The following is a 63,931-nucleotide window of genomic DNA, read 5'->3' on the forward strand; positions in this document are numbered from 1 at the left end:
AATAAGAAAAAAGGAAAATTACATTTACTTTCTCTAATTACCATAATACTCTTAATTGCATTCCATAAAACTCTTAATTAATATAATGATACGTGGCAAAGTCTTAGTAGGCGACTTCAATTTTAGTAATGCAGTGTAAAATAATCCAATCACACATATAACAATAATAAAATAAATTAGAGGAATTAGTTTAGAGTCAATGCCATGTGTACAGTCAGATCTCCGACTCTTTACGGTACAAGGATATCCCTACAGGCTACACGCCACGGTTCCCACAATTCCCTTTCTGCCCTTCCCTTTTCCTTTGGCTCCTCCCTTACCAAATGTCTCGGCCTGCCGAGTCCCACCAAGCTCTGCAAAACCCTGACTCATGTCAAAGCCTCTCTCTGTGTCTCCGTCTCTCGGTCCCATTCTGTGAAGTTCCGTTGTTTTGACTGAGAGACGGTGAAATTCTCAGCCAAACGGTGCTCTTTTTTGGTTTCCGGGGGTGTTTTTTTCTCACCCATTGAAACGCCTCTGGTTTGCTCAGGAAAAGAAAAGGAACCCCCCCTTTTGGTTCGTTTACCTTTCTGGCTTGCTTTCAGCCTTCTCTGCTTCGTTCCGTTTCTTACCACTATCTTCCAGTTAATGCATTCTACTCCTCTCGGTGCTTCTCACTTCAGCTAAATCCCAGTTCTAAGAGCTTTTCGTTTCAGAGGCAGAGCATGTAATCGTCGAATATATGTTGTGTTATTGGTCACAGATATTGAGCGGCAGTGAGTTTTGGTTCACTGGGTTTTGTCTAATTTGTGTGTCTTTTCGTTTTCCTTGACTGGGGTCCGAGTTTTGTGGGAGCCCAAGTGCCATATGAGGGCTTTGTGAACTGGGATTGATTGTTTTTACCCTTTAACAAACTGGGTCTTGTTGAGTATCAAGGCTTGTTCCTTGAATTGGGATTTTTTAGCTGAACGTGATAAAACGGTGCTCCTTGAACGCTTTTGGGGCTCTCTAATATTCAGGATGTCTGAGGATAATCAGGGTTTTGTGGCATGGGAGGAGCACATTGTATGTAATGAGCGTGGTAATCGTGTGATTCATTTTTATCTCAAGGATGTGTCTGGGGATTCAGTCCTTGCTGTTATAGGGACTGAGAGGAGTGTAAGGCACATGACATATGTTGTCTCGGATGAGTTTATGCGATTATACGGGTTTGAGAAATCCGTCATTGCGTGCACGAAATGGCGGGCAAGAAGAGAAGTGGTGGACTGGCTCACATCCTTGGTGTCAAGGCATCTTGTGCCGTATTCGGATATTTCAAGTACGTATTGAATGAATTACAATTCTAGTTTCCTTCATTGGAACTTTGAAGTTATAGGATTTAGCTTGCATGGAATAAATGAATGGCACAATCCTCTATTTGATCAAATTTAGTTACCATAAAGGCTGACAGCATTCGTTGTCTTGGCGTGTTGTTTGCACCTAGATTTCAATATGTTAGAAGACTAGCATTGAGAATTGAGATGCAAGGTTTAGGACAGATTTGCATGTATGATCATTATTTAGTGTTTGGGAGAAATTTTCCATGATAGTGCAATTTGAAGATTGTTCTTATCGGATTATGTTGTGTTGTTGCCTTTCTGACCTTTTGTTAATGTCGGTCAAGTATTTTCCACTTTTGGGCATTTTGAGTTTGTTCCACCTATATCTTAACTCTTATATTCCTTTCTATAATCTTGAATTAAGTATACATAGAATGAATAAGAAGTACATGAATTAAAACTTACTCGAAAACTTCATTATTGCATCGGCACAACAAATTGCACCAACTATAATTTCAATATGGAAGAAGACTAGCACTTGAGACATTCGGATTTAGACAATGTTCTGTATTTAAGTTTCTATTTCTCAAGTCAAAGTTAACAATTATATATAGTCGTTACTTAAAGAAATGTTCTCACTGAGAATTCCTTTGATTCAATTTGTTATAATCTTGATCGTTGTTTGAGCTTTATTTAAGAAACATTTTGTGGAAGTTTGTTGGAATCTTTTGGATACTTACTATCAGAGTAGTCATGCCAAATTACTTAATTTTTTGGCAGTATCTTACTGTGTAATTCATCAGCAATATTTGATATCTAATTCATTGAATTTGGAATAAAAAGTTGTTCATGTCTGTCCGCCAGTAAACAGTGTACGGTGACACTTTTTTTTTTGAAATCCACCATAGCAGATTATCTTCATTTATGGTTACTCCTCTTTCTGACTTTCTCACGTGCATGTGCAATTTCACATAATAATATGTTATCTGCTGGCATGGTAAGTAATTTAGGAGTAACAACTCATCATTTTTATGACTAAATGTGCGTAGTGGTATTTTTTATTGCTGGTCTTAAGCTTAAATTTGTAATGAATGTTGGCTAGTCGCATATTATAAGATCAATGTAGTGATTCAGCATACCTTTTCATTAAGATTTGTGTGATTCTTTTTAGTCTTGGGATTAGAGGATTGAAATTAACTTGATTCTATGTGTTGGAGATGCTATTATTGTAAAGAGATTTTCTATTAGGAAGTGAATATATCATATTCCTCATTAATATCTATATTCTTATGGCTTAGATATCTATTTCAAGAGGCTGTAGTTACTTTCTTAACACCAAGTAAAAAGTAGTATGATTAATTGACTCTGAATCATCTGGTCTAGATTGTCATTTTAAGTGAAGTTGTCTGTCATATTTCAGGCCCAAGCGTTAGAGTCTAAGAAACGCTTCTTCCCAGAGAAGAATAATTTAAACCCACTTGCGTGCCTATCTATTTTGATTGAATGATAAGCTCTTTCTGCCACCTCACCTTCTTCTTCTACTACTTATTTAAAAGACCATTGCGTCCAGCCCACTTGAGAGCTCGGCCAGTCATAAATCGCCATCTTTCCATGTAAGAGAGGCTGGTGTTACGTGTTTGTCTATTTTAATACTTTCATAAGCTCTTTCTGCCATTACTCCACTTCCTCCATATTCATAAACCGTCTGCGTCCACTTGAGAGACGCTCTGAGTTGGTCGATATGATCTTTGTGCAGCAACGAGGGAGGGGTACCGTATCAAATCTCAAACCTCTCATCTGTCAATTTTAGTTTCTTCATGCGTTGCATTATTTCCTTTTAATTGTGTATTATTGTTAGGGATCCAATAACTTTGTTACTAAATCTAAAATTTCATTGCTTTTTTGCCTTCTCAAGTTAACATCCTCAACCATATCCTGAACTTTCTTCTTTTGTGAATTTCAGAATGCTTATTATACTGGCATGTTTTTCTGCACCTGGTAAATCTTTGGAATTTCCGTTCGTGTCAACATCGAATTTCTGTCCACACATACCACTAGACATTGTGACTGTAGGTTCCATGGGTTGGTTTAACAGAGTCTGTATGGTTAATGCAACTTATCTAGATTACAATATGATGGGGTTAGCATGCTTCATTCTTATCTGCGACTTCTTGTTTAGTTTAAAGCACCTGAGAAGCTTTAGTTCTCCATGAATGAAAGAGGAATGAATTTTTTACTTTATTTGAAAATTGTTTGTCTGTTTGATTTAATTTTGGTTGACATTTGCAATTACCGTTAATGAGAAAAGGTAGAAAATTAAGGCTGCATATGTTTCAACGTAAAATGGTTTTTGAGTGAAAATGTTTTCAGCCAAAAATGTTTTCAAAGAAAATAACTGATTTTCCATTGTTTGATTGAGACTTTGAAAATAGTATAGAATGGCGGGCAACAGTTGGTGGAGGGTGACACCAAGAGGAGAGGGCAATTGGGTTCCTTTCATTGTGGTGGGAGTCGCCATGGGGGTGGGATTCACTGTAGAGGAGGAGGGTTGGGATGGGGTAGGGGGGATGGGGGATGGTGGCCAAGAGGCAGAGGGGGGTAGCTTTAGACAAATTTATCAGTGTTAATAATAAGTGTTCACAAATTTAACTAGCAACTACAACATGTTTATCACTTAGTTGGCCCAAGGGGTTTATTATAGGCTACCGTACTGAAGTCTGTTTCAATTTCCCATAATTCCAGGTATCAGTAGAATGATGGGATCTCTCTTTTTAAACTTTTGAGCAATCTCCACTTGCCTAACAATAGCATAGGTGGAGGTTTAAGTCTTGATTGGGCTCATTACCTTACAAATCTCTAGGACCAGACTGCACCAAGGACCCCTTTACCTTGCCACTTGCAGTAATGAAAGGAGTAGCATGCCCTGGTTTGATTCTTTATAACATGATATATGCCTGATTTTTCACTAGTTTTGGTGTTCATCATGGCATCACGCTTAAAATTTGTGCGTCCACATTTTTCTTCTTACATCTTTCTACAAATTGATGTCATAAAATCAATCTTGGATAAATTATCTTTAACAGAAACTCACTTTCTGATAATGAAGGGTAATTTTTTAAAGCAATTTTAGTATGTGTGTAACAGATTCACCGACAATTGACTCAAGACAAGCTTTAGGACCTCTCGAAGTATCGATGAGTGGATCCTGTACTCACCAAACTTACTTCCAAGATCATATGGTATCCATTTACTGAAGTTTGTTTTCTGCTCTTTAGATTAGTATATGTTCTATGTTTATTAAAATCTTGAATTCTTCATGTTAATTCAGGTTTCAAGGAAAGTGAGAGTTCAAAATTCAGACATTGTATGGTCTGGTATTGCTTGGATCTGTGCCAAACAGCTAAAGCACTACCCAGCTTTTTGCAGGAATGGAACTACCATAGCTGTAAGCATTGACACATTGGTTATTGTTTCTTTATTTAGTATTGGTCTTGCCCTGAGTGACATTACTAATTCTCTCACTTATCTTTGGATCCTCAAGATTATCATTTTTTTTTTCTTTTTGGATTTACCGGGCTGTTCAGGTTCATTCATTTGTATTTATTATGGCTGAAGAAGGAAATCAGCATCTTGGTTACTTGGAAGATATGTATGAAGACAAGAAAGGACTCAAAAAGGTGAAAGTGCGGTGGTTTCACCATAATAAGGAAGTCAAAGGTTTGATCCCTCAACTGAATCCCCACTCAAGAGAAGTTTTCATCACACCTCATGTTCAGGTGATCAGTGTCGAGTGCGTTGATGGTCTTGCGACAGTTTTGACTCCTAAGCATTACGAAAAATGTGTGGATGCTGTTGCAGCTACTTCTTCACCTGGAATCCACATGTGCTTTAGGCAGTTTAAGAACCATAAGATCAAGCCCTTCACACTTCCTAAGTTGCGTGGGTATTCTAATCAAGCAATCCTCTCTTCTATAGATGGTTCTCTTGTGGCCCAGCAAAAACTTAAGCGCAATAAATTGCATGTGGAAGATGAGGAAGAGATTGCACATGATGACCCTGTGAAGGTGGGCGCTAAGAGAAGCAAAAGTTATATGTGGCATCAAGGACTTGAAACTGGTTCTTCTGATGTCAGAAATTCATTCCCTGGGGATCAGATAACGAAGTGTGAACCAAAATACCCAATGTTAAAATTAAGATTTTCGAGGAAATTGATGGGAATGAAGTCCGTTGAGCCCCTGGCCCAATGTCCTGTTTCTCTTAAGGTTGATGAGAAGATAGAGCTACTCTGTCTAGATAGCGGCATTCGAGGCTGCTGGTTTAGGTGTAAGATCTTGCAGGTGTCTCAGAAGCGTCTGAAAGTGCAATATGATGATGTGCAGGATGCAGATGGTTTTGGCAATCTAGAGGTAAGCAAATGCCAGTAATTTAAATTTTGAGTTTTCCTTGGCTTCGATTTGGAATGGAAGGGGGGAATGAAACCTAGGTCGTGGCAGGGGCATATACTTGGCAGTACCCTTTTTTTTTTTTTTTTTTTTTCTAAAAAAAATGGGCATTGCCTCAAAGATACATCACAAAGAAAATGAGTACATAAATTAAATGATAAGTGGTTGGGTTGTTTATCTTATATGGTTATATTGTTTGGTTCTGTAATTTTTGTGTTGGCTGAAATAATAACAATGGTGATTTGTTGGGCTATACAACGTGAGAGAGGTGGCCCGTGATCCCCCATCAATTGGTCTCAACATTTGCACGTGCATTAAATGTTTCCTTCATGTAAAGACCTGATCAGGAAAGAAAATAGAATGTTAACATTTATATTAATATGTAGGAATGGGTCCCAGCATCTAGAGTTGCAGCTTCTGATAAATTGGGGATGAGATGCTCAGGCCGCCTGACAATTCGGCCAAGCCCTCCTGAGGATTTTACAGACTGTAAATTGGAGGTTGGTGCAGCGGTTGACGCACAGTGGAGTGATGGCTGGTGGGAAGGTGTTATAACTGGAGTTGACATATCTGGAAATGATACTCTGCATGTTTACATCCCTGGTATGTTCTAATATAGCTAAATCTGATGCGTTTCAGTTTAATTATTCTTGTGCTGTTGTTTGGGGTGCACATGCCTCATTGACCGGCTCTAGTGAGTTTGATGAACAATGTCGTGTCTGAGTTATACCCATCAGTTCTTATGGTGAGTGATGTGAGTTACCCTGTGATCTTAGGCGAAGACTTATTTCTGAAGCTCCAGAGAAAGAATGTTCGAACTTCCAGAGATTGGGTAGGGAACAGATGGGTTGATATAAAGGCAAAGCCTGACATACTCAGTTATTTATCTGAAAATGCCAGTCCTAGCTTGAAGCTCTCAATGTCTTCTGCTCTGGCTGAAGTATCCGGGCGCGGTGGCTCTGCATTGTTGTAGCCCAAAGTTTGCATGAGTCCCAACCTAGAAACAGTTGAAGAAGACGAACAAGAATTGCCTGATTTAGCCATATCTGAAGACCTCCTGGAAAAAATGAAGGGGGTCAATTCGAGGAAGCGGCCTCGTGAAGATGAAAATGGAGATAATAATGATAACAGCGATCTTGATTCTTCCAACCGGAGATGTGCACAACTGGAGCCGAACTAGTGGCTAGTGTCTGAGCTGAAGAGTTTTGACGTCAATGATAGATAATTAGATACTTAAAGTTGGGTTCCTTTGTGTAAATTAGGGGCATGACTTTCGGTATAGGAAGGCTGAAGGATGATTCTCAAGTTTTCTAACATCAGGAGAATTGGCAGGTGTACAGCAATATATCAGGTAGGTTTTAACCATCCGGGGTGAAAGGTAGCATTTTGTTTATAATCGAAGTTCGTAGTTAGTATGTGAGGCTAGGTAGTGGTAGTTGAGTTAGTGCTTTTGCACCCGCAGCGATTGTGCTAGCAAGTTCTGGCTTTGTCCTCACCAACCTAATGGTTTTAAAGTTATAGTTTTGTGTTTTCAACTGTAAAGCTTATTGTAGTTTCAGAAAGAAATTAAAGGATGTATTTTGTTATCAATGATCTCTCACCGTCATCTCTTAGGGATTTAAAGGAAGTGAAATCAAGCTGTGTTGTATACTTCGTCCCTTAGCCAAGCGATTTGCAAAAAAAACCATTTTTTACTACAAATCATTTTTGACTAAGGAGTAAAGTGAGAAAAAGTGCTAGTCATATCTTCACTATATATTTTGTTATCAATGACCTCTCACCGTCATCTTATAGGATTTAAAGGAAGTGTAATCAAGCTATGTTATATACTTCGTCCCTTGGCCGAGCAATTAGAGAAAAAAGCCATTTTGACTAATGAGGGAAGTAAAAAATAAATAAAAATGCTAGTCGTATCTTCACTATTACTTAAAAAAGACTAATTAAGTAATAATTGAAATTCTCTTAAATCACTTATAAAATTGTGTCTCATACCAATATAAGATTTAACAATCATGTACACGTTTATAATTCACTCAATGCGGGGCTAACTTTCTCGGTTAGGTTTTATGAGAAGTCAGACATTATGATGAACAATCGGGATTTCCTTTCTCCGATCTAAGTGAAATCTCCTGGATTGATACATGATTCCCGATGCGTTGTGAATACCAATTAAGTATTAACTATTTAAAAATAAAAACAAAAATATAACATGCTTTTCATTTCCGCAGAATAAAATTGATAAAAATGAAACAATTTACTACTAAGATAAAGAACAATGTAAAGCAGGAGACGGTTTCACGGTTGAGCAATCCCCTTTTTCACAAGCATGTCATAAACCCTGTCAATTTTGCTGGCTTCAATCTTGAACAAGTGATGGGCATCGGATTTCTTAGTGACAGTACCATTGATGATTTCGATTGACATAATCTCTTGCATCTTAAGGTAATGAGGTGGGGGTAGCCTAATCTCGCCGCATAGACGTTTCTCCTGTTTACACATGGAACATTGTTTCAGTTAAAAATTCAAGAGTAATGTACACCGTAAAGTCAACCGATATAATACATGGTATAACTCGACCGACAAAGTTTTCCTCTAAATTGGATTAGGAAAATATTCCTGCGACCTAATCTATCAAACCGACATCCTAAAAGCATGCGATTCTCCAATATGAAGTTCAAGTTTGGAGAAACTTTATCCTAAACTGAAGCTATAGCATGCTTCTTTATCCAGTTGCATTCAGAATTACATCCAAGCCATCCACTGACATTATCTTACAAATTACCCCAGCTGGATGGGTTTTTGCCCTGGGCAAGTGTGAGGCTACACTTTTTTAGGCAGCAGACTCAGAAGAGAGCATATACAGTGCACAGCAAACTTTAGGCTCAAGCCAATGTTTCCTGTGTCACACTTTAAGAAGCCCAAATAAGCTCACGTCGTCCTATTAATGTCAATTACTGGTCAATTTTAGGAATACAGCACACAAAAACAGAAAGGTGCCCTTATGCTTTCTTGTTAAGAAATAAAACTTAGGGACTGCATACTTACACTTTCAGACAATAAATCTGCTCCACAAAAGCCCATTATATCCAGATCGTTCACAGAGTTTGAAGTAGCCTGTCCCATTGGTCTCGAATTGAACTCCTTGCCAACAGACTCTGAAGCCATGAATGCATTTGGACCAGCTTGACTGCTTGGACCAACCTGAGAGCTTTCCTTTACTCTACGAGCATTCTCTTCAACTTCCCTTTTCCTTTTCTGTTTAAGGTATCTATCAGCCTCAGCTGATGTGCGGCAACCAGCAGCTCGGGCATCCTGAAAAATTATACAATGAAGTTTATGCAAGGAAGACATTAGTTTGGCAAAATGAAGCATCACATAATATATACCAGACTGAAGCATTTCAAACTAACGTGTAGCATTGGTGTTTGTGCATCAGTTGCATACAAAATGATATCACGCCTGAACTTTCAAGAATAAGAGACCATGTCAATGTGGCAAGCTTGTTTTATATGAAAGGTTTAAGGTAACCATATAAATAATTTCAGGCACAACTGCGATTATTTTCTATAGATGCAGTCTACACAACCTCAGTGGGGAAAGCCATGTATCATACCTTAAGTTCTTGAATTCTTTTCAGTGTTCGATGCTCTGTAATAACAGTCTGAAGCAAATCTTCATGCTCTTCCTTGGTATGAAAACGCATGAATACATCGTATCGCCGGCAGATCGCCCTCTCTTCAGGCGAAAAGTCCTTCTCGAAAGGATTAGGATATAACAAATTTCTATGTAGTATAAAATCCTTCCTGCGCTTCCTCTCATCAAGCCTGCCAACAAGTTTATTTTAACCATAATGCAGATAAAGAGAGAGTAAGCCTATTTAAGTATGAACCAGTAGGTTTATGCCATACTATTAAACAGTCTAAACAAAACCTCCACAGCAAATAATTTCATCAAAAGACACTAAAATAAAGAAATTATGCAGAAAAACACTCATCCCGTGTTCATTGTGAATTTTTTAATGATAATATCTCAATTCCTCTTCTCCTCAATTTCTTTTCTCATCTATACCATTATGCTACGTCAGTCTGACACTTTAAATGCTTTCTTACAAGTTTCAGATATTTAAATAAATAAATCCACCAAAAAGTGTGAAAATCAGATTATTGTGCCCACATACCTCTTTGAATAGATACGCAGCACTCGCAACTTCAGCTCACGCTCATCCTCTCCGTCTGTTTCCTTAAATTCCATCTCAGCCAATAACTGTTCAGCATCATTGTCATATTCAGTATCAAACTCCTGTCTTTTGGGATTATAACCACTCGATTCAACTAAAGAAGGGCCCTCGTTCCCTGAAGAGTTTGGTTTCTTTCCTCCAAAGCTCCTGTCTGCTTGAGGTTCTGCCAACAGTATAAAAAAACATAATTTAATGTTCAGTGGCTTTATCATTACCATACAGATTATGAATGCACCACAAAGTTTTCAAATTTATTATTATTATTTTTTTAGAAGTTTTCAACTTTTCAGTACATGAAAAGTTAGAAGAGCATAGAATGCAACAGAAGCCAACAAACAACAAAATACAAAGATGTTATTATAGAATTTATTCAAGAAAATCTTTTAGCTAGATCAGCTTTAATAGAAAAGATAAATTAATCAACAATTATTTGCAATCTGTAGATAATATGTATCACACCTTCCACTTTAACGACACCAGGGCCGTCTTTAACCTGGGCCACATTAGATGCCTTCTTGTTAGCAGCTGTTGCTGCTGAACGGACCCCAGATTCCACTTCTAAAGTATAAGAAAACAAGGCAGATAATATAAGGATCATATCAAAAATTTAATTGAATAAATTAATTTATAAATCATGGAAGCTAGTCAAGAATATATTTTGCCTCACCAGCACTTAAGCTTGACAATAAGCGGCCAGCGGAACCCCCTTTATGTGATTCTTCAATTCTGGTTAAAATAAAAAATCATAAGAAGGCATCTCAGGTAAATTGAACAACAGATACATGGAAGAGTATGAAAGCATACTTGACTCTTGAAGGAGAAAAAGGAGATTCTTGCTTCAAATTAAGCTCCCCCATCATAGGAAATCCTGTTATATTCATCAGCAATTGTTCATCACAAAATGAATATCAAAGCCTCACTAATCATGCAAAATGAGCAGAAGTCATTCACTAACAACCAAGTATTGCCCCCTAGTTCATTACAAATGTACTCTTCCACTTTAGTATAGGAGATAAAATATATAAACTGGAACCACTCCCCCCCAACCCCCCCCAAAAAAAAGAAAAAAAAAAAGAAATAAATAATAATAATAATCATAATAAAGGCCAAGCTCTTATGTCTTTCAGTTACAATTATGTTAAGAACACGAGGCACACATCTAAACCGAAGTGTGGCAAAAGGCTATGACCTTAATTGGCCAAAGCATCAGCTACCTATTAGCATTTACTAATACGATAATAGCTCTTCTTGCATGTGACTGTTGCATAAATACGATATTTCACCATGTAAACAAGACAAGATTAAAAATGATAAACAAAAAAGAAAACAATTGAAAGGATCAAAGTGTTACGGTAAACATGATCACACACCTTTCTTGTCCTCACCATGTCCTTTAGCCATAGCAAGAAGCTCCTTTCTGTTTTTTCCAACAACATGAGACATGTCCTAGAAACAAACATGTTCCACAACTTACCCTTCTAACAATTAACAATTCAGAAGAGAATTCACTTTGTTCAAGTGTCATACCGGAAGAGGGAAGTATGGGGAGTTCTTATATACATTTGTATAGTGTTCTATACATTGTTCTTTACTCTTAGTTCCCACATGCTCAGCAACTTCTGCCCAGTTACCCAAGCCATACATTTCAGTCCCCTGAAATAAGGATTTTGATAATACAAATTAAAAAGACTTTTCCAGGTAACATATAAAGAGCTGAAAAAAAAGGTAGGATCAAGCAACTCTATTGTAATTTGTAGGGATAAAACTGAGATTAAAAGTACCTCTAGTAGCAGTATTTCATCATCAGCATTCCAGTCAGGGCATATAAGAGGAAAAGATAAATTATCCTGTTGAAAGGGAAACCATAAAAGCATAAGAACAATTTAAAGGTTTACATTCTTTTGTTCTGAGTCTCTGTCATGATCAGCATCGCATCATGCTGAAACAGGCACAAAGTTACATCCTCATCACAAAAACATGAATAACAGCCTCTACTAGTAACTTAACACCAAGCAAAACTCTACGAGTCTGCCAGGTATCAGCAGGAGAAGTACTTTATTAATGGAATTACTAACCATAACCCTGTAAGGGTGATTGCTCTTATGTGGTATGACCTCAGCTCCAACAGAAAAACACTCTATACATAAGTCAAAATCGGGGCAAAAGGAACATTTGATACGGATCTTCCCTGTAATGTCTTTGTTGCAATAATTGCAATGGTATAAAGCCCTTTTCCCTTCACTTGTCCCTTGACCTGTGTCCAACACACACATATACACACACACAAGAAAAAGAAAAAGGATCAGAAAGACAAAAGGTAAAAAGCATATAGACAGCAACAGGTACCACTACCAATGATGACTTGGATAGAAAATCATCAGCACCATCATATTGGTATAGCAGCTTCTAAATGTACTCCAAACTCATTATAGCAACAGAAGGCAGGACTTAACTAAATAAAAGACGAAAAAAAACCCTGTGCCTGGGCAGAACCTCAATCAAATGACCCTAACATCAAGTCAGTTGAGGTTTCGACAGGCTTCCTACACATACCGTTTATAAAATGTTAATTACCAGATTACAACATAGACATCAAGGGCGAGAGTGAGGGTGTGTCTTCCAGGAGGGAAGTGGGAGAGGGGATTGGGTTTGAAAAGAGAGAATAGTTGAAAACACTTTCATACCATTGTGATCTCTGCAACAGCTAATCATCAAGAAAACCATGCCACCAGAGTTTACTTATAAACTGCCTATATTTAAACTTATGCAACAGTGGAATAGTACCTGCAGCTGCGGATTCTGAATTTTCACCACTGGAGGCATTCTTTTTTCTTCTTGATCTGCATGGCCAAAAATTGGTATTCTAAAATAAGAAACTAAAACAATGTGCCAAATGTAAATCCATGAAGCAAATAATACGATGCACTCATATAAATATACAGAGCTTAAGCAAAATCATAGCACAATTAATAAATCAATATACCAATATAAGTTTATTTATTTTTTATTTATTTTAAAAAAAACTAAATCTTTAAATTAATAAAGGCTGTCAAGCAAACAAATCTCTCCCTCTGGGCAAGTATGAGTCTACTTCCACCATTATTGTCAGTGGTAACACATAACCCCCATTTTGTATTTACTGCATTCTTTCCACTTTCACATTTAAACACACTGCCGATCTTATATAACATTTCACAACCCCATCTTTTTTGCGCCTAAAAATATGAACAGTAAGAACTAAGAATACCGAATGTATGTGCAAAAATCGAACTTTACACACACACACAACCAAAAAAAAAAAAAAAAAAAAAACCCAACAACCGAGCAAGCTCAAATGCGAATTAAAACTCCAAAAAAAAAAAAAAATTGAAATTATTAGAAAGCAGATAAGAACCTTTGGGTGGGGTCCTCATCGGCAGAGTGGAAGTTTCCACGAGAGCGACCCATTGAACTCTGAAGCTGAGAGAGCTCAGGAAGACCTGTGTAATTAACACTGCTTGCTCAACCAAAAGGCACAAAGGAGAATGCGCGGGAGACCAGTATATAGGACCCAGAACAACCTAAATTTCGCAGGCACTTGTGAATTGGTTTTGATTGCTTCCAAACTGGGTATTAATGGGTCAAGCTCAAAATCACAAATTTCTGAGTTTTTGGGTCTTTTTCTTTTCTTTGAGAATTTTGGTTTTTGAAGTAGATTTGGATTTTGGGGTGTCTCACAAATGCTCAAATACTGGGGCTTTAGGGCCAAGCAAAACCCCTAAATTTCTCAGGCACTGAGAATTGGTTTTGATAGCTTCCAAACTGGGTATTAATGGGTCAAGCTCAAAATCACACATTTCTGATATTTTTGGTCCTTCTTGGTAATTTTGGATTTTGATGCAGATTTGGATTTGGGTTCTCTCGCAAACTTTCAAATACAGGGGGGGGGGGGGAGGGGGGGCTCTGTGTGAAATTTCCTGTTTTGGTGGTTGCATAAATAGATTACTGTCCAAAAGTTGTAACAAAATGCGCTACTACGAGCTAAAGTTGCAGGTCAAACTGAATTTTGGAGCTCGGCTGTTTTCATGAGTAGCTGGACTAGAAAGAAAAAGTGTGTTTGTTTAGTGAGAAAGCGAATGCGCCATCCAAGAAAACTTTTAAATGGACCGAAAAAGAAAAAGTCTTGAGTTTATTTGGGCTTTGGCTGACTTTTCATAAATGGTGGCCTCTTTGTTTTGGCCCTTTTGGGTAATTAACATGCCTATAAAGTTTTCCTTAAATTGAATTGAATAGATGTTTTTAAATTTTGTCTAAATTTAATCTATTAAATTGATCAATATTGTTTAAATTTGTAATTTTTATATACATTTTTAATAAAATTAACAAAGTATACGAGAATACTCTATGAACAAATGTTACTTTGCTAGACCTAATTAAAGAAACCTCCAACCCACTTCAGTGAACAACTTTGTCCTAACCTAAGGGCTAGTGGGGATATGAAATGGAAATAAAAAAAGTTGCATCTAAGTCAACAATTTGAAGAAATATTCGGTGAGTATTGTTTACTCACCAAAGATAAAAATAAAATATACTTTTTTTAATTTTAATATTCACTTTCCTTTAAATAAAACAAAAGTAAAGAAATTTTTGAAAAATATTATTTAAATAAAATAATGAAAATAATAGCTAAAATAGAAAATCAGATATAAGCTCTTTAAAAAAATGATAGCTATATTAGCTAAAGTAAAAAAATAAAAATAAATAAATTTTTAGCTAAAATAAAGAGCAAATTTATTAAGCGGATATAAATGCTGGTTGATATGCACAACGCCTAGTATCTATCGTTTACAGTTATGACTACTAGAGTATCTAATCTCATTCGCTCCTCTAGCTTTTGTCTTTCGGGTCAATGGCAGGTTGGTAACCCAGTAGAATGCTTTTGTCATCGATATTTTTTTTGATTTTTATGCATTTCACCGCTCCACCGAAAATTCTCACAACCCCTACCGTACATCAGCTTAGTAATTTCCACCGCCTGTCCGGGGTAGCCAGGGGATTTGACGGCAAAAAAAAAAGTTCGCCCAATCTTTAGAGTATGCCGATATATTGTTTAGGAATATAATAAGGCCTATCTATTTCTATTTGACCGTCTTCTGTGTTTGGGACGGAAAATCTTTTAACGGCTAGTCCATGAACATGATTAAGGCCTGAACTTTGGATGTATGGATATCAATTGTCAAGCTAAACTTAGGGCCCAACTAAAAAAGAGGGGAATTTTATTTTTAAAAAAAACTAGACTTGGGCCTTGTTTGGAATCGTGTGAAAGACTACAAAAATCGAGAAATGCTTTACTTTTCAAATTTTTTTCTCTAAAAGTGATTCATAAATAATGTGTCATCGTCTCACACATTTAAAAAAAATAATAAATCACTTGAAATTGTACTTATCATGAGGTCCCAAAGCTTGGAACATGATTCTCTCAATTTTAAGTGAAATAGAAATGATCTATTTAATTGTTCATATTAGATTTTACAGATTTAATTGTGTATATGTTACTACGCAGTTAATATATTACCACATTATTCAAAATTTTAAATCATATGACATTATATATACTATTTGATACAACAAAAGAAAAATTTAACCCAAAAATAAATTGTCTTCCCATCATGATCGCCAAAGGCCACCCTTGCTCTAGAAACCAAGCTCTTTGGTTTAGCCAAATAGGGCTTGGGCTAACATTACGTTGTTGTTGGTGTTTTTTTTTTTTTTTTTTTTTTTTTTTTTTTTTTGTAGTATTATTATTATTTTATGGATTATAGTAAGATTGTGATACCTTGACTTGGGACTTAATTCGATCTGGTCACTAAATAATTTGTTTTGCAACAGTGACCTACCACTTGCCATTTTGATTTAAACTCTAATTAGATATTGGAAGTACTTAAAAAGCTTTTTTATTTTTTATTTTTTTATAGATACTCTGAAACAAAAAATAGGAAAGCAAGAAAAACTAGGTGGAAAGACGCCTGCTGCCTCTAGACGAGAGGTCTTTACCACTTACAATAAGAACAAAAGATAATGGTAAAGGATAAATGGAAATGTTACCTAAAAACAATCTAGTTGCGGCCCAATGTACCACATGATGGGCACAGAAGTTTGCACTTCTTACAATTTTGTGAGCTTTTTAAGAGGAAGAAGCTAGGATCGATGGACTCTAATGTTCTAAGAATTATGGAAGAGATCCTTCGATCTAAGTAACAAAAAGATTTTGGAGAGCTGATAATACAACTTGTGAATCACTTTCCAAAATAAAGTGATTTAGTTGTAGGGATGACGCTAGTGAAACCACTAATTTGGCAGTAAGCGCTTCACCATAGTTTGGATGACAAGGGGGAGAGAGCTGAGATGCCATATGAAGAATGTAGCCTTGAAAATTTCTGCAGATTGCAACTTACATTGATAAAGAGCCTCTTATAGCAGTATCAAGATTAATTGTAACCCATGTTGGTTTAGGAAGTATCCATTTGTCGACCACAATGACAATGGGGAGAGACGGATGCCAAGAAGTGTAATGCTCCAAAGTAGTCATATTGATATGTTTTGAGATGTTGTGGATATCAATGGTGATTCCTTCGTGATGAGCTTTATTCCGATAGAACCGTAAGAGGTCACAAGCCACTCTGCAAAGATTTGAATCTTGTGATAATATGATGAAGGGATATTGAGAAATTGCCCCGGAGAAATAATCTGTTGTATCTAATTTGTCAATGAGATAAGACTGAATGCTGAAGAATTCAGGGGCCAAAATGAGTGCCTCCAAACAAATTGTGCAAAAATGCAATTGAAAAACAAATGACGAAGGGAAACATCACCCAATTTGCAAAGATAGCATATCGGCAATCTATTTGGAGAGGGCAATATGGAGTTGACCCTAGAAGTTGTAGGAAGGATATCTGCCAGTTTCCACAAAAAAAGTCTCAGCCTGTCAGTAAGATTCATTCATAATGTGCATATGAGTTCCATTTACATGGATTATATATTTATATATAAAATCGCAATTTCATACGAATTTCCCACGGCTAATGTGTTAAGTACAAAATATTAACTTCATCATTTTACCCAAAAAGGGTGTTGTTAGGATATTAAGCTTTTACTAAAAGTTCTTTACAAATTCACTTGTCAGCCACTAAATACTTAAATTTATTTATCATTTATGTTGTGTCACGTGGCACTCACCAATCACATGTGAGTTTGTAAGAGAAGTATAATCCGAAAGATTTTCCTGCAAAGAGGAAAAACAAAGTTGCACAAAATTAGCAGTTAGAATTGAGGGTCTGAGTTGTTTAATCATATGAATCAAGTTAGAATGAATTTATATAATCTTATACTTATGTCTTGACACGATTAGAATTCGACATTCGACATTCGACATTAATGGCTAACATTAATTTTTACATGACTTGCAAATTCGATATATATAAGTTCAACACAAAATTAATAAGTTATGATTTAAGAATCTAAGTCGTTTTGTAAATTAATGTATATAATCTTACAGATTCGATACAATCCAAATTCCACGAATAAACATGAATTGCCGCCCCCCTGTTCAGAATAAACAAATCACTGCAGCGTACACATCCATTCCCCACACGGAAAATTCACACACCATGGTTTAAAGGGTCTTTTTCTTATTTCACTTACGTAACTCATGACGAGGTTGATGACATAAACATGATGGAGTGTTCAGCAAACATCGGAGCCACCAATGAAAGCAAATTGGACTTTAGACCGCAATAAAATTTAATACAACGATAATGAGAAGAGTCGTCATGTCAAACGTCATGGGTTGAATCTTTGAAATTCAATTACACAAGTACTTTGTTGTTACCAAGAAATTTCTGGTTCTTGGCAAAGTTGATCACTCACCTCCTCACAAGTATATATATATAGACCGTACTTTGGCTTCCCAGTATTACAACAACCCTTCATTTCTTTGTTCCTGTCCAATCTGCTTCTGTACTCACTTCATCAATTCTAGCCATCAAGAGCTCCACAAAACAATGGCAGCTTGTATTGCTAATTCAAGAAGCGAAAGTACTTCTAGTAGTGCATTTTCTTTGAACCCCAATCAATTCCAAAAGAGTAGTTCTAGTTGCAGGTCCAAATTCTGCATATCCCCCAGTTTGTCAAATCTTGTTTCATGTAAAACCATTAACCGGGGTGGGAAGAAAGTCTCAATTGAGGATCATGAAGATGAGCTATGGTTGAAAATCCGAGAGGAAGCTTCATGTGACTTGGAGCAAGAGCCTATCTTGTCTAAATACTACTACTCGTCGATATTGTCACATGTTTCACTAGAGAGCGCGTTAGCGAATCAGCTAGCGATGAAGTTGGGAAATTCAGAAGTTGCTAGTGATGCACTGAAGGAAATTCTCTTAAGCGTTTTTGCTGAAGATCAGGAGGTCAGGAGAGCCATTAGAGATGATCTCAGAGCTGTAAGAGAACGAGACCCTGCCTGCCTCAGTTATGTCCATTGCTTGTTGAATTTCAAAGGTTTTCTTGCATGCCAAGCTCACAGGGTGGCAAACAAATTGTGGTCACAAGGAAGGACTGTCATGGCACTCCTACTTCAGAGTCGAATATCTGAGGTTTTTGCAGTGGACATCCATCCTGGAGCGAGAATTGGTCGGGGGATTTTACTTGATCATGCCACTGGTGTTGTGATTGGAGAGACAGCAGTCATAGGAGATAATGTCACAATTCTGCATAATGTGACATTTGGTGGTACAGGGAAAGTTTCTGGAGACAGGCATCCTAAGATAGGTGATGGGGTTTTTATAGGAGCAGGAACAAAGGTTTTGGGTAATATAACAATTGGAGAAGGAGCTAAAATAGGTGCAGGGTCAGTGGTTCTGAAGGATGTGCCTCCTAAGACTACTAGTGTTGGAAATCCAGCTAGATTGGTTGGAGGAAAATAGAAACCTGCTGTTATGCGAAATCAGTACTGTTGGAGCTAGAACCATCGGTTTGGTTGGTTTCCAACAATAAGATCGATTATTGTCCAAGGCTTCTTTCAGTTTCTTTGTTATGTAAATTATTATCTTCATGACATTCTGTTTGAAGAACGTTGTTCATATTTGAGGATGACTTAGTAATGTATGGGGATGAAGCCTCTTTCATCTTAAATCATTGTGACAATAATGTCTACTTACCCAAAAGTGGACTAGAAAACTTGAAAAAAGAAGTGACAATTTATCACTAGATTCCTGGAAAGTCCTCTCTCTCTCTCTCTCTCTCACATGGTCTTTGTTTATATATTAATGCTGGGCAAATGCTTCATCTAAAGACTTACAGATGAAGCTTTTATTGTGTTTAAAGAGATTTGCTTGCACGTGAATGATCCTAAATTCAATCCTAGAAAATCTTCATCGGATGATTTGCATGTACTAAGTTTGTACTGTTATTTAACTCTGTACACCAGTACATAAACATTCTCCAAAAAGATACTAAGGTATTCTATGTGGTTAGGAATATGACATATTTATGTAGCGTTGACCAGTCACCTACAAGTCATTCAGATTGCAAGAAAGAGCAGCTCTCTCTCTCTTGGCTTCATATCCATGGCCTCTAAAATACTCTACATCCCATTGACCAGTCAGTTTTTTCCAAAATTATGAAATGGAGCAATGCTACAGCGTCTTCTTGGGTCCTTCGACTCCTTCTCTCGTCCTCCTCAGCTGACGTGGAATCTTAAAAATCTGCATCAAAATAGGACATTAAACAGCTTTTATTAAAAAAAAAAAAAAAATTAAAATCAAACTAAAAGTCTGGAATACACTTCCCGTCCCTCCAAAATTTTCAGCTCCTCTCTCTCTCTCTGTGCAACTTCCGTACGCTCGCAGGAAACCGCCGCTTAACAACTGTCTCTCTCCCTCTCGCTCGCTCTCCGGTCTTCCACCAGCGGCGTTGTTTCTGTCTTGCCGTTTGTTCTCTCTCGGCGGTCGGCCACCTTCCACCGGGCCATCCTTTTCCGGCGTTCTGTCTCCGGCAGATTTAGCGGCCATCCTCCACCGTCAGACACCACATTTTTCTGGTAAATGTTGTTGGTATTACTTTTTTAGCTAAACCCACTTTTGATCTAGATTTTTTTTTATTTTTATTTTTCCAGTTTGCCTTCACGAATTTATTTTGATTTTTCTGGCAGACGATTTTTGCATTTAGACTTTCTGGTTGGCTATTGTTTCCCCTGTTTGGCTTTTGGATTTGTGGCTGTTGTTTTACATGTTTGTTTGTGTAGCTGATGTGTTTGATGATTTGCTTGTATTTTTTTGCTTTTGGGTTTGTGGTTTTCTTCTACATATGGTGGTAGGGAAAGGAAAAATATCATTGCATTACTCTTTGGGTATGTTGTTGCTGGGTTGTGATTCGGTTTGCTTAAAAAAAAAAAATCAGATTTGGCCGAAATTTAGAGGGATTTTGGCGTTGGGTTTTGATTTTGGTTGTAGTTTGTTGTTAGTTGGGTGATTTTGTGATGGCCTTGCACTGTCCATTAAAATATATTGGAGCACATGTTGATAAGGATTCTCCGCAAGTTTCGAACCCAGCAACATATTCTAAAAAGAGTAGAAACTTGAAAGAAAAAAGTCTTGATTTCCTCCGCAAGTGTCGTGACAGTTGTGATCACTTGAAACAAAAGTTTAAATTTCAAAGTGTAATTAATCTCTAGAAAGGGTTGTTCTTTCAGGTGTACTGGTCTTGTTCTTGTGAGGGAGAATGTGTATGAAAATGTCAAATTGTCATTTAAACTGCCTTTTGTTCATTTATATACTAAAATGGTTTGTTTTTTTGTTGTGACTTGTGAATTTTGTTTGCCTTTCAGTTACTCATTGTGGCTACCTTTTGTTCTTCTAAATGGACATTTCAAGCTCACACTTGGAGAATGAGGGTGAAATTGAATCTTTGCGGAAACATATTTCAAGTGACGATGCATCAACCGATGAAGACAACCCTGAAATTGGTTAGCTTCGAATTATTTTTCTTTGACCCACCAATTATAGCTTTGAACTTGGTATTAATTTTTTGGGATAATTACACTTTACCCCCTTGTTTTATCCACGGGGTGGCGATTTACCCCCCAATGTACCAAAATTGTTAGATGACCCTCCCGAACTTATCAACATGTGTCAAGTTTAACCATCCGTCCACTTACTCGTCAGTATGGACGGAAAATCAGTCACATGCGTTACACGTGACCGTTTAATGCATTTTTCCTTCCCAAAATACCCCCGTCCCAAACAGCCTTCATACCAGTACATGCATTAAAAAAAAAAAAAAAAGGAAAAAAACCCATTCAACCCGTCTGTCCAGCTGCTCCAACACGGTCCAGTTGCTCCTCGAAGTTGCTCGTGCCGCACGGGAACACGGCGCGGTGACTCACCAGTGCAACTATCGCTGAAAGAGGAATTCTCCGGCTTGTTGTATCTTTGTGAATGAATGGTGAGAAAGAACAAATTTGTTGAGATTCTTCCGATTAATGTTGGTTGTTTAGGTGCTTGAACTTATTGCAAGACAAAGCACGCCCGTGGTCATTTAGGTAGCTACACGATTGATAGCCTCGTAAGTATCATGATATAGGTATTTATCATTTACTTGAATTAGGTGGTTATTTTATCAGAATTTTAACATTGCGGGTCGGACGTGTAAAATCTGTAATAGCAAATGGAGTTAAGGAGATATGGTTGAGCAATGAAGACATAAGAGCTTATGGTAAATAATTGTGATCTTTCCATCATTATGTGTGTTACTGGGTTAAAGTACTTGCCGATGTAAAGTTCTGTTTCTGCAGGTTCTTTTCATGAAGATAATATTGTAGTTTTTGGAAGTACCTTTTTATTATCTTAGATAAAGTAGTTTTATATATATATAAACCCAACCCACAGAATATTAGACATGGACACGCAAATATCTAAGTAATTAGTAAAGTGACAGATTGTTCATATGCATGACTCTCTCTTCAAATCCATGATGGTCAGGCAAGCAGGTCAACACAGAAAGTGGCCAGATGGCGAGAACCAAACGATAATATAGGATTGGCTCTGTCATGCTATGTTTTTTGAACATGAAACAGAGGACGTGGAGAATTTTTTTTTTTATTTTTTATTTATTTTTTTATTTATGTCAAGGTAAGTTTTCCTACAACAGCATATTCATCAAGAGCTACTGCACTGCAATCTTTGTGGTTGCCCAGACCAGACCGTGCCAAACCTCCATCAACTAACCACATGTCATGATCACCAAGCTCTCAATACGGGAAGTATCACTAACCTATGTTCTTTTTGAAGTATCTACTGCAGAGATTGGTACATTGGTGCACTCACTGCACCAACGCCGCACCCAGAACACTTGCTGGCCACGATCGGGATAGACCGCCTTTGGATTGCGATAGATTGCCCAACGGCTCTTCCTTCCTGTTTTAGTGCACTGTCGGGTGTGTCTTTCATTCGGTGTTGAATATCTAAAGGAAAAAGTGTGATCCCTAAGTGCGTGTTTCTCGGTTCTTCAGGTCTGGAAGATCACGTGTCTTCTGCTGCATGATATGGAAAGAAAACATGTCTTGATTTGGTGCACGGCTATAGGTTAGAGAATAACGGGTGTCGATGCTGCATGGATTTGGAAATGACGTGCATATCGGCCCTGCCCTTTATGGAAAGTGGCATGAGCCTTGATTCTCACCCATGGATTCGGTGCTGCAAGTCTTTGTTTTTTTGGAGAGAAATTGTAAGAGTTCGGTCCTGCAGAAATTGAAAGGAACATGCACGTCGTGGAAGAATTGAATTTACAGATGGAGATATCGTGGAAGCCATGCATGAGAGATAAAGGATCCATGAATTGAGAAATGAAGGAAGAGCCGACGTACTTGTTCTGCGAGAATGGCCGTGTAAACCTAGACTCGAAGCTTAGTCCCACGCTGGAGTCGAAGCTCTTGAGCTAGACAGTTAGGGCTAGGATGGTCTTGGTGTCGATGGTACTTTGACAAGGAGAAATGCATTAGTTTACTACATTGGACGCATGTGCGGGTATAATATTTGATGGGGATGGGGTATTTTGGAAAGGAAAAATGTATTAAATAGTCACGTGCAACGCACATGACCGACTTTCCGTCCAAACAGACGGGTGAGTGGATAGAAGGTTAAACTTGCCACACGTTGACAAGTTTGGGAGGGTCATCTAACAATTTTGGTACATTGGGGGTAAGTTGCCATCTCGTGGATAAAACAGGGGGGTAAAGTGTAATTATACCTAATTTTTTTATGTGATTTAGAGTTGGATGATAAAGAAGACAATGGCCCACTATATGAAATAATAGATGGGGATGGTAAAGTTGAAGAACCTAAGAGCGGAAGTACGTCTAGTTCGTTGGAAGAAGTTATATCATGGCCATGTTAAATGGCATTCTCTTTACTATTTGTTCTAGGAAGACATTGGTCCCAGTTGGATATTTTGTTGTGGTACACAATTATTTCGGATGCTGAATGTATATATATTTGTACAGTTAAGGTGTGGAATTTATATTTGATGAGCAATTTAATATATACATTTTTTGAGCTCTGGTATATGAATTGAAGGCAGAATTTTTTCCCTAGTATCATCCTGCATCAGTGGGTTCCCATAGCATCTGTCGTCCATGTGATTCATTAGAATACAATCCCGAACATGGTTTACATTTGAATTGGAATTTATGCAGTCAAATTCTGTCACAAGCTAAATGAAATGAACTCCATGTACAGCTGGATCTTATATATATATATATATCCCTTTGAAAAAAGGAATGCATACACCATATTAATCCAGACACAATACATACCAGAAATAAAGACAAGCCCACATATTATGGCTTTTGTTCTAAACATAAAAAGTGACAAGGGAGGACAGAAGAACAAGATAATTGCCTGGTTCAAACTATCGAGACATCCCAGAGCCCAACCGAATTGTGGTCGAGCTATGCAACTGTCTGTACCGGATACATATGAATGCAATCTTCCCAAGGACTATTAGGAGAAGGTTTTACATTCCTCAGGGCCTCCCAAACCGCACTATTACAGTTGAAGCCACTCCCAAACGCAATCTGCAGACACGGCTCCTCTTTCGCATTCTCCCCTTGGCTTCCGTATAAAACCATTTGTCAGGAAGATTCCAGATAATCTCACCGACTCTGCGTTTGACAATCCAAATAATCTTGAGCCACCACAACCCTCCTTTATTCCCCTTACGCTCAGTCATGGCCCGCAGATAATCATCAAAAGATTACAGATTCAGGACTATCTCGTTTATTCTCCGGCTGCATTGCAGGCTTTCAGAGATTGAACTCATCGTTTCAATTCTAGCTCTGAGGGAGAAACAAGAACAAAATTAACAAACAAACAAGAAATTCAATAAAGCAAAAATCATGCAATCTCCCCCTCTTCTTTTTGTTTCTTTCTTACACCCGTATAAGAGCTAATAATAAAGAAAAGCTGACCTTTTTGGGGGAACAGGACTGTAGCTGATCAAGTGAGAATCCGATTCTTTCTCAATGGGTTTTGAAGGTGGCCGACCGCCGAGAGAGACAAACGGCGAGACAGAAACAACGCCGCCGGTGGACGACCGGAGAGCGAGCGAGAGGGAGGAGCTGAAAATTTTGGAGGGGAAGGGAAGCGTATTCCAGACTTTTAGTTTGATTTGAATTTTTTTTTTTAAAGCTGTTTAATGTCCTATTTTTGATGCAGATTTTTAAGATTAAAAAAAGCCTTCCACGTCAGCTGAGGAGGACGCGACTCGCGAGAAGGACCCAAGAAGACGCTGTAGCATTCATTGCTCAATTATGGTTTGTCATTTTCACGAATGAGGAGGCATAAAATTAGGGATGCAGGGCTGCTACACTTAGGCACACTTTTTTACGCCCACTTTTTATACCTTGACGTGGCAAGCCATATATCACATATTTTACCAACTGTGGTAGTCCAATAATAAATCTTTGCACCAAAGAAGTCAATGTTTTACCAACCGGCTGATGGGAATAGGCTAAAATGTTGGCTTCTTCAACAAGCCAACATTTATTTCTATTCTCATTTTACCCACAACCTTTCAGTTTATTTCTATTTTTTTTCGTTTTTTATATTTAAAAACTGGGGTAAAATGGGAATACAAAATAAATGTTGAATTTTTATTTTGCAGACTTCACACTTTTTCGTCCTAACACAAACAGGAAAGAATAATTGGAGGGGAGGGGAGGGGAAAAGAGTTTAGTGAACAGGGCCAATAATAGAACTATAATTTTGAAAAGTTAGTGAAAGAAATTTGTAGAACAATCACTTGTTTCTCTCCTTTCTGTGATGGTGCTGCAATATCCCTTGGCTCTCACCACTTTCATTCTTTTCCTCTCTTTGGTTTGGCTGTTAAAGGTATGTAAAAGATCCAAAGTTCAGAAATTGGCCCCAGGGCCATGGAAGTTACCTCTTATAGGAAACTTGCACAACTTGGTAGGATCACTACCACACCATGCTCTCAGCAAACTAGCCAGGAAACATGGACCCCTCATGCACCTTCAACTGGGTGAAGTTTCTACACTTGTGGTATCATCCCCCAGGATGGCCAATGAGTTCATGAAGACACATGACCTTGCCTTTGCGCAAAGGCCACTATATCTTGCCCCTAAAATTATGACCTACGGTGGCTCAGACATTGCCTTTTCTCCATATTCTGATTACTGGAGGCAAATTCGAAAAGTCTGCGTGTTGGAACTCCTAAGTACCAAGAGGGTCCAGTCCTTCTCTTCTCTTAGAGAAGAAGAGGTTCATAATCTCATTGAGTCCATCCGCTCATCTTCAGGATCTCCAATCAATTTTAGTGATCATATTTCCACTTGGACGACTACTATTATATGTAGAGCAGCATTCGGTGGCAAATTCAAAGACCAAGATGAAATTCTATCATTGGTCCAGGAAACAATATCCTTGGCAGGAGGCTTTGAGTTGGCTGATTTGTTCCCTTCACATAAAGTTGTTCATAGGTTTAGTGGGACGAAAGCTAAGCTAGAGAAGATTCATATGAAGGTGGACAAGATCCTGGAGAACATCATCCATGAGCACAGGGAGAACCAGATGATGAGTGCATCAACAGAACAGGAAGATCTTGTTGACGTCCTTTTAGGCCTTCAGAAAAGTGGTACACTTGAGTTCCCAATCACAACCAACAACATCAAGGGCGTCATTTTGGTTAGTATTTCAGCTATAATCCTTGGGTTAAGTCACTTCTGTTGTCATCACCATATTTTTCTTCTATTAAAAAGAATCTGTAACTATTTCTTGATAAATCACCTTTGTCCCAAAAGTGGTGTCCTGTTCCATTAACTGATGCAGGAAAATTTATATGATGGCTAGCTAGGATTTTTTACTTCTATGATCTTGGATTTTCCTGGAAAGTTTTAGGATTTGTTTTATATGCTCTTGAGGATTTTCTAGTAGCCTTAGGATTATAATTCATAACCTATAAAAAGACTTTTATCGAATCTTTTTTTTTGTCACTTAGATTAAAAAAGAAAAAGAAAAGTTCCTTTTTTTTTTTTTTTGTCAAGAATTTGAGAAAAAAGATCGAGTACTTTCACACCGTGAAATATGTAACTTAATTAAACGGAAGATGTAATATGAGTTAAAGGTAGAACCCAAAATTATTGCTTTCATACTATCTTAAATTTTAGTTATGTAAAAAGAATAAGCTTATAAAAATTTACGAATATAATCACTTAACTACTATTCTAAATTTTCAATTTTTCCAGGACATATTCTCTGGTGGAAGTGATACTTCATCAACCACAATAGAGTGGGCTATGTCAGAAATGATGAGAAATCCTAGAGTTTTGGAGAAAGCACAAGCTGAGATAAGACAAGCCTTCAAAGGAAAGAAAAAATTTCATGAAAAAGACCTTCAGAATCTTAGTTACTTAAAGTTAGTGATCAAAGAAACTCTAAGGTTACACCCTCCTCTTCCTATTTTACTTCCAAGAGAATGCAGAGAGCAATGCACAATTGATGGATATGAAATACCCATCAAAACCCAAGTCATCATAAATGCATGGGCCATTGGAAGAGATCCAGCATTTTGGCATGATGCAGAGAGTTTTATACCAGAGAGGTTTGCTAGTAGTTCAATTGATTATAAAGGGACTAACTTTGAATATATCCCTTTTGGGGCAGGAAGGAGGATGTGCCCAGGAGTTTTATTTGGTGTGGCCAATGTGGAGCTTCCTCTTGCTCAAGTACTGTATCAATTTGATTGGAAACTCTCGGGTAGGATGAAACCAGAGGATCTGGATATGATTGAAGTCTTTGGTGCAGTTGTCAAAAGGAAAAACAACTTGCATTTGATCCCTACTTCTTTTAGTCCTTCACATACCCTTTGAGGCATTATCATTACTAGGGCTGTATTCGAGCCGAGTCGAATCGAGTATTGAATGTTCAAGTTCGGCTCATTTAATTTTATTTCGAACACGAGTCGAATTCGAATTTATCATCGAACGAAATATGCTGTTCAAGCTTGGCTCGTTTAATTTTATTTCGAATACGAGTCGAGCTCGATCTTATCACGAGCTGCTCAATTAACTTATTCATTTCTTATATAAAGTAAATATCATGATTGTTTATATTTTCATAAATCCATATTAATCATTAATTAATCAAGTCTTATTAAAATTTTATCATCTGAGTTCATTAAATAAATTAACTTGAATCTTAAATAATATAATCTCGAGTTTATATGTATGTATATAAATTTATTATGCACATACACAAATTACATGTGTGCACACAAACACATATAACCACACATACTCACAAACACACTTATGTACACACAAATCTATAAAATTAAACTCACAACAATAATTCAAGCTATATCTATCATATTTGGATGATGATTCATTTTTACTTAAGATGTTCTTATTACAAAATTAAAATAATACTAAAAAAAAATTGTAAAAATGAAGTTATACGAGTTTATACAAGCTTATCCGAGTCTATCCGAATCGAGCCGAGTTTATACGAGTATGTCTCGTTTAATATTCGAATATATTATTGTGTTCACGAACGGCTCATTTATTATTCAAGCCGAGACCGAATCGAGTTTAACCGAACCGAATCGAGCCGAGCTGACGAGTGGCCGAGCTCATCTTACACCCCTAATCATTACGGTAGCTTTGAACCTAAAAATTACTCAAAAGATGGTCCAGAAATTATCTCTGTTTGTCAATGTTTTTTTTTTTTTTTTTTTTTTTTTTTTGAAAAAGTGTTTTAATATAACATAAATGTAAAAATAGTTTTTAGTGTTTCGTGTTTTTAGTTATTTATTAATGTTTTCGTTTTGAAAAAAGAAAATAAAATTGACAAAAAAAGAGTGTTATTAAACAAAGCGTATTGTCTTGGTACTAAGTTAGTAGCTAGTTATGAAGAATGATCATTTGTGGGATGGTTGGTTTGGACATTCATGGTTAGGAAAGAAAAGTTTGAACATTTTGGTGAGTTCTTCCCATTATGGGAAGACTAATAAAAAGAAATTTGTGTCTAACAAAATATGTTAAGTATTATAACTTGTATGAAGTGCAATCCTAGGCATCTTAGAATATGATCATCAGGATGATATTCATAAACTATGTGAGTGTTTGGCAAGGATGGAGCCAGCTTTTGCACTTGGGGGAGGGAGTGGCAAAACAAAAATAAAAAATTAAGAGTAAAATTTTAATTTTTTTTTTGAGGAAAACCTTGGGGCTTGAGTGGGGGGGGAGGGGGGGGGGCACAAGCTCCTGAGTACCTCCGCCCCTTGTATTTGGTAAAATATCGTAAAATTCTATTTACATCTCAAATATTGAAAACTCTTCTCAAAACTATTTAACCAAATGAATTTTTAGATGTGGCCTCCACTGCTAACACTTCCAGTCAGTTATGGTAGCCCTGCAGTGGCTACCACCACCAGGGCCACTTATAATTGTACATTGTTATTTTCAAGTCTTATTTTATCATTTATAATTGTAAATTGTTACAACTAGTTGGGAAAGAGTTGATATTTTCAAAACCAATGTTGCTGCCTTACCAAGTCAGTGGTTTAGGCATTTGCCGCATTTCTATTTATAAAGTAAATAGTTACAAGAAATTGACATAGGTAGAAGTTGTATGCATTTGAGACAAAACTCTACACAAGTAGAAGTGAACACGATTTCTAAACAAACAAACAAACACTAGAGCTTGAATTATTCACATGATCAATCACATCCTTATCTTGGCTGATATCTGTTAGTGAACCTCCTCCAACCATCAACTCCAAGTCATCTTCAGTTTCTAAAGACTCCAACTTCACATGCAACTCTTCATCATGTATGACACTGCAGGACGACCAGCTCATCAACATCAACAATATACCACAAGACACGGTCATCAACAAATTGCCTGGAAAGATAGTGTCCTCAGATCATGAAACTTATTTGAATTCAATATTAGAGAAAGCATATAAGCTTAGTTATCTTCATGTGTATTTTAAACTTAATTATCCTTGCGTGTAAGGTGGTTTTACTTTCAAACGTACATAATCATAGTTCAACATGAACTCTTGTAACATCTCTCTATATATGGGCTTGTTTGGCAAGTGACATTACAGAACAGAACAAAGTAGTGGGTTGTTAGTTTTTGAAATTAGTAAAAAGTGAAGATGTGATATAAAATAAAAAGAATTTGTATAAAAAAGTGAAAAAGTTTTGTATTGTAGTGAATTTTTTTATTTGAATAGTAATAAAAAATTATTGATGTGATATAAAAAAGTGAAAAAAGTTGAAATATTTTGATGTTGATTAGTAGTGAAAAGTATAAAAAAATGAAAAAAAAAAAAGAAAGTATATGAACAATACTGTAATGTATTGTTCCTTGACAAACCCCTATATTACATCAATACTTAGGTTCTGATTAAGTTAATCAAACTTATTCCCTGTCAAATCTTTCATTGATATTTACATAGGTGTACTCTAAATATCTCTGTACAAAGCTTCTGTGTCGTGCAATAATTGTGCTAGCTAGACTGCTAGTACGTGTCCAATATACTAAATATCTTTGAACGAATAGTCAATGTTTTCTCCTGGCTGACGGGACCCAACTGCTGATAGCACAATAATTTTGCAACTTTAGTGAAACAAATTTGTGTAACAATCACTTAGGCCCCGTTTAGTAACTCCCTCCCCTTCCCCTTCCCTTCCCCTCCCCTTACTTTCATCTTTCCCAAAAATTATCAAATTCAAAACATTCTTTCTTTTTTTACTTTTTATATCACATCAATAATTTATTATTATTATTCAAATAAAAAAACTCACTACAATACAAATTTTTTCCACTTTTCCATATAAATTCTTTCTACTTTATATCACATCGATCACTTTCTATTTTGACTCAACAAAAAGATTCTTTCCTAAGAGAAGGGGAGGGGAGGGAGAGGGGATTAATTGTCTCTCTCCTTTCTGTGATGGTGCTGCAGTATCCCTTGGTTGTCACAGCTTTTCTTCTTTTCCTCTCTTTGGTCTGGCTGTTAAAGGAATGTAAGAGATTCAAAGTTCAGAAATTACCCCCGGGGCCATGGAAGTTACCTCTTATAGGAAACTTGCACAACTTGATAGGATCACTACCACACCATGCTCTTAGAAAACTAGCCAGGAAACATGGACCCCTCATGCACCTTTAACTGGGTGAAGTTTTTACACTTGTAGTATCATCCCTCAGGATGGCCAGTTAGTTCATGAAGACACATGACCTTGCATTTGCGCAAAAGCAGCATTCGGTAGCAAATGCAAAGACCAAGATAAATTTCGATCGTTTGTCAAGGAAATTATATCCTTGTCAGGAGGCTTTGAGTTGCCGGATTTGTTCCCTTCACATAAAATTGTTCGTGTGATTAGTGGGATGAAAGTTAAGCTAGAGAAGATTCATAGGAAGATTGACAAGATCCTGGAGAAAATCATCCATGAGCACAGGGAGAACCAGATGAGTGCATCAGCAGAGCAAGACGATTTTGTTAACGTCCTTTTAGGCCATCAGCAAAGTGCTAAAATTGTACGGAATTGTAAACGTATTATATTTATATATATATTTTGTAGTGAAAGGGGGTTATGGTAGCATATAAATTATTTTCAAGTCTTATTTTGTCATTTATAATTGTACATTGTTACAACTACTAGGTAAAGAGTTGACATTTTCAAAACAAAAAGAAGCTCAAACCGAATGTTAACTCTGTTTATTTTATTTTTTCTCGCAAACTATGTTATTCCTGTACTATTATTTATTAAGATAACTACACTAAAGGGTATCAAATATTTATACACCATTTTACGTTTTCAAGAGTCTCACTTAAGGGTACTTTATTAGGATTTATTATTAAATCTTAACGGAGTATCCCAAATACCCCACTTTTTTTTAGGAAAAAAAATGCTACGATTTAAGTGTTAGTCAGAATTTAACGAAATTTGCAAAAATATCAATGCCTAAATCTTTGAAAATTCTATAAATTTCTATTTTTACAAAAATAAAAATAAAAATACAGGGGTATTTTAAAATTTTGGACAAGATTTAAATCCTAACAGAGTATCCTTAAGTGAGAGATTTGAAAATGTAGATGTCTCAATTTAAAACGTTTGTTAGTTCAATACATTTATCTTAAAACGGCGTATAATCCAATTAATATTCATTTGTGAAGTTACCTATTCATTTATTTTACACGCTACAACCGCAAAATCACTCCAATCTCCTGTTTGGCAGTTCATCTCCACACCGCGTGAAACTAGTCAAGCCTAAAGTAAAAAGTTTAATCGTGCTAAAATGTTGCTGCCTTACAAAATCAGTGGTTTATATAGGCATTTCTATTTATAAAGTAAATAGTTAGAAGAAATTAACAAAGGTACAAGTTGTATGTATTTGAGACAAAACTTTGAATAAGTAGAGCCGTGCACGATTTCTAAACAAACATTAGAGCTTGATGGTCCGTTTGAGTTTTTTTAATTAAAATATTATTTTAATTTATTGTACGAATTACGAGATTTAACTTTATGAAATAAAATTTTAAAAAATTAAATTAATTTTTTTTAAAATAAAATATTATTCTACATTTTATTCAAACCATATCCACCATATGATCAAAGAATCACATCCTTACCTTGGCTGATATCTTATCTTAGAAAAAAGCTTGGTGCACAAGTATAATTTGTGCACAACCACTCACACGAGTGAGACCCATCTTATCAGTTAGGCGTATGGGCTGATGTGGATTGCACAATAAACGGGCAATAATTGTGCTTAGTCCAATATCTTTGGACGAAAGTCAATGTTTTCCCACTGGCTGATGGGTCCAACTGCGCGCTGATAGCCCTATAATTTGGGGAGTGATCCTTACACTCACACTACACAACAATGACACAATACCAAGGCACAATGAAGTGGGGTCCATGTGTGGGCCCCACTCCAATGTGCCTTGGTGTTGTGTAATGTGAGTGTTTTAATCATTTTTCCTATAATTTTGCTACTTTAGCGAAAGAAATTTGTGTAACAATCACTTGTCTCTCTCCTTTCTGTGATGGTGCTCCAGTATTCCTGGGCTCTCACCATTTTTCTTCTTTTCCTCTCTTTGGTCTGGCTGTTAAAGGTATGTAAGAGATTTAAAGTTCAGAAATTGCCCCCGGGGCCATGGAAGTTACCTCTTATAGGAAACTTGCACAACTTGGTAGGATCATCACTACCACACCATGCTCTCAGAGAACTAGCCAGGAAGTATGGACCTCTCATGCACCTACAACTGGGTGAAGTTTTTGCAGTTGTGGTATCATCCCCTAAGATGGCCGAAGAGTTCATGAAGACACATGATCTTGCCTTTGCGCAGAGGCCACTACTTCTTGCCACTAGAATTATGTTCTACGATGGCTCCGATATTGCCTTTTCTCCATATTGTGATTACTGGAAACAAATGAGAAAAGTCTGCGTGTTAGAACTCCTAAGTGCCAAGAGGGTCCAGTCTTTCTCTTCTCTTCGAGAAGAAGAGGTTGATAATCTAATTGAGTCCATCCACTCATCTTCAGGATCACCAATCAATTTTAGTGAACATATTTTCAATTTGACCAGTACCATTGTATCTAGAGCAGCATTCGGCAGCAAATGCAAAGACCAAGATGAATTTCGATCGTTACTCAAGGAAATTATATCCTTGTCAGGAGGCTTTGAGTTGCCGGATTTGTTCCCTTCACAAAAAATTGTTCATGCAATTAGTGGGATGAAAGCTAAGCTAGAGAAGATTCATAGGAAGATTGACAAGATCCTGGAGAACATCGTCCATGAGCACAGGGAGAACCAGATGAGTGCATCAGCAGAGCAGGAAGATTTTGTTGACGTCCTTTTAGGCCTTCAACAAAGTGGTAAACTTGAGTTCCCAATCACAACCAACAACATCAAGGCCATCATTCTGGTTAGTATTTATGCTATAATCCTAATTATTGACTTGGGGTCTCATGGGAACAATCTCTTCTGTTGTCATTATCATATATATATATATATATATATATATTGAAATGCTAGAACTCTTTCTATTATTCTTTTGATGTTCATCTGAAATGACATAAATGTAATAAAAAAAAAATAAAGACATAGATATAATTTTTTTATTACATTTATATCCTTCCAAATAAACATTATAAAAACACTAAAAATAGCTATAGTATTTTTTCTTTTTTTTTCAATTAAAAAGAATCAATAAATGTTTCTTAGTATAAATAAATCACTGTTGTCCCAAAAGTGGAGTCCAGCTCCATGCATTAACTGATGTAGGAAAAGTTTACGATGTCTAGGATTTTTTTTTTTCTTTTCCTGTTTTATTTTTCAGGTTTTTCTAATAATATTAATTAGCTAGGACTTTTATTTTTTGGGTTTTCTAAAATACTAACTTTAATTAGTACTTCTATATTCTTGGATTTTCCTGGAAAGTTTATTTTATATGCTTTTTTAGTATTTTCTAATAACCTTAGGATTAAGATGCATAACCTATAAAGAGGTTTGTATTGAATCTTATTTTATCATTGAGATCATTGAGTTTATTATTGATTTGTTTTATAAAATAAATGGAGAACTTCACTTATAATTCCTAATCTTTAATCACTTTTGCAATTAAATACTCTAACTTTAAAAAGTGTAAATTTAGAGTATTCATCTTTCAATTTTTTTATTTTTTTTTTTAATTTCAACATTCCATTAGAATTTTTCGTTTAAATCTTGCTAAAATTCTCAAAATACTCTTGGCTTTTTTTTTTTTTTTTGAAAAAAAAATATTATAAAATTTTCAAAGAGTTAGGCATGGATATTTTTGCAAATTCTGTTAAATTCTTACTAACATTTAAATCTTTGCAAAAAAAACATTTTTTTTTCCTTAAAAAAAATGAGGGACATTTTGAGAAATTTGACCGGATTTAAAGGAAAATTCGATCAGAGGGTTAAAATTAAAAATAAAAAAATAAAAAATAGATACCTTAAATTGACTCTTTTTAAAGTTTGAATACTTAATTTTAAAAAGTGACGAAAGATCAATGATTATAAGTGAAGTTTTCCATAAAATAAAAGTTTCTTTTATCTTTCTTTCTTTTGTTGTCAAGAATATTTGAGAGAGAGGAGTGTTAACACTGTGAAATATGTACTTTAAATGGCAGATTTAACTAGTATGAGTTAAAGTCTGAACCCAAAATCACCTTTGATATCATGTTAAGTTTTCAGTTGTTTCAAAACATTAAGCTTATATATAAAATTTATGAATATAATTATTTAACCATTATTCTAAAATTTTCAACTTTTTCTATGATATATTTTCTGCTGGAAGTGATACTTCATCTGTCACAATAGAGTGGGCTATGTCAGAAATGATGAAAAACCCTAGAGTGCTAGAGAAGGGACAAGCAGAGGTAAGAGAAGCCTTAAAAGGGAAGAAAAAAATCCATGAGAAAGACCTTCGGAATCTAAGTTACTTAAAGTCAGTGATCAACAAAACTCTAAGGTTTCACGCTCCTGCTCCTTTGTTACTCCCAAGAGAATGTAGAGAGCCATGCGAAATTAATGGATATGAGATACCCGTCAAAACCAAAGTCGTCATAAATGCATGGGCCATTGGAAGAGATCATGCATATTGGCACGATGCAGAAAGTTTTATACCAGAGAGGTTTGCTAGTAGTTCAATTGATTTTAAAGGGACTTTACTTTGAATATATTCCTTTTGGGGCAGGAAGGAGGATGTGCCCAGGAGTATCATTTGGTTTAGCCAATATTGAACTTGCTCTTGCTCAACTATTATATCAATTTGATTGGGAACTCCCGGGCAAGATGAAACCAAAGGATCTGGACATGATTGAAGCCTTTGGTTCAGTTGTCAAAAGGAAAAACAACTTGCATTTGATCCCTACTTCTTTTAGTCCTTCACTTTCCCTTTGAGTCATTATCATTGCGGTGGCTTTGAACCTAAAACCGATGCTCTAAGAAATTAGTATTGTCTTCTTTATAATAAGTTAATTAGTAGTAATTAAGAATGATAATCTGTGGGATGGTTGGTTGGACGTTCAGGAGAATTAAGTATAGATTCTCCCTTCACTCTTTGATTCTATTTACTTAACAATAAGTCTACACTAGCCGTTCAATATCTTTGTATCAATTTATTCAACCGTCTGCTATGTGGAAATGTGAGGCAAAAAAGAAGCCCATAACTATTGTTTAACTTGTTAAACAGTTTTGCTAATACCAGACATCTAAATAACTTGGAGCTGAACATTTGTTAGAAAGACTACTTGATGCTTATCTCAATCGTAATAAATCATCATCAGATGATAGCTAGGTGTGGACTAATTTGTTATGTTTTTAATCCTCGGTACCGTGCCAACTTTGTTAGGAAGGAATTAATATTCTGGATAGACCATATGAGATAAACTATAACATATACGTATACAAATGTATTTTTAGCATGATTTTCCCTGCATTAAACTATAAGTATTGTCATCAGAATTATGCCTCCGTAAATATTTTCAAAACAAATCATAACCTTTTAATGAGAGTATAGTAACGGGGCCGATACTTGCCATTTTTTGCAAAATATATACTTATGTCTATGATTCCGCAAATAAAAGTTGATACTCAAGGCTTATTTCATAACCATTTTTGTAATGATTTATTTACTAAGTCATAAATCTACTCAATGGTCTCCTTTGTCTTGAAATCCCTTGGTGTGTCGGTAATTACCAGGTTGATTTTGGTTAGAGTTGAGAGGTTCGTAAGGATGAAGACGTCAAGCGGATAATCCCTTGGTAACAGGTTTGTTTAGATTTGATTCAATAACTCTTGCTCTATATTTGATGATATCATTATTTGAGGTTTAATTACTTTTAGATTCTCAGATTTGATATTCTTCCGTTTTCTCATTTTCTTTCACTCTAATTAGTTCACAAATGGAGGTTCCTAGACAATTACCTATTAATTGTTCTAAAGGCATTGACAATAACTCTCCAAGTTAATTAAAATTATTATCTAATTTTGGGAGTATTACATACTAGGAGCCACGCATGGTTGCCACAATACAACACAATTATTATTATTTTATTATTTTTTGAATTTTTTTTTTTAAAGTGATTTGAATTTTGTAATTTGTTTTGAAAGATGTACATGTTAGTAGTGGGACTGCATCTGAAAATTTGTTTGGTTAACTAATTTTGAGAAGAGTTTTCAGAGTTTGAGATGTGAATAGAATTTTACAACATTTTACCAAACACTCACTAGTTCATTACTATCATCTTGATGATCATATTCTAAGATGCATAAGATTGTACTTCATACAAGTTATAATACTTGACATAACTTGTTTAGACACAAATTTCTTCTTATCATTCTTCCCATAATTGGAAGAACTCACCAAAATGTTCAAACTTTTTCTTTCCTTCCATGAATGTCCAAACCAACCATTCTTCCCATAATTTCTTTTTTGTGCACAAATGATCATTCTTTATAACGACTAACTTATTATTATTATTAAGATAATACGCTTTGTTTGATAACACTCTTTTTTTGTAGTTTTTTTTTTTTTTAAAAAAAAAAAAAAAAAAAAAAAAAAACCAAAACCAAAAAATAACAAATAACAAATAAAAATAAAAGAAAGAAAAGAAAACACTTCAACTATTTTCACACTTATGTAAACTCAGAACACTTTTTTTTTTTTTAAACAAAAAAAAAAAAAAAAAAAAAAAAATCATCTAAAAAGCATGACAAATGAAGATAATTTCTAGACCATCTTCCGAGTAATTTTTAGGTTCAAAGCTCCCATAATGATAATGCCTCAAAGGGTATGTGAAGGACTAAAAGAAGTAGGGATCAAATGCAAGTTGTTTTTCCTTTTGACAACTACACCAAAGACTTCAATCATATCCAGATCCTCTGGTTTCAACCTGCCAGGGAGTTTCCAATCAAATTGGTATAGTAATTGAGCAAGAGGAAGCTCCACATTGGCTACACCAAATAATACTCCTGGGCACATCCTCCTTCCTGCCCCAAAAGGGATATATTCAAAGTAAGTCCCTTTAAAATCAATTGAACTATTATCAAATCTCTCTGGTATAAAACTCTCAACATCATGCCAATATGCAGGATCTCTTCCAATTGCCCACGCATTTATAATGACTTTGGTTTTGATGGGTATTTCATAGCCATCAATTGTGCATGGCTCCCTGCATTCTCTTGGAAGTAACAAAGAAACAGGAGGGTGTAGCCTTAGTGTTTCTCTGATCACTAACTTCAAATAACTTAGATTCTGAAGATCTTTCTCATGAAATTTTTTCTTTCCTTTGAAGGCTTGTCTTATTTCAGCTTGTGCCTTCTCCAACACTCTAGGGTTTCTCATCATTTCTGACATAGCCCATTCCACTATGGTTGATGAAGTATCACTTCCACCGGCAAAAATGTCCTGAAAAAAAAATTGAAAATTTACTAATTTAGAATAGTGGTTAATTGATTATATTCATAAATTTTTATAAGCTTAATCTTTTTCCACAACTAAAATTTAACATAGTATGAAAACAATAATTATGTGTTCAAAGTTTAACTCATATTATTTCAGCTTCCATTTAAGTTAAAAATTTCACGGTGTGAAAGTACTATTTTTTTCTCAAATTCTTGACAGCAAAAGAAACTTTTCTTTTTATTTTTTAATCTAAGTAACAAAATAAAGATTCGATAAGAGTCTTTTCATAGATTATGAATTATAATCCTAAGGCTACTAGAAAATCTTAAAGAGCATATAAAACAAATCCTAAACTTTCCAGGAAATCCAAGATCATAGAAGTAAAAAAGTTAATAGGAAAACCCAAAAAGTAAAAAGTCATAATATACTTAGAAAAACCTGATTTTTTTTTTAAAAAAATAATAATAATAAAAAAATCCTAGCCATCATATAAATTTTCCTGCATCGATCAGTTAATGGATCCGGAACAGAACATCACTTTTGAGACAACGCTGATTTCTCAAGAAACAGTTACAGATTCTTTTTAATTGAAGAAAAATATGATGATGACAACAGAAGTGACTTAACCCAAGGATTATAGCAGAAATACTAACAAAAATGACACCCTTGATGTTGTTGGTTGTGATTGGGTACTCAAGTGTACCACTTTTCTGAAGGCCTAAGAGGACGTCAACAAGATCTTCTTGATCATCTGCTGATGCACTCATCATTTGGTTCTCCGTGTGCTCATGGATGATGTTCTCCAGGATCTTGTCCAGCTTCATATGAATCTTCTCTAGCTTAGATATCGTCCCACTAAACATATGAACAACTTTCTGTGAAGGGAGTAAATCAGCCAACTCAAAGCCTCCTGCCAAGGATATTATTTCCTGGACCAATGATAGAAATTCATCTCGGTCTTTGCATTTGTTACCGAATGCTGCTCTACATATAATAGTAGTCGTCAAAGTAAAAATATGTTCACTAAAATTGATTGGAGATCCTGAAGATGAGTGGATGGACTCAATGAGATTATGAACTTCTTCTTCTCGAAGAGAAGAGAAGGATTGGACCCTCTTCGCACTTAAGAGTTCCAACACGCAGACTTTTCTCATTTGCCTCCAGTAATCACAATATGGAGAAAAGGCAATGTCTGAGCCACCGTAGGTCATAATTTTAGCGGCAAGAAATAGTGGCCTCGACGCAAAGGCAAGGTCATGTGTCTTCATGAACTCACTGGCCATCCTGGGGGAAGATACCACAAGTGTAGAAACTTCACCCAGTTGAAGGTGCATGAGGGGTCCATGTTTCCTGGCTAGTTCTCTTAGAGCATGGTGTGGTAGTGATCCTACCAAGTTGTGCAAGTTTCCTATAAGAGGCAACTTCCATGGCCCTGGAGGCAATTTCTGAACTTTGGATCTTTTACGTACTTTGAACAGCCAAACCAAAGAGAGGAAAAGAATGAAAGTGGTGAGAGCCAAGGGATATTGCAGCACCATTACAGAAAGGAGAGAAACAAGTGATTGTTCTACAAATTTCTTTCACTAACTTTTCAAATTTATAGTGCTAGTGTTAGTTGGATCCCTCCCATCAGCCAGTTGGTAAAACATTGACTTTTTTTGGTGTGCGCAAATATCGATATATATAGTTTACTAGTGGACTACCACAATTAGAGTAGTGCTATACGTGCGTCAAGAGTCCAGCCGGTGTCCCGCTCTTGACCCACGTGGCACGACTTTTTTCTTTTTTTTATTAAAAAAAAAATTCAAAAATAAACGTTGAAAACGCGGGTGAGTCAACATTTCAGTCTCACTGTCCAATTTTTCCCCCCATTTTCCCAAATCTCACCCTCTCCCGCCACCGTCCCCTCCCCCACCGACCGGCCGGCGCCCTCTGACCCGCACCATTCCTCGGCCGGCTCCTAGCTCGCTATCTCTCTCTCTCTCTCTCTCTCTCCAAACGACGGACCGGCGCCCACCGACCGGCGCCCTCTGACCCACACCGTCCTTCAGCCAGCTCCCAGCTCGCTGTCTCTCCGTCTCTCTCTCTCTCTCTCTCTCTCTCTCTCTCTCTCTCTCTCTCTCTCTCTCTCTCTCTCTCTCTCTCTCTCTCTCTCTCTCTCTCACCCAACAGACCATCGCTCACCGATTGACCGACGGCTTAACGACCGACCAACCCTCGCCCAGCTCTCTCGAATCCAGCAGACCCGAGCGCCATCGACCAGAGTCGACCACTCTCTACGGTTAGTCTCTCTCCCTCTCACTCTCTCCCTGAATTTTTTTTTTAATAAAAAAAGAAAAAAGCCGTGCCACGTGGGTCAAGAGCCGGACACCAGTCGGACTCTTGACGCACGTATAGCACTACTCCCACAATTAATATTGCATCCCTAAACATGGAGAAAATTTAATCATTCGACTATTCTAAAAATTGGCCGGGCCGGGAGAGCAAATAATTAGACTAATTGTTTTCTTTTACCGACTAATATGATGCTAATTAATTTAAGGGCGTGTCTCATTCGTGATAATGAAAAGGCATAATTTCATAATTTTTTTTGAAGGGGCATAATTTCATAATTAATTTAAGGGCGTGTCTCATTCGTGATAATGAAAAGGCATATATAATTTCATAATTAATTTTTAGTAGGAAAAAAAATTATTCAAGAACCATTTGGAGAAAAACGATCGACTGGTCAATGGGACATAGAAGCCATGAACTAACTGTTGGTTATTCCGTAATGATATGATTATAATTGTTTGGTATTTTTCGTGATAGAGTCCAAGAAGGAGTATATATCCTTAGATGTTATAGTTCAATAAAGAGTTAGATTCCTTTCTTATTAGATTTGTCCTAATCCTAGAAGTCAAGGCCTAATTAATCTATTATGTTAAACCATAATATATTGTTTCTCTACTTAAATGTGAGCTATCAATAAGAAAAGTATGAGTTTATTATTTTAGAATATAATTTACTGTGTTTTGAAAGTCTAGGCTCCCTCGAAGTAGTCATTGAAGATCACAGCTCTCTCAAAGTAGCTGATTTATCCTTTCATGTGTTTTGTTATTAGTGAGTTCGCATCAAGTGAAGGGGACGACTTATGGGCTGGATTAAAGTACTGATTTGTGAGTAAAGTCGCTAAAAAGAGAAATGACTACCATGGGGTCAGTGTCAATAGAGTGAGCCATCGTGAATGTCAGCTGCGGAAGCGTGGTAGTATGTTACAATTGTTATATCTGACATTTGTTAAGTTTAATATTGACCGTGTGTATATAAGCTATTGGGCATCTGAGCTTGTATGTTGATTTTCAAGAGTGAGTTTTACCCAAAATTTGTTCATTCACTTGGAATCATCTCTTGCCATATTCTTCATTTAGAATAATCATATTAAGGTCTTGCCATATTCCTCATTTAGAATTAGATAGATTATAATAACATGCATTTCTAAAAAATTAATAAAGGTATATTTTAATATTTCTACAAAATATATTTTTAAATCACATTGGATTTAAAAATACAAAAAAAAAAAAACAATTATTTAAAATATGGCAACCATATTTATGCATGATATGGAATAGTCACACAGAAAATTCCAATAAAAAGATTCACATGAAATAATCACACAAAAATCCAATAAAGATTAGTGGGGAAAACAGTCATGCCATTCATATTCAAAAGCTTAATATAAATAGAAAAAAAAAAATGCTTAATATAAATAATAGTTGGAATAAAATACCAAAAAGAATGTTGTGGCCCAATGGTTAGTGTGTTGCTCCTGAGCCCAAATATAGGGTTCTTCATTTCTTTTTAGTTTTTTTCTTAAAGCTGGGTCAGGCCCAATCGGTTCATGCCTAACAACAGGCCTAGTGAGTAATTAGCCTACTGAGCTCAATGGGTCCGCTGGACTTGGGCTAGCCCAATTAGTTTTTTTTTTTTTTTTTTTTTTTTTTAAAAAAAAGAACCATATTTTTTTCAAGAGTTGGGCTTTTTGGGCCGGGCCTAAGCGGGTTGAAAAGCCTTCTCGGAGCCCATACACACTGATCTGAAAATCTTTTTCCTTCTCCCACCACTGCCCTCCCCTCTTCAACCCAATACTTGCAAAATCTCAATTTGCATGACTTCACACATTTCATCAAATTCATTTTGTGAAGTTCAAACCTATCGCGCTCGCCTAAGTGGCCAAGCTACATGTGCAACAAAATCGTATAATCATTATCCGATTCTAACAAAATTGATGCTACAACTCCACCTGTAATTGCGTTCTCGAGTAACTTATACAAATTGCCGATTTTCTTATATTTCATTACCATTAAAGCACATTTAGCTATTTTCATAACTCCATAGCACCTTTAGCCCAAAGAATCCAATATGCTTAAGGATATCAAATCTTTCTTTAAGGTCCGGAACATATCTAACATTCGTAATTGTCCTAAATCCTAATAACCCTATCAAACATCCTGAATTTTATGGTATTGGTACCTATTCTAATAGCCTTAAACCTAGTATCATTACCTATCAGAACAATATCAATAGTACATGATTTAAATGTCTCAAACCACTGCCTATGTAGACATATATGATATGAGCAAGTAGAGTCCAAAATCCAAAAATTTATGAAAGAACCTATACTTGAAGAAACTGTGAAAAGATTTGCGTTAACCTCATTGTCATCAGACTCGTCATTAGCAACATTGACTAAATTTGCGATAAATTTCTGATTTTATTATTTATTTTTTTGGTTAAATACAATTCACCCCCCTGAAGTTGTCGGCCATTTTCAATTTGGCTACCAAATTTTAAAAAATTGCAATGTATCCCCTAAAAGTTTCAAAAAATTTCAATTCAAGCACTCAGTCTGGTTTGACTGTCAAGCCGGACGGAATTTTGACCACTTTAAAACGACGTCATTTTGCCCTTTTGGGTACACCCAACAGAAAGCTGACACGTGTCCATTAAAAATAAAAAATTATAAAATCTAATAAAAATAAATAAAACAAAGATATTTATTTTTTAAAAAAAGGAAAACAACTGGCAGCCACCCCTTTGGGGTAGCCTGGCCACCCCCAGAGGTGGCTGGGGGTGGCGGACAGCCACCCCCGACACCATGGAGTGGCCGCGCGCCACCCCCGGCAACCTCTGGAGGTGGCTGCGGCCTCCCTCAGGGGCTTGGAGTGCCTGAATTGAAATTTTTTGCAACTTTGAGGGGGTACATTGCAAATTTTTAAACTTTGGTAGCCAAATTGAAAATGGCCGACAACTTCATGTGGGTGAATTATATTTAACCTTTTTTTTTTTTTTTTTTAATTTTCTGAATCTTGTTTCACCTCCCTGCAAAATCTTTCGTAGTACCATTTCTTATTACACTAATAGCACTCCACATATTTTTCATCTCAGTAAGATTCTTCGTCATTTGCTGAATGTGACTTAGACTGAGACTTTCTATATATCTATGCCATTATTCCCCTTAGATTTATATATCTTTTCCACACTTTGGCTCAGAGCTCAACATAAGTCCATTAATCTAATCAATTACAAGTTTTCTTCTTGTCTTATGTGACAAGAGAGTTCCAATCACCTTAATCTACCAACTCCAAATTTTCTTCCCCATACACACTAAAAAAAATTCATAATTTGCGGCATTTCAAAAACGCCACCAATAAGGAAAAATATCATTAAGTGTATAATAATGTTGACTAGATGATCATATAAAGGGGGGAAGCGATGCTAGCAAAAGTATCACTTTTTCTTCTCCTTCAATCTTCATTTCAAAGTTTAACAATTGTGTATTCAACATGTTAAACTTGTCAAGGTACTCAAGAAAAATATTTATTTTCCTTCATCTGTAAACCATATATATGTTTCTTCACGTACACTTATTTGTCAAATTTTTTACCATATACAAACTCTCTAATTTCGGTCAAATTGTCTATGCGCGCCTTCTCTTCATCAATCACATTATGAATAACTTCATTTGACAGATTAAAACAGATCGCACTAGCTAGCAACCTTGGCATCCATCTCTTTCCACTGATCATCATCGTCTATCTTCATAGGTTTCTTCGCCTTTCCCAATTAATAATGCCTTGTACGTAGACTCCTTACTGAATCAACAAATTTTTCATTCTACACTTGATGCTCGTCATATTTACGCTAGCCATCAATTTGAATATTGAATATTAGCTTTAATACCATTTGTTGTGCAAAATACCACAACAACAATAAATAAAACAAAAAATTACAAAAATAACACAACAGATTTACGCGGTTTCCTCAATGTGAAGTGCATTCACAAGCGGAAGCGTTCACGAAGAAATTTATTATAAAAAATGTAATACAAAACAATAAAAATTACTGAAGTCAAAAAGTACCCAATACAACTAAATTGCATTCTCACAATTAATTCTCTGATCCTAACACGTGCCGAGAAAATAAACTGCATGCATGTATTTCAAAAGAGTAGAACACATGTATTTCTTTTTATATATAAGAACACATGAATTTCAAATCGGTCTCCATTTAACTCCAAATTCAAGTCGTAGGTCAGAAGATTCTGTAGAAAGGTTAAAGATATATAATTAATGGCCCATCGTGACAAGATTTGAAATTTATTCAATATGCTTACACTAGCCGTTGAATTTTTTTCGTCTCCATGTTAATTAATATAATAGGCTATCAGAGAAGAACAGAGCACGTGCGTTATTGATATCGATCAATTTATTCAACCGGCCATCTGCACCGTGGAAATGTGGTCCATTCCAAATTGGGAAGGTGAGAGAAGAACAGAGAAAATTAACTTTGAATCCGGATGTGGTCTAAATTTACATGCGGCATCCATCCAAAAAGAGTTGGACACATCAACTTGAAACACGAAAGATGATAACCACCGAATCTACTAAGACCCACTTTGTCCGCCAAACACTACTGCCGAAATTAGCCAAAGGCCACCGCCCTGCCTTCTCCTATGTATAAAGGCCTTGTTTGGCAAGTGAGGGAACAGAACATAGTAATGGGTTGTTAATGTTAAATTAGTAAATAGTGATATAAAGTAAAAAGTATTTGTATAGAAAAGTGAAAAAGTTTTATATTGTAGTAGATTTTTTTATTTGAATAATAATAAAAAATTATTAATGTGAGAAAGTGAGAAAAAGTAATGTGATTAGTGGCAAGCACTATCGGGCATGTACTGGCCTTTGCCAAACATCGCCAAAGTCCCTGGTCAAGATTTCTTTGAGAAGCCATACTCCCAAGGATTTTCTGGGCCACCAAACGGATCGGATTAATGTAGAGATAGAGTAAAAATGGGTTTCATGGCTTCTTAGAGAAATCAAGATAAGGGGATTTTATGAATTGGATTTCTTCTTTAATTTACTTGTGATTTCTCACATCCTGTTGGCATTAACTTTTGGGGATGAATTTACTTTTATTAGTTTACCCACCAAGGATTTCTCACATGCATGCATCGTGATTTTCCTTTCAACTATATATCAAGTTTAATATGATGAAAGCATATATATCAAGCCGGAAATTCATTTGGCCGGAGATATGAGCAACAAGGTTAAAATTGGCAGAATTCCGTCAATTCCTTTTAGAAGCGCCGAAATCCAAATTTTTACTCATGATTTATTCTTCCTACAAAATCCCATTTTCACTACTTTCTCAACGATCTGTTTGGTTTCTGAGAAAATCCTTACTAGAGTGCCTTCTCAGCTAAATTGATGCGGGTGTAGGTGGATCTTGTAGTTTTTGGAATATTGGGCAACCAGGAACGAAGCCAGAAGTTTTAATGTTTTAATTTTTTTTTTTGGTAGAGGCCAATAGGCTATATTTTTATTTTTTACCTTATATTTTTAAATTCTTTTTAGAGTTTTTTTTTCCTACCTTATAATTATATATATATTTTTTTAGGAAATTTGGGCGGGGCCATGGCCCCTGCCAGCCCCCCCTCCCTCCATCCCTATGGGCAACGATGCATCGACAAACGTTGGGTTGGCTAATCTAGTGTTTTTGTGATTATTTTACTTTGTGTTTTAAGCTTATGTGTCTAATTCTTATTGGATGCCGTAAATAAGTGGGTTTACACTATATCCAGATGAGAAATGATTGTTGTACAATTTTTGTACAACTCTAACAACTTTGTTTCAAACTAATTATTGGATCTGTTTTCTTACATGTCGGTCATAAATATCCAATGGTTGATCTTAAAAAAAAGTTTTTAGAGTTGTACGAAAGTTGTGAAGGTAATATATCTCCATTCGGATAATAGAGGCTCTCATTTACTAATAATTTTAAAAAACAAAAATATAGGATAAGAACAACGAAAAAAAAAGAATAATTTTTAAGAGTAATGTTTATTGCACAACATTTGTACACTATTTGTACAACAAAGTTGACATGAAAATTGTTGCACAACATTACACACTTTGTTAAAAACTTGAAAATAATTTACACCTTAGTTTTGTTGTACAAAATAAAATATGTACAAATATTATGCGGCAAACATTTCTCAATTTCTAAAACCCAACTATATCACCAGCGTGGACAACACGATATTATACAGATCGGGAGAGATCAAAAGGTTCAAAAGGCATGAAAAACTGCCCATACCAAGAAAAACAAAATTAATTTATGTAGCTTAATTAATTTGACCAGTCACCAAAAACTCATTTCAACGGCAGGTGGAGAACGTAGGATGTTTGGCTTTTTATTTAAAAAAAAAAAAGCCAAACATCCTACGTACTCCTTCACCTGCCGTTTTGCACCAAAAGTCAATGTTTTACCACTATAAATTTGCAACGTTAGTGAAAGAAATTTGTACAACAATCACTTGTTTCTCCCCTTTCTATGATGATCATGGTGCTCCAATATTCCTGGGCTCTCACCACTTTCCTTGTTTTCCTCTCTTTGGTTTGGCTGTTAAAGCTATCTAAAAGATCCAAAGGTCAGAAATTACCTCCGGGGCCATGGAAGTTACCTCTTATAGGAAACTTGCACAACTTTGTAGGATCATCACTAGTACACCGTGCTCTCAGAGAACTAGCCAGCAAACATGGACCCCTCATGCACCTTCAAATGGGTCAAGTTTCCACACTTGTGGTATCATCCCCCAAGATGGCCAGCAAGTTCATGAAGACGCATGACCTTGCATTTGCGTCGAGGCCACTATTTCTAGCCCCTAAAATTATGACCTACGGTGGCTCAGACATTGGCTTTTCTCCATATTGTGATTACTGGAGGCAAATGAGAAAAGTCTGTGTGTTGGAACTCCTAAGTGCCAAGAGAGTCCAATCATTCTCTTCTCTTCGAGTAGAAGAAGTTGATAATCTCATTGAGTCCATCCACTCATCTTCAGGATCTCCAATCAATTTTAGTGAACACATTTCCGCTTTAACCACTACTATTTTTTGTAGAGCGGCATTTGGTAGCAAATACAAACACCAAGATGCATTTCTATCATTGACCAAGGAAACAGTCTTCTTGGCAAGTGGGTTTGAGTTGGCTGATTTGTTCCCTTCACAGAAAGTTGTTCATATGTTTAGCGGGACGAAAGCTAAGCTAGAGAAGATTCATATGAAGATGGACAAGATCCTGGAGGACATCATTCATGAGCACAAGGAGAACAAGAAGAGTGCATCAGCAGAGCAGGAAGATCTTGTTGACGTCCTTTTAGGCCTTCAGAAAAGTGGTACACTTGAGTACCCAATCACAACCAACAACATCAAGGGCGTCATTTTGGTTAGTATTTATGCTATAATCCTTGGGTTAAGTCATTTCTGTTGTCATCATCATATCTTTTTTCAATTAAAAAGAATCTGTAACTGTTGCTTGATAAATCACCGCTGTCCCAAAAGTGGTTTCCCGGCCCGTTCCATTAATTAACTGATGCAGGAAAGGTTTATATGATGGCTAGGGATTTTATTATTATTTCATGTTTTCTAATTAATTAGGACCTTTTTTACTTTTTGGGTTTTCCGCCCTATTAACTTTTGTACTTCTATATTCTTGGATTTTCCTGGAAAGTTTAGGATTTATTTTATATACTTGTTAGGATTTTCTCTAGCCTTAGGATTAGAATTCATATAATTAACCTAAAGAGAGGTTTGAATGGAATCTTTATTTTATAGTTTCTTTTGTTCTTTCTTTCTTTTGGTGTCCAGAATTTGAGAAAAAAAAGTTTCACACCGTTAATTATATATGTAACTTAAATGGAATGTATATATAATATGAGTTAAAGTCCGAATCCAAAATTATTGCTTTTTATAATATGTACGTTAAATTTTAGTTGTTTAAAAAGATTAAGCTTATAAAAATTTACCAAAATAATTAATTAACCATTGTTCTAAAATTTTCAATTTTTTCTAGGACATATTTACTGGAGGAGCAGACACTTCGTCAACCACAATAGCATGGGCTATGTCAGAAATGATGAGAAACCCTAGAGTGCTCGAGAAGGCACAAGCTGAGATAAGACAAGCCTGCAAAGGAAAGAAAAAAATTGATGAAAAAGACATTCAGAATCTAAGTTACTTGAAGTCAGTAATCAAAGAAACTCTAAGGTTACACCCTCCTGCTACTTTGTTAATGCCAAGAGAATGTAGAGAAGCATGCGAAATTGATGGATATGAGATTCCCATCAAAACCCAACTCATCATAAATGCATGGGCCATTGGAAGAGATCCAGCATTTTGGCATGATGGAGAGAGTTTTATACCAGAGAGGTTTGATAGTAGTTCAATTGATTATAAAGGGGCTAACTTTGAATATATCCCTTTTGGGGCAGGAAGGAGGATGTGCCCGGGAATTTTATTTGGTGTAGCCAATGTGGAACTTCCTCTTGCTCAACTACTATACCAATTTGATTGGAAACTCCCCGGCAATATGAAACCAGAGGATCTAGACATGATTGAAAACTTTGGTGGTGTTGTCGCAAGGAAAAACAAATTGCATTTGATTCCTACTTCTTTTAGTCCTTCACTTGCCCTTTGAGGCATTATCTGTTGTCAACGAGCTCGATCATTTGGCAAGAAGAATAGATAGTTTATTTTGGCGAGAATAAAGTATATATGCTTATTTGGCAAGAATTATGTATTTTTCCTTTTAAAGCATGTAATCTCTAATTTGGTTTTTCGATCTCCAAGTAATGTAATATTTATTGAATAAGAGCATCGTACAATTTCTTTTGCATATTTCTTGTCATCAAAGGTCTTAAATCTTCTAACACCACTGGCCATTCCATTATCATTATATACGGAAACTTTGAATTCAGAATTAGTTCTATTTGTTAATGCTTTTTAGAATGTACTTTTTTGTTTTCTGTTTGAAAAAATGTGACGTAAAAATAAAGTTAGTTTCGAGTGTTCTTTATTTTTGGTTGTTTGTTAACGTTTTTGTTTTGAAATAATGAAAGAAAAAGAAAGAGTGTTATCAAAATAAAGCATATTGCATGCCTTGATAATAAGTTAGTAGTTATTAATTAAGAATGATAATTCATTAATTTGTGGGATGGTTGGTTGGACGTCGACATTCAAGAGAAGGAAATAAAAGTTTGAAATTTTTGGCAAGTTCGATCTTCCGAAACTGGAAAGAATGATAAAAAGAAATTAATTTACATTATTAATTTAAAACGACTAACACTAATCATACTTCGACACAATATGCAAAGGGATTGAGATCCAGTGATGCATTGAACTCTAACTCTTATTATACACCCCTAGGATATATAGATGTTAGGATGACGGAATTACTACTCTCTTGACTATAGGGGTGGTTCGGTCCCCTCTCTCCAAACTCGCAATTAGGACAACGTAGCGCCACCCTAAACTAGCTATTAGCCCTAATTATTAAAGACTAATTCTATGATGGCTAGGATTTTTCTTTTTCAGGTTTTTCTACTTATATTAGGACCTTTTACTTTTTTGGGTTTTCCTATTAACTTTTGCACTTCTATATTCTTGGATTTTCCTAAAAATATTAGAATTTGTTTTATATGCTCTTTACGATTTTCTAGTATCCTTAGGATTAGAATCCATAACCTATAAAGAGGCATGTATAAATTTAATTTATTGAATCTTTATTTTATAAATGAGATAAAAACAAGAGTTTCTTTTATTGTCAAGGATTTGAGAAAAAGAGTTTGACACTCACCGTATAACATGAGTTCATCGAAGTCCAAACCCATAATTATTGCGGAAAAGAATTGTTGAGATAGTTTATAGCATGGTGACGTGTCAGATGATGATTTGCCTGAAGATTCGCCTTGTTCTTTATTGTTAGGAAAAATATTAGTTTATCAAAGCCCATCAAAATCATTTGGGCCCAACCGGTTCAACCGACCCGACCACCCGACTCGGGTAGTCGACCCGGATACCTTGTAACACCTGAGTCCGCGAACATCTCGGGATTACCCGAGATTTAAGGGACACCACGCACGATACATAACTAGATCATGCGCCCGAAGTTTCTCCAACAAGAAGTCACCCATAAAGGATCGTGCGCCCGAGATAGGCGGTCATGGAACCCGAAAATGTCCGTGCGCCCGAGGCCATGTCTTCCTCAACTACCGATTCCCGCACAAATCGGGAACAATCCTAACTGCTACTCAATCTCTATAAATACCAAAGTCTCTTATGATATTAAGAGACATTTTATGCTTCTAAAAATTACTCTACTCATTCAAACTATCATCTGACTTAGGCATCGGAGGGGGATCGTCGGCACCCCCCTGACGCAGTGTTTATTTATATTATTTTGCAGATTATAAAGAACAAGGCGAATTTTCAGGCGAATCATCATCCGACACGTCACCATGCTGGAAACTGTCTCAACAAGAATTAACCTTATATATATATATTAACATTATTCTAAAATTTTCAATTTTTTTCAGAACATATTTGTTGCTGGAAGTGATACTTCATCAACCATATTAGAGGTGAGCTATGTCATAAATGATGAGAATCCCTAGAGTGCTCTAGAAGGTAAAAGCTGAGATTAGATAAGCCTTCAAAAGAAAAAAAGAAAAAAAAAACAATTAATGAGTTAAACCTTCATAATCTAAGTTACTTGAAGTAAGTGATCAAAGAAACTCTAAGGTTATACCCTCATGCTCCTTTGATACTTTTAAGAGAATGTAGAGAGTCATGCGAAATTGATGGATATGAGATACCTATCAAAACCAATGTTATCATAAATGCATGGGCCATTGGAAGAGATCCTTCGTATTAGCATGATGTCGAGAGTTTTATATCAGACAGGTTTGATTCTAGTTCAATTGATTTTTATGAGGCTTGTTGGGAAAATTATCATTCATCTCGTTTAAATAGGCCCATCTTTGAATTTTGGGCCCAGCGAGCCCAATCAACCGGGAAGATCGCTCGATCACATCGTCATATCCGAGAGTCGCGGATATCACGGAACCAGCCGAATTACTTAGGATATGAATCCTAGATTCTTCACACTACCTAGTGCAACCGAGATCGCATTAATGGGTTACGAATCTTAGAAGATCCGTACACCCGAGATCGCCTCATCCTCAACTGCAAAGCTCGAAGAAACCGGAATCCCCGGAGCATTCTAACCGCATCAGAACATCTATAAATACAAGATAACACCAGGTATCAAAGAATGGACATACATTCCTGTCTATCTGAAATTATACTAAATATTCATTGGAATTGCCTACTGACTTAAACATCGGAGTGGGATTGTCGGCATTCCCCAACGCAGTTATTTATTACTTCACAGATCACAAAGAGAAGGCGAGTAACCAGACGAATCACGGAGTAACACGTCACCCACCGGAAAACTGCATCAACAAGACTTGCTTTGAATACATTCCTTTTGGGGGTAGGAAGAAGGATATGCCAGGAGTATTATTTGGGGTAGCCAATATTGAACTTCCTCTTGTTCACAATTACTATACTAATTAATTTGATTGGCAACTCCGGGGCAAGATGAAATCAGAGGATCTAGACTTGATTGAAGCGAATATTGGTGGTGGTGTTAGAAGGAAAAACAACTTGCATTTGATTCCTACTTCTTTTAGTCCTTCACATGCCCTTTGAGGGATTATCATTAATTATGTACGGTAGGTTTGAACCTAAAAACTTGGAAATATGGTCCAGGAAATTAGTATTGTCTGGATAATTAATTATAAACTGGTAGTTATTAAGAATGATAAATTAGTAGTAGCTCCAAGATCCAAAATATATTTGGATTGGTGGAGGATGTAACCTTGTGTGATTACTAAAAGTGCTTGTGAAGACCGAATGAGATAAAAATGTGTTCCCGTAACCAAGATGTCATCAACATAAATTAAAATGAAGTAGTGTTAATTGAGAGCCACGATGAAGAACAATTTGAACAAAATAGGGATGCATCACACTAGCGTACGTAGTCCATATATATGATATTATATATGCAAATTAAGAGAAAGGGCATGAAAAACTGCCCATATATATATACCAAGAAATTAAAACAAAATAATTAAGGGGCATGGAAGACTGGAAGTTGGCCTCTTATAGGAAACTTGCACAAAATAAGGGGCATGGAAGACTGGAACATGGCCTATTATAGGAAACTTGCACAAAATAAGGGGCATGGAAGTCTTATAAGAAACTTGCACAAAATAAGGGCATGCATGGAAGACTGGAACTTGGCCTATCATAGGAAACTTGCACAACTTGAGAATTACATATTAAAGTTCCCCAATATCATGGAATAAATTATGAATAATCATATTAAGGTCATGTCATATTTCTCATTTAGAAGAATTCTATAAATTTCTTTTTTTACAAAAAAAAATACAGGAGTATTTTAAAAATTTGGACAATATTTAAATCCTAACAGAGTATCCTTAAGTGAGAGATTTGAAAACGTAGATATCTCAATTTAAGACGTTTGTTAGTTCAATACCTCTACCTTAAAACGGCGTATAATCCAATTAATATTCATTTGTGAAGTTACCTATTCATTTATTTTACACGCTAGCTACAACCGCAAAATCACTCCAATCTCCTGTTTGGCAGTTCATCTCCACACCGCGTGAAACTAGTCAAGCCTAAAGTAAAAAGTTTAATCGTGCTAAAATGTTGCTGCCTTACAAAATCAGTGGTTTATATAGGCATTTCTATTTATAAAGTAAATAGTTAGAAGAAATTAACAAAGGTACAAGTTGTATGTATTTGAGACAAAACTCTGAATAAGTAGAAGCCGTGCACGATTTCTAAACAAACATTAGAGCTTGATGGTCCATTTGAGTGATAAATTTTTTTGAATCAAAATATTATTTTAATTTATTATGCAAATTACAAGATTTAACTTTATAAGATAAAATTTAAAAAAATATAATTTATTTAAAATAAAATAAAATATTATTCTACATTTTATTCAAACCATACACACCATGGTCAAAGAATCACATCGTCATCTTGGCTTATATCTTGATCTTATCAGTTAGGCGAATGGGCTGATGTGGATTGCACAATATTAAGCGGGCAATAATTGTGTTAGTCCAATATATGTACTAAACATCTTTGGACGAAAAATCAATGTTTTCCAACTGGCTGACGGGTCCAACTGCAAGCTGATATATAGCACTATAATTTTGCAACTTTAGCGAAAGAAATTTGTGTAACAATCACTTGTCTCTCTCCTTTCTGTGATGGTGCTCCAGTATTCCTGGGCTCTTACCATTTTTCTTCTTTTCCTCTCTTTGGTCTAGCTGTTGAAGGTATGTAAAAGATTCAAAGTTCAAAAATTGCCCCCGGGGCCATGGAAGTTTCCTCTTATAGGAAACTTGCACAACTTGGTAGGTTCATCACTACCACACCATGCTCTCAGAGAACTAGCCAGGAAGTATGGACCCCTCATGCACCTACACTGGGTGAAGTTTCTGCAGTTGTGGTATCATCCCGTAAGATGGCCGAAGAGTTCATGAAGACACATGGTCTTGCCTTTGCGCAGAGGCCACTACTTCTTGCCACTAGAATTATGTTCTACGATGGCTCCGATATTGCCTTTTCTCCATATTGTGATTACTGGAGACAAATGAGAAAAGTCTGCGTGTTAGAACTCCTAAGTGCCAAGAGGGTCCAGTCTTTCTCTTCTCTTCGAGAAGAAGAGGTTGATAATCTCATTGAGTCCATCCACTCATCTTCAGGATCACCAATCAATTTTAGTGAACTTATTTTCAATTTGACCAGTACCATTGTATCTAGAGCAGCATTCGGCAGCAAATGCAAAGACCAAAATGAATTTCGATCGTTAGTCAATGAAATAATATCTTTGTCAGGAGGCTTTGAGTTGCCGGATTTGTTCCCTTCACAAAAAATTGTTCATGTGATTAGTGGGATGAAAGCTAAGCTAGAGAAGATTCATAGGAAGATTGACAAGATCCTGGAGAACATCATCCATGAGCACAGGGAGAACAAGATGAGTGCATCAGCAGAGCAGGAAGATTTTGTTGACGTCCTTTTAGGCCTTCAGCAAAGTGGTAAACTTGAGTTCCCAATCACAACCAACAACATCAAGGCCATCATTCTGGTTAGTATTTATGCTATAATCCTAATGATTGACTTGGGGTCTTATGGGAACAATCTCTTCTGTTGTCCTTATCATTTTTTTATTTTTTATTTTTATTTTAAAACGTTAGAACTCTTTCTATTGTTCTTCTGATGTTCATATGAAATGACATAAATATAATAAAAAAAATAAAGACATAGATATAATTTTTTTATTACATTAATGTCCTTCCAAATAAACATTATAAAAACACTAAAAAGAGCTATAATATTTTATTTTATTTTCAATTCAAAAGAATCAATAAATGTTTCTTAGTATAAATAAATCACTGTTGTCCCAAAAGTGGAGTCCAGCTCCATGCATTAACTGAAGTAGGAAAAGTTTACGATGTCTATGATTTTTTTTTTCTTTTCCTGTTTTCTTTTTCAGGTTTTTCTAATAATATTAATTAGCTATAGGACTTTTATTTTTTGGGTTTTCTCAAATATTAACTTTAATTAGTACTTATATTCTTAGATTTTCCTGGAAAGTTTATTTTATGTGCTTTTAAGTATTTTCAAATAACCTTAGGGTTAAGATGCATAACCTATAAAGAGGTTTGTATTGAATCTTATTTTATCATTGAGATCATTGAGTTTATTATTGATTTGTTTTATAAAATAAAGGGAGAACTTCACTTATAATTCCTAATCTTTAATCACTTTTACAATTAAATATTCTAACTTTAAAAAGTGTAAATTTAGAGTATTCATCTTTCATTTTTTTTTAAAAAAATTTCAATATTCCATTAGAATTTTCCGTTTAAAAATCCTGCTAAAATTCTCAAAATACCCTTGTTTTTTTTTTTTTAAAAAAAAAAAATTATAAAATTTTCAAAGAGTTAGGCATGGATATTTTTGCAAATTCTGTTAAATTCTGACCAACATCTAAATCCTTGCAAAAAAACATTTTTTTTCCTTAAAAAAAATGAGGGACATTTTGAGAAATTTGACCGGATTTAAAGGAAAATTCGAACAGAGGGTTAAAATTAAAATAAAAAATAAAAAAATAAAAAAGGATTCCTTAAATTGACTCTTTTTAAAGTTTGAATACTTAATTTCAAAAGTGATGAAAGATCGATCAATAATTATAAGTGAAGTTTTCCCTAAAATAAAAGTTTCTTTTATTCTTTCTTTCTTTTGTTGTCAAGAATATTTGAGAGAGAGGAGTGTTAACACTGTGAAATATGTACTTTAAATGGCAGATTTAACTAGTATGAGTTAAAGTCTGAACCCAAAATCACCTTTGATATCATGTTAAGTTTTCAGTTGTTTCAAAACATTAAGCTTATATATAAAATTTATGAATATAATTATTTAACCATTATTCTAAAATTTTCAACTTTTTCTAGGATATATTTTCTGCTGGAAGTGATACTTCATCTGTCACAACAGAGTGGGCTATGTCAGAAATGATGAAAAACCCTAGAGTGCTGGAGAAGGGACAAGCAGAGGTAAGAGAAGCCTTAAAAGGGAAGAAAAAAAATCCATGAGAAAGACCTTCGGAATCTAAGTTACATAAAGTCAGTTATCAACGAAACTCTAAGGTTTCACCCTCCTGCTCCTTTGTTACTCCCAAGAGAATGTAGAGAGCCATGCGAAATTAATGGATATGAGATACCCGTCAAAACCAAAGTCGTCATAAATGCATGGGCCATTGGAAGAGATCCTGCATATTGGCACGATGCAGAAAGTTTTATACCAGAGAGCTTTGCTAGTAATTCAATTGATTTTAAATGGACTTACTTTGAATATATTCCTTTTGGGGCAGGAAGGAGGATGTGCCCAGGAGTATCATTTGGTTTAGCCAATATTGAACTTGCTCTTGCTCAACTATTATATCAATTTGATTGGGAACTCCCGGGCAAGATGAAACCAAATGATCTGGACATGATTGAAGCCTTTGGTGCAGTTGTCAAAAGGAAAAACAACTTGCATTTGATTCCTACTTCTTTTAGTCCTTCACTTTCCCTTTGAGTCATTATCATTGCGGTAGCTTTGAACCTAAAACCGATGCTCTAAGAAATTAGTATTGTCTTCTTTATAATAAGTTAATTAGTAGTAATTAAGAATGATAATTTGTGGGATGGTTGGTTGGACGTTCAGGAGAATTAAGTATAGATTCTCCCTTCACTCTTTGATTCTATGTACTTAACAATAAGTCTACACTAGCCGTTCAAAATATATCTTTGTATCGATTTATTCAACCGTCTACTATGTGGAAATGTGAGGCAAAAAAGAAGCCCATAACTATTGTTTAACTTGTTAAACAGTTTTGCTAATACCAGACATCTAAATAACTTGGAGCTGAACATTAATTTGTTAAAAAGACTACTTGATGCTTATCTCAATCGTAATAAATCATCATCAGATGATAGCTAGGTGTGGACTAATTTGTTATGTTTTTAATCCTCGGTACCGTGCGAACTTTGTCGGGAAGGGATTAATATTTTAGATAGACCATATGAGATAAACTATAACATATACGTATACAAATGTTCTTTTAGCATGATTTTCCATGCATTAAACTATAAGTATTGTCATCGGAATTATGCCTCCGTAAATATTTTCAAAACAAATCATAACCTTTTAATGAGAGTATAGTAACGGGGCCGATACTTGCTATTTTTTGCAAAATATATACTTATGTCTATGATTCCGCAAATAAAAGTTGATACTCAAGGCTTATTTCATAACCATTCTTGTAATGATTTATTTACTAAGTCATAGATCTACTTAGTGGTCTCTTCTGTCTTGAATTAAAAAAAAAAATTCAAAAATAAACGTTGAAAACGCGGGTGGGTCGACATTTCAGTCTCACTGTCCAATTTTTCCCCCCATTTTCCCAAATCTCACCCTCTCTGGCCATCGTCCCCTCCCCCAACGACCGGCCGGCGCCCTCTGACCTGCATCGTCCCTCGGCCGGCTCCCAGCTCGTTCTCTCTCTCTCTCTCTCTCTCTCTCTCTCTCTCTCTCTCTCTCTCTCCAAACGACGGACCGGCACTCACCGACCACTCAATGACCGGCACCCACCGACCGCCCAACGACCGACGCCCTCTGACACACACCGTCCTTCAGCCAGCTCGCTGTCTCTCCATCTCTCTCTCTCTCTCTCTCTCTCTCTCTCTCTCTCTCTCTCTCTCTCTCTCTCTCTCTCTCTCTCTCTCTCTCTCTCTCTCTCTCTCACCCAACAAGCCAGCACCCACCGATCGACCGTCGGCTTAACGACCGACTGACCCTTGCCTAGCTCTCTCGAACCCAGCAGACCCGAGCGCCATCGACTAATATGATGCTAATTAATTTAAGGGCGTGTCTCATTCGTGGTAATGAAAAGGCATAATTTCATAATTTTTTTTGAAGGGGCATAATTTCATAATTAATTTAAGGGCGTGTCTCATTCGTGATAATGAAAAGGCATATATAATTTCATAATTAATTTTTAGTAGGAAAAAAAATTATTCAAGAACCATTTGGAGAAAACCGATCGACTGGTCAATGGGACATAGAAGCCATGAACTAACTGTTGGTTATTCCATAATGATATGATTATAATTGTTTGGTATTTTTCATGCTAGAGTCCAAGAAAGAGTATATATCCTTAGATGTTATAGTTCAATAAAGAGTTAGATTCCTTTCTTATTAGATTTGTCCTAATCCTAGAAGTCAAGGCCTAATTAATCTATTATGTTAAACCATAATATATTGTTTCTCTACTTAAATGTGAGCTATCAATAAGAAAAGTATGAGTTTATTATTTTAGAATATAGTTTACTGTGTTTTGAAAGTCTAGGCTCCTTCGAAGTAGTCATTGAAGGTCACGGCTCTCTCAAAGTAGTTGATTTATCCTTTCATGTGTTTTGTTATTAGTGAGTTCGCATCAAGTGAAGGGGACGACTTATGGGCTGGATTAAAGTACTGATATATGAGTAAAGTCGCTAAAAGAGAAATGACTACCATGTGGTCAGCGTCAATAGAGTGAGCCACCGTGAACGTCAACTGTGGAAGCGTGGTAGTATGTTACAATTGTTATATCCGACATTTGTTAAGTTTAATATTAATCGTGTGTATATAAACTATTGGGCATCTAAGCTTGTATGTTGATTTCCAAGAGTGAGTTTTATCCAAAATTTGTGTCATTCACTTGGAATCATCTCTTGCCATATTCTTCATTTAGAATAATCATATTAAGGTCTTGCCATATTCCTCATTTAGAATTACATAGATTATAATAACATGCATTTCTAAAAAATTAATAAAGGTATATTTTAATATTTCTACAAAATATATTTTTAAATCACATTGGATTTAAAAATACAAAAAAAAAAAAAAACAATTATTTAAAATATGGCAACCATATTTATGCATGATATGGAATAGTCACACAGAAAATTCCAATAAAAAGATTCACATGGAATAATCACACAAAAATCCAATAAAGATTAGTGGGGAAAACAGTCATGCCATTCATATTCAAATGCTTAATATAAATAGAAAAAAAAAATGCTTAATATAAATAATAGTTGGAATAAAATACCAAAAAGAATGTTGTGGCCCAATGGTTAGTGTGTTGCTCCTGAGCACAAATATAGGGTTCTTCATTTCTTTTTCGTTTTTTTCTTAAAGCTGGGTGAGGCCCAATCGGTTCATACCTAACAACAGGCCTAGTGAGTAATCAGTCTTCTGAGCTCAATGGGTCCGCTGGACTTGGGCTAGCCCAATAAGTTTTTTTTTTAAAAGACCCATATTTTTTTAAGAGTTGGGCTTTTTGGGCCGGGCCTATGCTGGTTGAAAAGCCTTCTCAAAGCCCATACAAACTGATCTGAAAATCTTTCCTTCTCCTACCACTGCCCTCCCCTCTTCAACCTAATACTTGCAAAATCTCAATTTGCATGACTTTCACACATTTCATCAAATTCATTTTGTGAAGTTCAAACCTATCGCGCTGCCTAAATGGCCAAGCTACATATGCAACAAAATTGTATCATCATTATCTGATTCTAACAAAATTGATGCTGCAACTCCATCTGTAATTGCGTTCTCGAATAACTTATACAAATTGCCAATTTTCTTATCTTTCATTACCATTAAAGCACATTTAGCTATTTTTATAACTCCATAGCACCTTTAGCCCAAAGAATCCAATGTGCTTAAGGATATCAAATCTTTCTTAAGGTTTGGAATATTTCTAACATTCCTAATTGTCCTAAATCCTAATAACCCTATCAAACATTCTGAATTTTATGGTATTGGTACCTATTCTAATGGCCTTAAACCTAGTATCATTACCTATCAGAACAGTATTAGTAGTACATGATTTAAATGTCTCCAACCACTGCCTATGTAGACATATATGATATGAGCAAGTAGAGTCCAAAATCCAAAAATTTATGAAAGAACTTATACTTGAAGAAACTATGAAAAGATTTGCGTTAACTTCATTGTCATCGGACTCGTCATTAGCAACATTGACTAAATTTGCAAAAATATTCTGATTTTATTTTATTTTTCAATTTTCTGAATCTTGTTTCAGCTCCCTGCAAAATCTTTTGTATTGCCATTTCTTATTACACTAATAGCACTCCACATATTTTTCATCTCAGTAAGATTCTTCGTCACTTGCTGAATTTGACTTAGACCGAGACTTTCTATCTATGCCATTATTCCCCCTAAACTTATCTTTTCCACACTTTGGCTCAAAGCTAAGCAGAAGCCCATCAATCCGATCAATTACAAGTTTTCTTCTCGTCTTATGTGACAAGAGAGTTCCACTCACCTTGATCTTCCAACTCCAAATTTTCTTCCCCATACACACTAAAAAAAATTCATAATATGCGGCATTTTAAAAACGCAACCGATAAGGAAAAATATCGTTAAGTGTATAATAATGTTGACTAGATGATCATACAAAGGGGGGAAGCGATGCTTGCAAAATATCACTTTTTCTTCTCTTCCAATCTTCATTCCAAAGTTTGACAATTGTGTATTCAACATGTTAAACTTGTCAAGGTACTCAAGAAAAAAATTTATTTTCCTTCATCTGTAAATTAACCATATATCTATTTCTTCACGTACATTTATCTGTCAAATTTTTCACCATATACAGACTCTCTAATTTCGGTCAAATTGTCTATGCGCGCCTTCTCTTCACCAATCACATTATGAATAACTTCATTTGATAGAGAATAACTTCATTGTCTATGCTAGCAACCTTGACATCCATCTCTTTCCACTGATCATTATCGTCTATCTTTGGAGGTTTCTTCGCCTTTCCCAATTAATAATGCCTTTTACATAGACTCCTTACTGAATCAACAAATTTTTCATTCTATACTTGGTGCTCGTCATATTTACGGTTGTCGTCAATTTGAATATTGAATATTAGCTTTAATACCATTTGTCGTGCAAAATACCACAACTACAGTAAATTAAAAAAAAAAAATCACACAAAATAACACAATAGATTTACGCGGTTTCCTCAATGTGAAGTACATTCACAAGCCGAAGCGTTCATGAAGAAATTTATTATAAAAAATGTAATACAAAATAACAAAAATTACTGAAGCCAAAAAGTACCCAATACAACTAAATTTCATTCTCGCAATTCTCTGATCCTAAACACGTGCCGAGAAAATAGACTGCATGCATGTATTTCAAAAGAGTAGAACACATGTATTTCTTTTTATAGATGAGAACACATGAATTTCAAATCGGTCTCCATTCAACTCCAAATACAAGTCGTCAGAAGATTCTGTAGAAAGGTTAAAGATATATAATTAATGTCCCATCGTGACATGATATGAAATTTATTCAATATGCTAATACTTTGTTAAACTATTATTTATTTCAAATGTTTAAATTTTATGACATATGTACCTTTTATTTTTTAGAAACTTGCTATTAATTTGTTCCACATAATTTTCATAAGAAGACATGCATATATAACCCACGTGTGAGTTTTGAATCATCCTTTTCCTTTTTGACCAACATGGTGTACGTGTCTATATATATATATATATATATATATATATATATATGGGGAGGATATATATATACCTTAAACGTTCCAATCTTAGTTTTAGTGAGCACCTTGGGCCTCGACTTTATCTAAATCTGCAAAAGCAAAGCCCCACATAATGTCCCTTACCTGTTAATTGTATGCTTATTATATCATAATAATTCAGAGAAGGTAGATCGAGAACTTTTTTAGGCATTATGCATCTGTCGTTTCAAATTTCAACATGGAAATTAATTAAACACTAGCCGTTGATTTTTTTTTTCTTTTGGATGAATCGTTGAATTTTTTTTCGTCTCCATGCTAATATAATAAGCTATCAGAGAAGAACAGATCGAGCACGGACGTTATTGATAGCAATTTATTCAACCCACTGGACCGTGGAAATGTGGGATGATAGGCGTCGCATTAATTAATGTGGTCCATACCAAATTTTTTTTTTATTATTTTTTTTTTAACATGTCCATACAAGAAGGGAGGAAATTCAAACTATTGACTTCCGTTTCATGAGAGGTAGTCTCTAGCCAATTGAATTACGCTACCTTTTAGGAATTGGTCCATACCAAATTGAGAAGGTGGGAGAAGAACAGAGAAAATTATAGTCCATGTACGTGTATCCCAAACGTAGTCTCACAAATTTAATAAGATAACAACTTGAATCCGTATGTGGTCTAAATTTACACGCAGCATCGATCCAATAAGCGTTTGACACATCAGCTTAAATCAAACACAAAAGATGATAGCCAACCCAGAAACCACCGGATCTACCAAGACCCGCTTTCTCCGCTAAACTATACTGCCGAAATTAGCCAAAGGCCACCGCCCTGACTTCTCCAATGTATAAAGTCCCTGGTCAAGATTTCTATGAGAAGCCATACTCCCAAGGAATTTTTCGGCCACCAAATGGATTGTAGAGATACGAGTAAAAATCGGTTTCATGGCTTCGATCTTAGGGAAATCAAGATCAGGGGATTTTATGAATTGGATTTCTTCTTTAATTTACTGGTGATTATTCACATCCTGCTAGCATTAACTTTTGGGGATGAATTTACTTTTATTAGTTTACCCACCAAGGATCCTTTCAACTATGTATCAAGTTTAATATGACGAAAGTATATATATATATATATATATATATATATATATATCAAGCCGGAAATTCATTTGGAAATATGAGCAACAAGGTTAAAATTGGCAGAATTCCGTCAATTCCTTTTTGGAGCGCCGAAATCCAAATTTTTACTCATGATTTATTCTTCCTACAAAATCTCATTTTCACTGCTTTCTCAACGATTTGTTTGGTTGCTGAGAAAATCCTTAGGAGAGAGGCTTCTCAGCTAAATTGATGCCGGTGTAGATAGATCTTGTGGTTTTTGGAATATTAGGCAACCAGAGACGGAACTAGAAGTTTTTATGGGCAGGGGCCAGTGGCCAATTTTTTTTTTTTTTGGTAAGGGCCAATAGTCTATATTTTTATTTTTTTACCTTATATTTTTAAATTCTTTTTATAGTTTTTTTTTTCCACCTCATAATTTTTTTTTTTTTTTTTTTTAAAGAAATTTGGGCATCCCTGTGGGCAACAATGCATTGACAAACGTTAGGTTGGCTAATTTAGTGTTTTCGTGATTATTTTACTTTGTGTTTTAAGCTTATGTGTCCAATTCTTATTGGATACCGTAAATAAGTGGGTTTACACTATATCCGGATGAGAAATGATTATTGTACAACTCTAACAACTTTGTTTCAAACTAATTATTGGATCTGTTTTCTTACATATATGTGGATCCTAAATATCTAATGGTTGATCTTAAAAAAAAGTAATTAGAGTGGCACACGAGTCGTTGTACGAAAGTTGTAAAGGTAATATATCTCCATTCGGATAATAGAGGCTCTCATTTAATAATAATTTGAAAAAATAAAAATATAGGATAAGAACAACGAAAAAAAAAAAAAGAATAATTTTTAAGAATAATGTTTATTGCACAACATTTATACACTATTTGTACAACAAAGCTGACATGAAAATTGTTGCACAACATTACGCACTTTGTTAAAAACTTGAAAATAATTTACACGTTAACTTTGTAGGGAATGCTAGGCATCCCAATTTTTTTTCTTCAAAAGTTTGTTTCCAAATGATGTGTCACAACCTCATGTGATCTATCATTTTGAAAAATGTGTCACAATCTCATTAGGAACCAACTTTTGAGAAAAAAATTTGGGGTGTTTAGTATTTCTCTAACTTTGTTGTACAAAACATGTACAAATATTTTGCGGCAAAACTCAATTTCTAAAACCCTACTGTTATATCACCAGCGTGGACAACACGCGCGATATTATACAGATCGGGAGAGATC

The 63,931-nt window shown here is 35.7% G+C and overlaps 6 protein-coding genes, 2 long non-coding RNA genes and 2 pseudogenes across 11 annotated transcripts; 7 read left to right on the forward strand and 3 right to left on the reverse strand.

The window, feature by feature from the left end:
- The first annotated feature begins 279 nt into the window (after positions 1-279).
- LOC133868084 (uncharacterized) lies at positions 280-7,330 on the forward strand. 2 transcript variants are annotated; one of them, XM_062304905.1, is made up of 6 exons: positions 280-1,297; positions 4,443-4,537; positions 4,627-4,743; positions 4,883-5,704; positions 6,127-6,343; positions 6,517-7,330. In XM_062304905.1, exons 1-6 carry the CDS (start codon positions 1,000-1,002, stop codon positions 6,711-6,713), a joined length of 1,746 nt encoding a protein of 581 aa, XP_062160889.1. In that variant the 5' UTR covers positions 280-999; the 3' UTR covers positions 6,714-7,330. The 2 variants fall into 2 exon arrangements, with proteins under 2 accessions (XP_062160889.1, XP_062160890.1); XM_062304906.1 differs by having other exon boundaries at positions 1,083-1,297; positions 4,429-4,537.
- Positions 7,331-7,896: 566 nt separating this feature from the next.
- Positions 7,897-14,086, reverse strand: LOC133868085 (transcriptional adapter ADA2b). 2 transcript variants are annotated; one of them, XM_062304907.1, is made up of 13 exons: positions 13,372-14,085; positions 12,762-12,817; positions 12,053-12,231; positions 11,759-11,824; positions 11,505-11,630; positions 11,348-11,423; positions 10,782-10,845; positions 10,645-10,703; positions 10,437-10,535; positions 9,918-10,140; positions 9,354-9,564; positions 8,786-9,052; positions 7,897-8,227 (listed from the first exon to the last, which is right to left on the reverse strand). In XM_062304907.1, exons 1-13 carry the CDS (start codon positions 13,422-13,424, stop codon positions 8,036-8,038), a joined length of 1,671 nt encoding a protein of 556 aa, XP_062160891.1. In that variant the 5' UTR covers positions 13,425-14,085; the 3' UTR covers positions 7,897-8,035. The 2 variants fall into 2 exon arrangements, with proteins under 2 accessions (XP_062160891.1, XP_062160892.1); XM_062304908.1 differs by lacking the exon at positions 12,053-12,231 and having other exon boundaries at positions 13,372-14,086.
- Positions 14,087-17,907: 3,821 nt separating this feature from the next.
- LOC133868584 (serine acetyltransferase 1, chloroplastic-like) lies at positions 17,908-19,229 on the forward strand. Its single transcript, XM_062305516.1, has one exon. The coding sequence runs from the start codon at positions 18,017-18,019 to the stop codon at positions 18,932-18,934; it is 918 nt and encodes a 305-aa protein (XP_062161500.1). The 5' UTR covers positions 17,908-18,016; the 3' UTR covers positions 18,935-19,229.
- Positions 19,230-19,487: 258 nt separating this feature from the next.
- Positions 19,488-23,550, forward strand: LOC133868587 (uncharacterized). Of its 2 annotated transcripts, XR_009900363.1 has the most exons (3): positions 19,494-20,049; positions 20,836-20,973; positions 21,989-23,550. It is a non-coding gene; the product is annotated as an uncharacterized LOC133868587 (long non-coding RNA). The 2 variants fall into 2 exon arrangements; XR_009900362.1 differs by having other exon boundaries at positions 19,488-20,049; positions 20,836-23,550.
- Positions 23,551-23,727: 177 nt separating this feature from the next.
- Positions 23,728-24,799, reverse strand: LOC133868585 (uncharacterized). The gene is made up of 2 exons (XR_009900361.1): positions 24,475-24,799; positions 23,728-24,342 (listed from the first exon to the last, which is right to left on the reverse strand). It is a non-coding gene; the product is annotated as an uncharacterized LOC133868585 (long non-coding RNA).
- A 374-nt stretch (positions 24,800-25,173) lies between these two features.
- Positions 25,174-28,164, forward strand: LOC133867889 (cytochrome P450 71D8-like). The gene is made up of 2 exons (XM_062304659.1): positions 25,174-26,209; positions 26,770-28,164. Exons 1-2 carry the CDS (start codon positions 25,328-25,330, stop codon positions 27,391-27,393), a joined length of 1,506 nt encoding a protein of 501 aa, XP_062160643.1. The 5' UTR covers positions 25,174-25,327; the 3' UTR covers positions 27,394-28,164.
- A 4,369-nt stretch (positions 28,165-32,533) lies between these two features.
- On the forward strand, positions 32,534-35,750 carry LOC133867707 (cytochrome P450 71D8-like; annotated as a pseudogene).
- A 1,418-nt stretch (positions 35,751-37,168) lies between these two features.
- On the reverse strand, positions 37,169-39,598 carry LOC133867597 (cytochrome P450 71D8-like). Its single transcript, XM_062304340.1, has 2 exons — positions 38,630-39,598; positions 37,169-37,979 (listed from the first exon to the last, which is right to left on the reverse strand). Exons 1-2 carry the CDS (start codon positions 39,512-39,514, stop codon positions 37,356-37,358), a joined length of 1,509 nt encoding a protein of 502 aa, XP_062160324.1. The 5' UTR covers positions 39,515-39,598; the 3' UTR covers positions 37,169-37,355.
- Positions 39,599-46,838: 7,240 nt separating this feature from the next.
- On the forward strand, positions 46,839-49,165 carry LOC133869341 (cytochrome P450 71D8-like). Its single transcript, XM_062306314.1, has 2 exons — positions 46,839-47,741; positions 48,369-49,165. The coding sequence occupies exons 1-2, from the start codon at positions 46,851-46,853 to the stop codon at positions 48,990-48,992; spliced, it is 1,515 nt and encodes a 504-aa protein (XP_062162298.1). The 5' UTR covers positions 46,839-46,850; the 3' UTR covers positions 48,993-49,165.
- Positions 49,166-53,608: 4,443 nt separating this feature from the next.
- Positions 53,609-56,744, forward strand: LOC133869881 (cytochrome P450 71D8-like; annotated as a pseudogene).
- The last annotated feature ends 7,187 nt before the right edge of the window (positions 56,745-63,931 follow it).

The sequence above is a fragment of the Alnus glutinosa genome, chromosome 5 (assembly GCF_958979055.1).
Source record: "Alnus glutinosa chromosome 5, dhAlnGlut1.1, whole genome shotgun sequence".
NCBI lineage: Eukaryota > Viridiplantae > Streptophyta > Magnoliopsida > Fagales > Betulaceae > Alnus > Alnus glutinosa.

Excerpts from the sequence above, each read along its gene's own strand:
- LOC133868084 (XM_062304905.1), top strand. The coding sequence starts at position 1,000 with ATGTCTGAGGATAATCAGGGTTTTGTGGCATGGGAGGAGCACATTGTA. Across the intron at positions 1,298-4,442 it reads GCCGTATTCGGATATTTCAA|ATTCACCGACAATTGACTCA; the intron begins GTACGTATTGAA and ends TGTGTGTAACAG. Across the intron at positions 4,744-4,882 it reads GGAATGGAACTACCATAGCT|GTTCATTCATTTGTATTTAT; the intron begins GTAAGCATTGAC and ends CGGGCTGTTCAG.
- LOC133868085 (XM_062304907.1), bottom strand. The coding sequence starts at position 13,424 with ATGGGTCGCTCTCGTGGAAACTTCCACTCTGCCGATGAGGACCCCACC. Across the intron at positions 11,825-12,052 it reads ATCACCCTTACAGGGTTATG|GATAATTTATCTTTTCCTCT; the intron begins GTTAGTAATTCC and ends CCCTTTCAACAG. Across the intron at positions 11,631-11,758 it reads ATGAAATACTGCTACTAGAG|GGGACTGAAATGTATGGCTT; the intron begins GTACTTTTAATC and ends TCCTTATTTCAG.
- LOC133868584 (XM_062305516.1), top strand. The coding sequence starts at position 18,017 with ATGGCAGCTTGTATTGCTAATTCAAGAAGCGAAAGTACTTCTAGTAGT.
- LOC133867889 (XM_062304659.1), top strand. The coding sequence starts at position 25,328 with ATGGTGCTGCAATATCCCTTGGCTCTCACCACTTTCATTCTTTTCCTC. Across the intron at positions 26,210-26,769 it reads ACATCAAGGGCGTCATTTTG|GACATATTCTCTGGTGGAAG; the intron begins GTTAGTATTTCA and ends CAATTTTTCCAG.
- LOC133867597 (XM_062304340.1), bottom strand. The coding sequence starts at position 39,514 with ATGGTGCTGCAATATCCCTTGGCTCTCACCACTTTCATTCTTTTCCTC. Across the intron at positions 37,980-38,629 it reads ACATCAAGGGTGTCATTTTT|GACATTTTTGCCGGTGGAAG; the intron begins GTTAGTATTTCT and ends TTTTTTTTTCAG.
- LOC133869341 (XM_062306314.1), top strand. The coding sequence starts at position 46,851 with ATGATGATCATGGTGCTCCAATATTCCTGGGCTCTCACCACTTTCCTT. Across the intron at positions 47,742-48,368 it reads ACATCAAGGGCGTCATTTTG|GACATATTTACTGGAGGAGC; the intron begins GTTAGTATTTAT and ends AATTTTTTCTAG.